This window comes from Setaria viridis, chromosome 4, assembly GCF_005286985.2.
Source record: "Setaria viridis chromosome 4, Setaria_viridis_v4.0, whole genome shotgun sequence".
Classification (NCBI taxonomy): Eukaryota; Viridiplantae; Streptophyta; class Magnoliopsida; order Poales; family Poaceae; genus Setaria; species Setaria viridis.
In genome coordinates this window covers 36,993,502-37,044,253 of record NC_048266.2, presented here as the reverse complement: position 1 = coordinate 37,044,253, position 50,752 = coordinate 36,993,502, and the positions used below count along the sequence as shown (strand labels likewise).

At 48.6% G+C, this 50,752-nt stretch overlaps 2 protein-coding genes and 2 long non-coding RNA genes across 5 annotated transcripts; 2 read left to right on the top strand and 2 right to left on the bottom strand.

Annotated features, from left to right (window-relative positions):
* Window positions 1–8,635: 8,635 nt before the first annotated feature.
* LOC117851488 (uncharacterized) lies at window positions 8,636–10,671 on the top strand. Its single transcript, XR_004639554.2, has 2 exons — window positions 8,636–9,516; window positions 9,642–10,671. It is a non-coding gene; the product is annotated as an uncharacterized lncRNA (long non-coding RNA).
* A 10,069-nt stretch (window positions 10,672–20,740) lies between these two features.
* Window positions 20,741–21,898, bottom strand: LOC117851437 (thaumatin-like protein). Its single transcript, XM_034733254.2, has one exon. It carries the CDS (start codon window positions 21,772–21,774, stop codon window positions 21,010–21,012), a length of 765 nt encoding a protein of 254 aa, XP_034589145.1. The 5' UTR covers window positions 21,775–21,898; the 3' UTR covers window positions 20,741–21,009.
* Window positions 21,899–26,508: 4,610 nt separating this feature from the next.
* LOC117852775 (uncharacterized) lies at window positions 26,509–29,460 on the top strand. The gene is made up of 3 exons (XR_011898089.1): window positions 26,509–27,010; window positions 27,119–27,202; window positions 27,284–29,460. It is a non-coding gene; the product is annotated as an uncharacterized lncRNA (long non-coding RNA).
* A 113-nt stretch (window positions 29,461–29,573) lies between these two features.
* On the bottom strand, window positions 29,574–34,057 carry LOC117852774 (IAA-amino acid hydrolase ILR1-like 6). Of its 2 annotated transcripts, XM_072293309.1 has the most exons (4): window positions 33,324–34,057; window positions 31,882–32,007; window positions 30,406–30,833; window positions 29,574–30,089 (listed from the first exon to the last, which is right to left on the bottom strand). In XM_072293309.1, the coding sequence occupies exons 1-4, from the start codon at window positions 33,831–33,833 to the stop codon at window positions 29,852–29,854; spliced, it is 1,302 nt and encodes a 433-aa protein (XP_072149410.1). In that variant the 5' UTR covers window positions 33,834–34,057; the 3' UTR covers window positions 29,574–29,851. The 2 variants fall into 2 exon arrangements, with proteins under 2 accessions (XP_072149410.1, XP_034590909.1); XM_034735018.2 differs by having other exon boundaries at window positions 29,749–30,833; window positions 33,324–34,054.
* Window positions 34,058–50,752: the final 16,695 nt, after the last annotated feature.

The following is a 50,752-nucleotide window of genomic DNA, read 5'->3' as shown; positions in this document are numbered from 1 at the left end:
AAGCATCGGCTCGGGACTTGGCTTGAGCGTGTGGCTTCTGGGCTCCTACTTGCTGCTCGGCGCTCGTCATTTGGGCCAGGCCCAACTACAATACAAATCATAACCTATGTTCTACAATTTGCTGCCTACACAACTACAAACAATATTACACTGAATAATAATAATAATAATAATAATAATAATAATAATAATAATAATAATAATAGAAAACTCTGCTTAAGGGGAGCCTCTGTTTGCTGTGCGCTACACAATGTTTTGTAGTGCGTCTGCTTTTCCTTTTTTGAAAAATTGCGTCTCCTTTTGTCATCCCCAGGAGTGAGGACGGCCGCCGCGGAACCACGAACCAGCCAGACCACCCCTCGCCATTGGCTTCCATCTTAACCGCTGTCACGGCGCAGACCGCGGCCAAGTCGGCGGCTAAGGGGTGTTTGATGCCTGGCTAAATTTTAACCTCTATCACATCGAATGTTTGGACACTAATTAGGAGTATTAAATATAGGCTAATTACAAAACCAATTTCACAACCTCTAGACTAAATCGCGAGACGAATCTATTAAGCTTAATTAGTCCATGATTTGACAATATGGTGCTACAGTAAACATTCACTAATGATGGATTAATTGGGCTTAATAGATTCGTCTCACGATTTAGCCTAGAGGTTATGCAATTAGTTTTGTAATTAGTTCATATTTAATCCTCCTAATTAGCATCCGAATATCCGATATGACGTGGACTAAACTTTAGCTCTAGGGTCAAACAGCCCCAAGAAGGACTCCCTGGCGCAGCAACTGCTGGGCAGGTCGCCTTCTCCTCCTCTTCACCTTCTGCCGCTGATTCCCATCAGCGTCATCTCTTCTGCTCACCTTTTGCTCTGACAGACCTGGCATCCCCATCTCTTTCTCTCCATCTCCCGAGGTTTCTCTGGCTGGCAACATTTCCTGTCGCCGCCGTCCTCCACTGTCTCCCCTCGTACCGTTTCTCCACCTGAATCCTCATATCCATCATCATCACGACGTCACCAGCCATCTCTACCCCACTCATCTTCTACGCAAACACGCTGAAGTGAACCGGGCCCGTGATTCAAGTTCACAGCACTAAGAAGGATGTATGTCAACGACGCACGCGCACATTTATCCCAATTCCCAACTTCCCAACCTGCCTGCAGGCTACAGGAGTGCAGGAGGGCGCGATTATGCATCGCAACCGTGCTGCTGAAGGCAACACTATCGCTTCCGTGAGCACGCAGCCCAAAGACCGCTGCTGGCTCACGACGGCCGCTGGCCCACGACCATGTTGCCACTACCTTCCTCCCCGCATAGTCTCCGGCGACTCCTATCGCCGGCGACCCTCCCCATCCCCATCCACACCGCCCTCCCCCGCGCCGCCGAATTCACCTCCACCACCTACCGCCACCGTAACCCGGCTCTGCTTGGATGCTGGCCGCGACGCCCCCGCCGTCTTGCCACCCCGCCCACAACCCACCGCCGCACCCACCGCCGCACTAACTCGGCTACCTTCCCCGTCTCCTCCACCATCTTCATCTTCGGTAGCTGGATGCACGCCCCCGCCCAGTGCCTAGCCCACCGCCCCCGCCCGGCGGCAGCGGGGCCGCCACCCCGCGCCGCCTCGCAACCCGCCTCCTCTGCCGGACCTCCCTGCCCTCTGCCCCCACCCCCTTTTCTAAGGCTGGCGGCCATTAGACCTCCCCCGGCAAGCTCGAAGCCCCTAATCCCGAAGCCGGCAGTGACCGAAGGAAGAGGAGAAAGCAGCGGGGGAGGGAGATGAGCTCGCTGGCGGGACAGAGGAAGAGGAAGACGAAGAGGAGTGGATGGGTTGCTGACAAGTGGGATCCATGCATATGCGACAAATAGTTATCTGTCGCATATGCGATATATAGTCGTTCTGGTGTAGGATGCAGCATCTCCAAGACGTTCCACAATTTTGGATGACATGATTTAATGCAGGTACGTATTCGATATTCCAATCATGCTATGCCTTTCCAGTCTTCACCTCTTTATGATGTTGCACAGGACCACAAGTTTGAGGGTTTCACAAGATCAAAACAATAGTAGCAATTAATCTTCTACTGGTAGCATAATGGGTAGTATTTTTCAATCGTGCGGTTTGAGGGTTGTCATTCATCCCAAGGTACATCGATCGTTCCAATCTAATTCTGTGTACAGGATCAGATTTTAGCTATGCATGATTAACTTAACTTTTCCGGCCTGACAGAAGTTTTATCCCTTTTTTTCATATAATTGTTGTCACTCTTAGCAAAATGCTCACTGCATTCTCTAGATGCTGCCCTAAAACTATGTTTCTCAATCACACATTACCCTTGATCGTTTCTTTCCGGTTCAATACATTTGACAAGCTGTCAATTAATCCTCCTAAATGTATATAACGTACTTTCAGATGTCTTAATAACTTCAGGCTGTACTATCTATACACAACGTAGTAATAACCTACCGTATCTTTTTTTGCAGGTTGACTTATTCACAATGATTTCTAAACTTCTCACTTTGTGCATGCCTGATGTTGTAGCATCAGTGGAAAGAGCAGAATATTTTTTTTAATGTTAGTTATATTGCTCATGTATCTAGACAGTCCTTGATTCATTCATTGTTCAAATCTCTGCTAGACGGATTCATATCCTCACATAATTAGCTTCAAAATATTAATGTTGTCAGCACATTGATGGTGTAGTTATATGCTCTAGAGAGTTTAAATAAATATGATTCTACAGGGATTTGGGAAGATAGTGCGGGGTACTTGCTGTTTATTATTGTTAGCTGCAAAGTATTGGTTGCTGTCTTTTGCAATGATGCTGTAAAGACCTCTATTCTTGCCCTAAAAATTTCTTTGTTGTTCATCAGTGGAGGCATTTTCCCCCCTATATAGAAAGGTGAAGAGGCACTTGGATTTTTGGCCTGAATTGGCTTTTTGTGAAATGGTTGAGGGCTGAGAACGAACCAGCCATTCCTGAAGAAGGAATTGGACATTCTTTCCTCAGGATTTGCACATTCGGTTGGCTCCAGGTAGACACGACAGAAAGACTAATATATGTTTGATCATGGCTTCCTATGGCAGTCCATATACATAGCCTAAGGTATTATTTTCTATACGTATAGTTTACCAATCCAGTAAGCAATCACTATGATGGATAAGTACTGAGATCGATGTTTAGTACTGGTCTCTGCTTAAGAAATTTGCTCAGGAGAAGTAGGTATAATCGAAGCTCAGGAGAAGTAGGTAATCGCGGCCATAATAAATTTGTTGAACAGAAGAGCTAAGCTGCAATCAATGAATATAGTTATGTCGTTTCCGTATATCCGGTTCACCATATATGTACATCAACCTGTGGACAGTTACTAACTTACTATAACCATCAGTACACATGCAGTAAAGCAGTAATTTCTTTCAAAAAAAAAGATGTATATCAGTAATGATCAATTCCGCTCTCATCAACGGGCACAGTGGAGCGTGCCTCCCTATCTAGTTGTATACGCACGAGGAGGAGAGGCCCTTTCGTTTTGGGGGCTTGGGGCACTTGCACAACTCGACTCCCCGAAACTCTTCTCTTCCCTCCTCCTCGATCGTAACTACCTTACCAAGCTAGCAAAATTACTGATTGAAAAACTTTTATGAAGACTAATCTTGTCAATTCTTTACTAGCATCAAATAAAGTAACACTAGCCTACAACTGGTTCCTGGGCGAAGGACTGGAGGAGATCCGGGTGCGAAAAGGTGGTGCGAAGCGAAGGCCATTTCTTTAACCTCAAATTGATGATGCCATGATGGGAGCTGATAACTGAAGAAGCTGCCGAACAGGCGTCGTCAATCAATGGCCCAAGAAGGAGCTCGATCCTTGAAGACAAACCTTTTATTGTGGTTCTTACGTCTGTCCTCGGAGTTGTAAAGGGAACCTAAGAGGGAGTGCTTTTATCCTGGTTTGGACGTTCTTCTGCTTTGCTTAGGATTGGGGCTATGTCCCTATAACTCTGAATAAGGTCACGGTAGGTGCCAGAACTACTGCTATGCCAGTATACCTGGAACTTGCAGGTTACTGATTTTTCGAAAAAGATAGAAGGAAGAAACTGGCAGGTTACTGTGTCGGCCTCTCTGACATTTTGAGGATGACCGGGTCCATTTGTTACATTCGGGTTTAAATCCAAATGTCGAACTCACGGGTCACGCGATTGACGAGGAACAGGTTGTCTAAGGAAAGTTGCTCGAGCCAGGCAACCAGCTACTGAATCGGAGCCAGGCAACTCTGCGGTACGCGAGGCAGTAGAAACCACCGGCTCCTCCGAAGGACGGAGGAGTCAGCAGGGTTTGTTTTGTCGCTGCGTTGTTTCGTCGCGCACGACGCCGCAGCGGAACAACTACGCCGCGTTGGAGCAGGATGAACATTGAACGTAGAAATCGAACATTGGACGCGGGGCCTGTTGTCCAGAACTCAAAGTGAGGATCTAAATTTGCCGTGTGCGCTGGTGCATCAGAAGAATTCATGCTCGAAGTGCTCTGGTGCGCCATGGAATTTCTGTAGCGCTCAAGAACTACCTGACATACATTTGTTGTACAATTGTGCAGCCAAAGTATGTAGTCTTCTTTAGTCTTCGAAAGCTTACCTAGAAGACAGCAAGAATGCAATATAATGCCGGCCATCAGTAGAGCGAGGCCTCTTCATGTCTGAATCATGCCGGCAATTAGTAGAGGTAGGTCGTCCCTTCGTGGTAGTATAATGACTGCTATAAGTAGCTACAAGTATCCTAATGCCTCCCATGCCCAATTGATGAACAAGTGCTTTTGCGTCACTGTTGGAAAATAATCTTATGGCCGTGGTGGGGAGATGATCTACTGTATTCAAATGGCTCTCTAGGCTGAGGGTATTCTATTTATGCACCTCGAGAAGGTGCTGAAAGACCGACTTACCCCTGTAGATTGGGTCCTTTCTTGGGCCATTTATTGTACGATTATTTTATGGTAGGGGACGAAGAAAGCAAGAGCTCGAGAAGATGAACAGCGAACTGTATTGATCATATGCATTACATATGTATACACATTCAGGAGAGCCTGAGAGCCTAACTGCTAGAGCTATTCCTACGGGTGATGGACGTGGAGCGAGCGGATGGCGTGCGTCGTGCGTGGCAAGCGCAGCTCGCCCGACGCAGTGCCGTTGGTCTATGGGTTAGGATACTCGCTAAACCCCCCACACCCCCACCACGACGTCTGGCTTGATGACGGCGAGGCTGTCTCGGAAATCGTTGAACAGCGAGGTTGGCAATCCTTTTGTGAGAATGTCTGCAAATTGCTGAGCGCTTGGCACATGTAGAACTCGCAGCTCGCCGAGCGCGACCTTCTCTCTGACGAAGTGGACGTCCAGCTCAATGTGTTTCGTCCGCTTGTGGTGGACGGGATTCTTGGACATGTACACCGACAAGATGTTGTCACAGTATGTGATGGTCGCGGACGGTACGTCGCAGTGGAGCTCGCCGAGGAGGTGTCGAAGCCAAGTACATTCGGCAACGGCATTCGCAACAGCCCGGTACTCCGCCTCGGCACTAGAGCGAGACACCGTTGGTTGTCGTTTTGAGGACCACGAAACTCGCTTTTAAAAACCACGAAACCAGCGAGTCGCCGATGAACACACAGAACCCGGACGTGGAACGCCACGTGTCTGGGCATCCGGCCCAGTCGGCGTCGGAGTACGCCGTGAGGGAAGGTGTCGAGGACGCGCGGAGCTTGAGGCCCAAGGTCGTCGTGCCCTTGACGTAGCGAACTCGTTTGAGCATGGTGGAGTGGCAGTCGCGCGGCGCATGCATGTGCAAACACAGCTGCTGTACAGCGTACGCAATGTCTGGCCGGGTAATGGTCAGATACTGCAGTGCGCCGGCCATGCTTCTGTAGAACGACGCGTCGTGGAGAGGTTTGCCGTCAGTGCTAGATATCTTGGGCTTCGTATCTGCCGGCGTTGCGACGGGCTTGCAGTTGCACATTCCGGCGCGCTCCAGGAGCTCAATGGCGTAGTGCCTCTGTGAGAGGAAGAACCCGGAGCTGTCGCGGAGGACGTTGATGCCGAGGAAGTAGTGGACTGGCCCCATGTCCTTGATCGCGAACGCGGTCTTGAGCTGGCCGACGATGTGCTGGAGAAGAGTGGATGTCGAGGCAGTCAACACCATATCGTCGACGTATAGGAGCAAGTAGGCTGTGTCGACACTATCGCGGAACACGAACAGAGACGAGTCGGAACGCGTCTGCTTGAAGCCAATCTGTGTGATGAAGTTGGTGAAGCTCGTGAACCACGCCCGTGGAGCTTGGCGTAGGCCGTAGAGGGATCTGGAGAGCAGACACACGGCGTCCGGTTGCTCCGGATCCACGAACCCCGTCGGCTGCCGGCAGTACACACTACGGGAAAGCTAAAAATTGTCGAGTGTATTTTTTTTGCCGAGTATTTTTTTGCGAGCACTCGGCAAACAAGCTCTTTACCGAGTGCCAAGCCAAAAACACTCGGCAAAAAAAAACACTCAGCAAATCGGGGCTTTGCCGAGTGTCAAATAAAAAACACTCGGCAAAGCCCCCTCTTTGCCGAGTGTCAAAAAAACACTCGGCAAAGAGGGGGGTTTGCCGAGTGTCAAAAAAAACACTCGGCAAATAGGGGGGTTTGCCTAGTGTTTTTTTGACACTCGGCAAAAAAATATTTTTTTTCTCTTTTCACCATGAAATTTTTTCTACTCCCCACATACAACATGTGGTACTCCATGTTAAAATTTGGTATATTTTTGGATTTATTTGCTGTATTTATTTAATTAATTGCATTTCAAGAAAATTTTTGGTATAAGTCAAATTTGAACTGCAAGTGATTCAAATTATGGAACAAAATGAGTAGAAAAATGATATTCATGTTATTCGGCCCAATTTGAGACCTGACCCATGAAATGACAAGAAATTTCGAACATCTTGTTCAGGAAACACGACCACGAACGTGTGGCAGTGGTATTTTTAAATTATAAAAAAAACAAGCAAAGTCTGAAAATCATGAGATTTGTCATGATGTGATGATATCATAGGTGGAGGCTGTGGAAAAAAATTGAGAATGTTTTGCACATTTCGTCACGTACGATGTTTACAAACCGAAGCATTTCAGAAGAAGAATAGTAACGTTGAGAAGGATTGCATAAGATTTGGAGTCAAAATGACGGTCGAGTTTTGATTTGACTACAAAACTTTTTGTATAGTCAATAGAGAATATATATTATTTCATGTAAATTTTTGACATTTTTTAAAACAGTTAGATATTTTTTAAATTTTTTTTAAAATATCTTTGCCGAGTGTCCTAGGTTAGACACTCGGCAAACAACCGTTCACCGAGTGTCACCCTAGGACACTCGGCGAACTTTTTTTTTCCAACCGCGCACAAGGCCTTATCCCAACCGGCCAGCCTTATCCCCTCGATCTCCTCCACCAGTACCACTCCCTCACCTCTTCCTCTCTCCCCCCCGCCCGCCGCCCCCCGGCCCGGCGCCCCCCGCCCCGCCGCCCCCAACCCCGCCGCCCGGCGCCCGGTCCCCGACCCCGCCGCCGCCCGGCCCCCGGCCCCGCCGCCCCCTTCTTCCCCTCCAGATCCGGCCTCTCCTTCCCCGGCTTCCTCCCCTCCGGCCGGATCCGCGCCCCCTTCTTCCCCTCCAGCGCGGATCCGGCGGCCCCCACCTCTCTCCCCTCCGGATCTGGCGCGTGGTGGCGAGCGGCAGCGGCATGGTGGCGGGCGGCAGCGGGCGTGGCGGCCGGTGGCGGCGTGGTGGCCGTGGTCGCGGTGTTTCTGTTTTTTTTATTTTTTTCGAAAATGTTTGCCGAGTGCTTTTTGACACTCGGCAAATCATTTGCCGAGTGCTCGAGGTTCGACACTCGGCAACTCCACGTTTGCCGTAGGAAAGTTCGCCGAGTGCCGTTCGCCGAGTGTTACACTCGGCGAACTCTTTGCCGAGAGTTTTTCGGCCTTTGCCGAGTGCCTGAGGCACTCGGCAACCTTCCTGTTTCCGGTTGTGAGACCTGTTCGTCCAGGTGTCCGTGAAGGAAGGCGTTGGGCACAGTCCGGATTGTGGCCGGTTTCACCACTGGCGTGAACGTCGCGCCGAAGTCGACTCCAGGTCGCTGATTGAACCCGCGCACCACCCAACGAGCCTTGTAGCACTCGAGGCTCCCGTCTGGATTGTGCTTGTGCTTGAAGACCCACTTGCCGGTGATGATCCAAGCGCCGCCTGGTCGTGGAGCGAGCCACCAAGTGCGGTTCGCGAGCAAGGCATTGTACTCGGCACACATGGCGGCAAGCCAATTTGGGTCCTTCATGGCCGCTCGAACGGAAGATGGAATCGGGGAGGATGCGGATGGAGTCGCCGAGAGTGCGTACTTGGGGTTCGGTTTGAACACCCCGGCACACGCGCACGTCGTCATCGGATGACGATTCTCGTCGGAGGTCGTCGCCAAGGTTGTGGACGTCGTCGTGTGTACCGGTGGCGGCGCAGACGATGCTGCCGGCGCGGACGGCGCTTGTGTCGTGGGTGACATTGGCGGTGCGGGTGACGCTGGTGTCGGTTCCGGCGGCGTGGGCGACGTGGGCGTCGCAGGTGATGCAGGAGGCGTAGGCGACACGGGCGTCGCGGATGAAGCGGGTGTTAGCGCAGCGGGTGCGGATGGTGCGGACCCCGATGATGTAGGTAGCGACGTTGGTGTCGTGGTGGATGCAGGCGATGTCGGAAAAAAATTACGTGCAGTCAGGCTGCAGATCGGGCGTCCTGCAGTCCGTCCCCTGATGCGCTCCGCCTGGGATCGGACGGAGGCACCCTCGCTCGGCTCCTCCGTGCTCGGCTTGCAGGCACGCTTGGGTCAGCTCGGCTCGCAGGCGTCCAGGCTCAAAAAGGATCCCCTTCTGCGCCGCCAACCGCCGCCGACCCACCAGCTCCCATCCCCTTCTTCGCCGATAACCTCACCACCTCCGCGCTTCGTTCCGACGACCTTCTGGACTCCCGCGGTTGCCGTCCACCGCAGCTGAATCTACCGCCGCCGCCACCGGATTCCGTCTCGGCCGTGGCCATGCCCCGGTCTGCCACCGAATCCCGTCCGTCCTCGAATTCTACCCCTGTGCCCGTCCCTGCCTTGGTCGCCCTCCTGTTCCTCTGCCCCGCCGGCCGTCCGCTGATTCAGTCCCTGCCATTGCCGTCCGCTCGAAGATGAAGATGAGCTGCTCCTGTGTGGAGGACGGGCGAGATCAGATTGTACCATCTGTATTGACGAGCAGCCTGATTTTGATGGTGAGGGGAGCTACGATGGGCGTGGCTGTTCTGGCAATGGAGGATTGAATGATGACAGTGATCAGTTTGCCATGGTGTATGAGAAGGATTGGGAGATGGAGAGGGTGCTCGAGTAGCAGGCTGAGCTAATTGGGCAGTATGAGGCTGAAGAAAATGCTCAGATGGAGTGGGAGAAGAAATTGAGCGAGAGTCCACACATTCAACAACGGTACACATTGTCCTTTTCAGATATGATGCACTTCCTATTTAGTTGTTATTGCATTTGACTGAATAAAAAATAAAATGATCTAATATTTCCATATTGTGCACTTATTTCTGCTCTCCAATCTCCAGGATAATGTTAACTTAAACAACAAGCTAAATCAGACTGAAAAATGCTAGCTGGAGGATGGAAACTGCTCAGATTGTGGATAAAGAAATGGTTTGTGAACATGCAAGATCAAGTGAGGATTATCACAATCCCTCTGAATTTCTACCAAAGGGATCTGTTTCAGAATTGCCCCCAAATGTAGCCAAAGATAGTGTTACTGAGCAGCGTAAAGCTGATGGGTCTGATCATGATTTTGTAGTGGGCACTATGATAGTTGCCTCAAGCCATGGTGAATTGCAGGTTAGGAAGAATATGCTTACAACTAAGAGCTATCTTGAAGGAAGTGGTAATAATCTTGGGAAATCAGTTCTCCCTCCACAAGCAAGCTGTGATAGCATCCTAAATGCAAGATATGACAGAGGTCAAGGAGATGTAGCATCCTAAATGCAAGATATGACAGAGGTCAAGGAGATGTAGCATCCTAAATGCAAGATATGACGGAGGTCAAGGAGATGAAAATTCTGACAGTGGTTCAGAATGGGGAGTGGTTCTTTTCTCCCTGAATGTTTGAGGTAAAGTGATGTGCTAACTACTTCTTTTCTTTTGCCAGGTGGTTGTTGACACAGTAGCTGGCAAAAAGATCACGTTTGCTGAAATACAAGACTAATAAATCAAGCACTGAAGGTTGCACTGCTCTGTGTCTCGAACAATCCAAAGAGCCGTCCACCAATGAGGGCTGTGGTGAAGATGCTGCTGGAAGCCAAGGAAGAGAACAAGCGGATGCTGAAGCTGGCACCTCCGGACATCTAACTTGAAGCAACCCCGTATGAAGAATAATGAATAAAAGATGTGTTGGCTCTTCTTGGATAATGTACTCCATATCAATTGGCATCATATCTAGTTCTGATAGCAGCTAGCTAGTTCTGAAACATCACCAAAGCTTGTAACTGTTCTAGCCTTTTGCTCCGAATGAAAAGTGATGGTTGCTATCAATCTGTCATGTGGCAAAGATTTGGTGTTCATAATTTGCTAAATGAAAACCACATTCCTGAATGAACTCTCTTGCACCTATCCTTGGATGTGAAAAGGCACAGATTTCATCCAATTAGTGTATCTTAATTATCTTGTCAAACAAGAAAGGATGCGGTCTATAAAATTAAACTGCCAACACTGAAAGGCTCGGTTGCAGCCATATTCTCCAACAATATAAATGAGTTACATGTCATATATAGATAACAAATATATCATATATAGATGACAAATATATGGTCCCAACACAGTACAAATGAAAATAAAATTCTGTGTAACACAGCAAGGTCACTTGTTTTCTTGATTTGGCACTCCATCACAATTTAATTTCTTAACAGCAGGCTGTAATGTGGCAGCTTGATCAACTCCAAATAATAGATTTGTATATCCTCCTTGGATATACGGAGCACCAAAGTGCGGCATTGGGGTATTGGCATATCCTTCTTGGATCAATGGAGATGCTACGGAGGAGGATTGTCCGTATACATTATATGCAAAGTTTGGCATTGTGCTGCTATCATTAATGGTACCATCGTTAACATCCTGTATGACAGAATATGAAATTATTTATAAAAAGTTGAATGTAAGCAAATCAAATATGAAAAGTGAATATAGTGCAAGTCATATGACTTACGATAAATTGCTCTGGTTTCAGCACCTTCGTATCCTTCATATCTATTATTTGGTGCATTTATTGAATTTTGCCCTATATTCAAACATATGAAGTTAACTATGCATGTATAAAAAAGGAAAACATGCTAGAATGAGTAGGATCATTACCTTTCTCTCTTCCACTTTTCTTTTTCTTCCCTTTTTCTTTTCAAGGGAGATGGTCCCTCATTTACTCTTTGGGCCTTTTACCACCCGAGGAATTCTAAATGATATTTTACCTCTGAATGTGTCTGTAGCACAGTCAATTGAAATTGGAGGAACCTCATTGGCTTTTTCTTGAATCTTGCTTAGAGAATTATCTGCTTTCAAATCCAAATTACCTATTGCATTCTCCAAATAATCAAGAAGTTCTTTTGACCGTGAACACTTCAATGCAACAGATATTGCCTTTCGTGAGATACGTGCAGCTTGGGTTTTCAAAATTTCCTTCTCAGATCCTCATTTCTCAATATAGAATCCTCTCTTTGCATATTTTGTCCATCTGTTCAGTATATATTGTGACGGTAACATGAAAACATCGTTTACATTGAACACTTTGAGCGCATGCTTGCACATTATACCTATAAGATGTGGACATCATATTTCAGCAATTTGTATTACAAATTATATTATTGCAATTTAAACCTTGTATACATACCTATGGATTCGTACTTTCGGCAAGCACATGCAATGGTCAAATCTGCTTTGTTGAATACAACCGTTGCTCCATAGTCAGAGTACATATGTGTAACCATATATGTCAAAACTGACCCCTCGCTGGGTAATAATCTACAAGAAAATGAAAATTGTTCCTTAAATTCTTCCTCAAATTCTTTAAACATCCTCCTTGTATATGAATCGGCCGCGGTCTTCAATAGAGGGATGCAAGTAACTAGGCTCTTTCGACGTGATGGTTGGTTCCTAGTAGTGGAGCAAAAGGCAATTCAAACTTATTAGTCTGAAACGTGGTGTCAAAAGATACGGCATCACCAAAACATGCGTAATCCATGATAGACTGACCATCTGCCCAAAAGAAATTAGCCATTCTACCATCTTCCTCATCTATTTCAATGGCATAAAAGAATGATGGATCCTCTGTTTGCTTATTTTTCAAGTATTCCAACAATGTTTATGCATCATTGGATTCTAAATACTTCTTGCGTTGCCGACCAATCTCATTGTTGCAATCCATCCGTGAGAATGGCACTTTGTCAACTCCTCCATAAAATTGTGCCATAAACTCAAACACCTGGGCTGGCTTGATTCCGCCGTCCCTCATTTGGCCAATTAGTTTCTTATCTGCTTCTTGAACACTTCGTTGGGACCTCAGCTTTATTTGGACTAGCAAGGTAATGATTGTGATCAAGCACAACCTTATACACTGTCCACACCCCCTCTTTGCTAACACTAAACTGAACACGAGCATTGCAACCTATCCTTGTAGTGTGTTTTGATGATTCTGTTTGTCCATGACCTTGACTACTACAAACTATATGTTTGTGACATATACTGCCATCTCCTCGGCGCTTTATGTCACTCTTTCTAATACTGAACCCAATCTTGCCTGCATATGTGTTGTACATATCGTAAGCTTTCTCTTCGAATTCGAAAGACATTCCAACTTCATAAACAATCAAAGTTTGTCCAACTTTATCAGCCACCTGTTGTATAATGAGCGTAGAGTTAAAAGGTGCCTTACAAAAATATGAAATATTATAATCTCACTTGAATTTATTATTCAAGTTGCTTCAATTACCTCATCTGGCGTTTCATTCGCCATTGCTTCTGTGGTGATCGACTTAGTATTCTCTGTATTATGTGCGACCTAGCATGTGCTCACGCGTGTAAATGTGCTCATGGATCAGAAATAGGTGGAGGGCATGTACAATCATCAAAACACACACAAAAAAAGCTAACTGCACCTGAGTTATCTGCTACTCATTCACTCCAGGTTCTCCAACGATTCTACAGGAACATGGCATCTGATGAGAGGAGGGTGCAGTAGGTCCGATGGGTGTCTGATCCTCCTGGCCTTCTCCTGCCATGGTGCACGCGTCGTGCAGGGCGATAGGATGAGTTGCGCCACCGACTGCGCCCTAATAGATGTGTTTGTCAAGTGAACCTGCACGTCAACGAGCTGCTGCCAATCAGTATATGTCGTTGCCAATGCCAACCGAGCTGCAGATTGAACCTGTACGTCAATGGGAAAGTAGGGCGACGAAGCGGAAGGTGGTGGATGATGGTGATTTTTTTCCCGTGCTGGCGGAGGTGGCCGAGGAGGAGGCCGCGGGGACGAGCGGGAGGAACGACAACTGATCGACGAGTCGGAGGCGGCACCGTGCGGGCATATGGTGAGCCGAGCGAGCCCTGACGAAAAACAGTCCGTACCACGCGGATGCCAAACAGTCCGTACCACGCGGACGCCAACGCGAGCCGTCCGCAGATGCCTCCGTCCGATCCCAGGCAGAGAGCATCGGGGGACGGACTGCAGGACGCCCGATTTGCAGTCTGACTGCACGTAATTTTTTTTCGATCCGCGCGGCCGTGACGTGCCGGTGGGTTTGGGGTTTTACCGCGTTTCGTGTGCGTGAGCCAAGGAACCATGGCGGCGAACGGGCGGTTGGCGCGTGTAAAGAACCTGGAGAATGTTGCGTTCTGCTGGTGGCGTAGTAGACTGTACGTACGTGTTTTTGCCCCAGTTGGGGATGTCTTGGAAATTGATCGATGCTCTCTCTTGCGTCCTTGAAAGGAACTCTCTTTGCTGCGACGCGCGCGAGTTTGCTCGCAATATTGAGGGCATGTTCATATCCGTTTATTTCCCGCTTATCGATAGAAATAAGCTCTAAGTCCACCCAAAAATCTAGCTTATTTTTCGCTTACCACCTAAGCCGCTAAGCCCACAATTCACGATAGAACTAGCGGACCAATTTTCCTGTACGTAGCCTCGAGACGCTTCACCGCAAGCGAACGATTTTTCCCCCGATACCCCCACCCCACCGACACCTGTTGTCCGCCCCCACGCCATCGATCCTGCGCCCGCCGCCGGCTCTAGCCGCCACCCTCCACCGGCTCCCTGCACCAAATCCTGCCCTCCACCGGCTCCCTGACTAGATCCCGCCAGCCACCTCCCTACCAACAGATCCCGTCCGTCGCCCGCCGCCAGCTCCGTCCTCCCTCCCCACGTCCTCCCTGCCCGCCTCGCGTCAGTCCACCGGCGCCTAGCGTTTCCCTACCCCTGGCTCGCGTCCTCCCTGCCCGCCTTGTGTCAGTCCGCCGGCGCCGCCAGCTCCTTCCGCCAGCGGTCGTGGCAAGGCTCACCAGGCACACAGCGGCGAGTGGGCGGGCGTGCCGTGAGCTTTCCCAGGGTACCCTCTTTTGCCGCACTCGTCAGGATCGCTAGCAAGTTAGTGATCATGCACCGTTGATGCCAATTCCATCTTCATTTGATATTGTATCCATTTGCATAGATTGCTCCTTTTTATTCTAGATGTGTAATTGTTGCGTTTGGTGAATTCGTGATCGTGCGATGATTCTAGACATTTGAGTTGGGAGGATCGCTTCCTTGGAGTGTTCTTTCATGTGCTGCGGGCAGTGTTTTAAGAATTCGGCATAGTTTGCTGAACCTGGAATAGGTTATTGTGTCTTTGTAGAATCTATCTTGTACTTGATTATGGATGGTTTTGTTTGAGAATTGATTGGTTAAATGCTGTCCAAGATGATAATTAGAACTAGGATCATTGAATATGGAAATGGGTTGGTGTGACGCCTGAGTGGTCAAAGTATAGGTCATCATGGAAGTTAATAATTTTGAATTGTTAAGTTGGTGCATGGCATTATAAGCCACTGATTGGAAGGAAGTTCCAGCATCATGACAAGATGAGAATTGAAATCTTTTCTGCAAGACCATTTTCTTTTGCTGCCATATCCAAATGCGACAATGAAAAATCCCTCTTTTTTCCATTTTTTGATCAGGCCATTTCCAGACATGACAACATAAACAATATCTCTGTTGTAGTAATTAGATAATTTTTTTAATAAAATATTCCTTAGTGTTATCTGAGTTAAGAAACTAGAAGGATATTGTATGAATGATTTATGAGTTAAGAAATTGTAATAAAGCTTACTGTCTTGGCCCTACTCGTACATTTGTTTTACTGCTCGAAGTGGGTCTGATCAGTAATCAAGCTTTATGGCCAAACTTGTTCAATTGGTTTGAAAATGATTGAGAGGAAAAATGTTTTTTTTTGGCAAAGTTATTTCCATATTAGATCGATCTATCATATGAAATTCATATTATTGTAATGCAATTTCTATTTAACAAACTCCGAAGACATTAGAATTATTATCTTCTCCTCAGATCCATAATAAAAATGAGCTATTATCAGCCTCTGGGGCATTCAGGTCAATTTACCAGTCAGGACAAACAATCGAGACAAAATAATCAGGATTGCCAAACACCCAGCTTATTCAGACAGCGGATTCTCCAGGCAGCAGGCTTATCTCATAAGCGAGTTCCAGAAAAGCGTATACAAATAAGGCCTGATTCTACCAGCGTGCTAGCCCGCACAGAACAACGGGGTTGTGCGCAACCGCGTGTGTTTTTTTCTTTTTTCTTTTCAATTATTTTTTCTATACCATGTAAATATTGTATAGTACATTAATTTTTTAACAACATTCTCTCAAAAGTTATGACAAATGGTACGCGTATAAGTTATGTATATTATAAAAGTTGTATTACAAAATATATCACCTAAATTGTTGTTAGGAATAAAGTTATACGTACAAATTGTGCGTATATGTTACAACTGTATAAAAAATAAAATTTGAAGTTATTCTTACAAATTGTACTTAAAAGTTGCACACATAAGTTCTGCACCTTATTTAAGTTGTACTAAAAAAAATTCTCATAGAAAGTTATATTATAGAGTTATGCATCGAAGTTACTTATGGTATTACAAAAATGAAAAATCGTGGGATTTTAAACTTTTTAAAAAAGAAAGTCGCAGAGTGATCGAGCGCGGCAGCCCTCCTGGCGCGCGCTGATTAGCGCGATTCTGCTAACTGCTAAGCATGTTGGGCGCGCATGACTGATTGGGCCTTGGTGATGAATTCAAATGGGGGGCAACTGCGAGCGTACTGGGCCCTAAAGTTCTCGTGCGAGGAAAGCAAAAGCCCATTCACCCTTCTGTCTAAGCCCAAGCAAGCATGGACGAGCATTATCACCAAGCAGAATCTTTGCATGCAGTCAGCATCCAAAGCAAGCAGTCAGCACACTCTCACTCAACAGCATCTGTGTACGTGGAGGCCCTACTTTGCTAAAGCATCCCAAAGAGGCACCGGGTCCAGTGTGGTGGACTGACTGGTGGGGAGGTACCGTTGCACCAAAATGGCCACTAGTATTCGGTTTGCATTGGGTGAGGCCTAAGTTGGGCCACCTGCTCTGCCTTTATAGACCCCAAATGTCTATTTCTGCAGTAACTCCATGTCAACCGAACTAGACCAAGGCACTTTCGCCAAACACGCATCTAGCATTGCCAAACAAAGGGGCAATTAAACCTTGCTGAAAACATGGCGACACAAGCTGAGACTACCCAAGAACGGCGGCACACCTGTATACATGGCAAAACGGGCTGGGTCTAACGGCGGCATGAGGCCCAGCACGATTTAGCCCGGCACTAGCACGGCCTGGCTCGGTTAAGGATGGGCCCGAGCTGCCACGGCTTGGTATGCTGGGCCAGGCTTGGGCCGCTACTGCAGCACGCGGGCTGGCACGGGCACAGCCCGTTTAATTGGATGGCCCAGTTTGGCCCGCTATATCTTCCCTCGCCCATTTAAAATAGTCATATTTGTGATTGTGTGAACATATTATAATATCGACATATGACAACTTGTATATGCATATCATTATATGCATGTGAAAACCATCAAAATTCTAACTAGGTGGACTTGCTACATGTATTTATGCCTCAATTGTCATCGATTTGGAGGTTTTTTGGTTTAGCGGGCCAATGGGTGGCCCGGCCACCTAGCACGTCGGGTTGTTGGGCCGGCATGGCCCGTTAAGCCTACAAGGGCTGGGCCTGGGCCTATGAGGCGGCACAGCCCGCCACTGTGACCGGACCAATGCAGGTCGGGCCGGGCGGGCGGGCCTTTTGGCCATGTATTACTACTGACACCTGACACCGGTTCCTCCCTGCATTCTTTGCCGGAAACAGACGGGGTCGAACAGAGGTGTGCTGCGGCGCCACGTCAGTGGCCACATGTCGTCTCCCCCGCACGGTAGAACAACGCCGGTGAAGCGCACCGCCACTGACTGCCATGTGATACGGGCATGCAGGACAGGCGCGAGCCGGGATGCGAGTCCTACCTGCTGCCTGGCACGAGGTCATGTGCGCCCCATGCTAGGGTTCCCTACTTCCCTTGTCTCTTCCTTCCCTACCACTACCATACGGCCACAAGTGAGTGGGCAGCGAGCACTACCCACGCACGATCATACGAATATACGATCCGGAGGACTGAGGGCAAAGGAAGACAAAGGTGAACGAAAGCTGGGGTAGTCGAGTACCAGATCGTGTGACGATCTGCCGAGCTCATCGATGGACCGATCGATCTCTGGAGTGGTGGTTGGACTTTGGACCTGGACCTTGGAGCAGAGAACGCACGGCCGGATCGATCCACACGCCTTTCGCTGCTCGCTCTGAAAAGCTTGGATCGCATCACATGCAGTGCATGTTCCTACCTTGTTTCCTTTTGCTCGCTTGCTTTCTACGTGTCCCTTTGAATCAGTGCAATGAGATGTACTGCAATCTGACTATGTAAAAGTGAAACCGAAATGATGTGCCAGAGGTGCATTTTTGGGCGGATAGAGTTTCAGATCATCAGACTGAAAACCGCGATGGAGGAGTTGATCTAGGAGTATTTAACTGGAGGAAGCAGGTTAAACACAAGTTGGGTCATTGCGTCCGTCACATGGCACAGGACAATCATGCCGTCTCCACAGTGCCACTTCCGTACGGGTCCAGGCTCTAGGTGCTCCATCTGTCCATCTAAAAATGATGCCCTTCACGACATCCGGAATTTGGCGTACGATACGAGCATAAGGCTAATCCCAGTGGAAGTTTTATAGAGGTTTCATGCACATTAAATACGGTGACACATCAGCATATATGATAACATGGCATGGTAGTTATGAAGTAAGAGAGGGAAGGGGTTTCATCAGGATGAAACTGTGTATACACTGTTTCCAAGACTATGAAACCTATTGAAACTTGCATTGTGGGCTATAGAGTTTCATTTCATCTAACCATATCCAATCACATGCCTCACAATTAAATGTCATGGGCATCCTATGAAATTGTGAAATGAAACTATGCACTGTGACTCCCTGTTTCATTCATGAGAATACACCTCATGGGATGATGTGGCATCTTTGGAAATAGTGCAATGAAACATTGCACTGGGACTAGTCTAAGACCACAAATTTCATTATTCACTCACTCAAAACATCCGCTCCAGATTTCCTAAACACTAGCGCAACAAAATACTCTTAATGCACTCAAAAAATCCGCTCCGGATCTGGTAGACGCCAGCCCAAACGGCACAAACTCAAGATAGAAACAACAGTGCAAAAGAGGCCCCTGAAAAAGAGGAGCCTCTGAGCGAGCCAACGACTGCATTGACCTCGCCTCGTTCATCAGAGATAACTGCACGCTCAGAGCCAATGACAGCAGCCTGTGATCTGAGCGAGCCAATGACTGCACCACTCCACCGTCGCTCAGATCACACTCGGCAGCGAGCAGAGTAGCAGACGTGCCGATGACGATCGGCAACTCAGGCCGCCACGTTCACCGGAGAATCCAATGTTGACCCAAGGCCAACGCGGTAGTAGGTGCAGTGGAGTGACGCCGGTCGCCAGGACTGGCCAGTGGCGTTCCGGCAACAACCAAACCTAACAGTCTAGTTAAGCGATAATCAGATTCAGATCTTCAGCACTAAGAGTCTTTGATTTCACATGCTTATGCATAAGCAACTTAAAATAAGCAAATAAGTTGCTTATGAAATCAATCAGTTATTTTTAGCAGGGATTTCTGAAAACTAAAAGGTACACTTTACACCTCATGCCCTCATTCAATGTACCCTACCCCTCTCTCCCCCCTCCCCCGTCACCACTCACCAGCTCCCCTTCCTCCGCGCCACCCGCCGCCGCTCCCGCCCGCCCCCCGCCCCCGCGCAGGCTCCCGACCCCCGCCAGCCCCCGGGATCGGGCGTGTGCAGGAAGAAGAAAGGTGGGGTGGCAAATTGGAGGGGTAGCAACACAAGGAGCAAATATGACAATGTCCATCTTATTCAATGCTCATAAGCAAGGTTATCCAAACCGCTAGATTAAAAATAAGCAACTCTAAATAATAAGCCAATTTTTAAGTTACTTGTAATAAGCAACTCAAATCAAACTCACCCAAAACAACACGGAGCACCAGGAATGTTCGAGCTCGAAACCTTTTGAAAACAGGAATTTTAAAAACCTGGAACAGCTTGGAGTCTCTCTCGACGGGATCTCGGTCGTGGACCGCGGACGCAGCGGCTCCAGGCGAGTTGAGCGGAATCCGACGAGATGGGATGAGACGAGCTCCTCCGGCTGTCGCGTCGGTTAAAACCCTGTGTCTGCGCGAAAAAGTGGCCTCGAAGCTCGCGCCCTCCTCGAATTATGATGTCCCCGTGGCGAACGCCGGCCTACTACTATAGCTAATGCGGCTCACTGCACGACGCTACGGACGGACGGTGGCGGATAGCCTGGGCGCCTGGCCGGGTGGGTCAGTGCCCGGCACTGCTGGTGCTGGCGCACCATGCACCTGTGGTCGAAATGCAGATCTGAAGGAAGCTTTTACAGTGCTGCACCAAAACGCAGATCTGTGGTTGTGATTTTAGAACTCGTGTTCCTGTTTACCTGCTCCCATGACCGCGAACCTCTGTGAAGTTTGAAAGCCTCTCTTGGATCCGGAAACCAAGAGCCAAAATGTGGCAACTCTTCAGAGTGGTAAATCTGGGAACGATTTCAGAGTGAAAATGCAGTGCATCTTTTTTAGAGAACAAAGGGGGGCCAGCGGCACTGCTGAACTTCCAACTGCAACGAAACGGGAGTGGGCGAACCCAAAATACAACAAGCAAATAAGCAAGCAAAAATCCAAAGGACCCCCAGGGCCGCCGTGTGCCCCACCGCCGGCGCATGGAGGGAGAAGAGCCCGACGACGGATTCCGCTGCATCCCGCGCCGTGCCCGGAGGGGATCGCCCTGGGAGCACCAGCGCCCAGAACGCGCAGAGGTGGGGGCAGGAAGCGAAGAGGTGGTCGACGTCCTCTTCCGCGCCGGCGCACAAGAGGCAGGAGGCGGAGTCCAACATGCCGTGGCGGTGAAGGGACGCCCTGGTGCGCGTCCGCCCGTGGCGTGAAAATGCAGTGCTAGTAGCATATACCCATATACTGATATACCCCCCATCATCTCCGGCCTACCAGCGGTAGGCCACCGGATCTCATCACACACGGATCAATTCTACAAGATGCAATGCAACGGTGGCAGAAAGGAAGTTTTTTTTAGAGAACAGCAACGCACTACAGCTAAACAAGGTGTCTCCTCGTGAACGCCATTGATTCATGTTGATGGAACGGGAGCAGAGCACGCACGCACCGGCTCCACCTCCTCTGCTGGGGTTCGTCTTCAGCGGCGGTGGGGGCAGAAGGTGACGACGTAGGACGCGCCGGCGGAGCAGGTGAGGATGGACGTCGGGTCGTCGTAGGCGTACGAGTACGCCTTGGGGCACGCCGACTTGAACAGCCTCGAGTACGCCGTGGGCTTGCACTGCTGCGGTGTCCCGAAGTTGCCCGTGCAGCAGTACTGCGGCGCGCCGTACGCGGCGCAGGCGCTGCGGCACCCGACGACGCGGTTCCCGTCGCCGCCGCGGACGGCGAGACCCTGCGGGCACACGCGGTTGAGGTCGCTGACGCACCCGGCCGGGACGCAGTTCGCCCCCGACCCGTGGACCGGCGTCATGGCGATGGGGATGTTGTACCCGTCCACCAGGCTCACGTCGTAGAAGTCCTGCGCCGCGGGGGCGCCGGAGCCGGAGCCGAGGGTGATCTCCGCCAGCGTGGCGGGCGGCGCGCCACCCGCGCCGTTGCAGTAGAGCGTCCCGCCGCAGTCGCCCGTGGCGCAGCGGCCCCGGCCTGCCGCGTCGAACTTGCACTCCTGCCGGCCCCACACGCGCCCCGACCAGCCGGCGGGGAGGCGGATGGAGGTCGCGTGGCCGGGCGCAAGCTGCATCCCGCCGCGGGCAAGGAGCTCCTTCCCCGCGCTCGGCTGGATCCCCGGCCACACCGTCTCCCCGCACCGGTTGTACAGCGCCAGCGTCGCCGCCGACGCGCCCCCGGCCGCCGCCAGGGCCAGGAGGAGCACCGCGGCCAAGGCCACCGCGCGCATTGCCATTGCAGCGGACACGAGGCGTCGCGCGCTCACGCGGAGGAGGCGAGCGGGAGAGTGAGCGAGCTCTGGCGCGCGGCGGAGTGGGCTGGGAGTGTCGCGCTCGCGCGGCGTGTAGCGTGGTAGGGTTCGCGCGGGCGTATTTAATGAGTGGGGGAGTGAGGCAGAGTGACTGTGGAGTGTGAAAAGGTTGGCGACCACTGGCTGCCTGGCTGGCTGTTGTTTTGGCTCGGGCGCCCGTGTTCGGCTGTGATTTTTTTGTGTGAAAGGGGTTGTTTGGATATTAGAGACTAAAGTTTAGTCTTATCATATCGAATATTTGATACTAATCAGAAGAATTAAACATAAACTAATTATAAAATTAATTGCAGAATCTCTATACTAATTCGAGTGTTCAGTATTACATGGTGGTTCGCTGAACGCCGGAAATGAACCTCACCGTACCTCCCCGGACCGTCTCCCCCGTCTGCTAGGGTTAAAAAGGAGAGTTGCATCGGCTTGTGGAGAGGGACCGACATGGACGGCATGAGAGAAAAAAATAATGTACATGTACTGCTGAAAAACGTGGTCCTTGCAAGCTCGCCCTGATGGTACTTCGCGGTATCTATCCTGGTGAATGGCATACTCTGAAATGGGTTAACGTAGCGTTCGAAGCGTCAACATCGTGGTCTCGGGACAGAAAAGGCTGATCATCATGTAGTGCTACGAGGGCAGTCCTAATGGGACATTGATGATAGTTTCTATCCTTTTTAATTGTCATACCAACTAAGTAATTTGTTGATGTGGCAGTGAATTTATTATGGAGAGAGAAACCATTTCCTAGAGAGGAAACCAAGTCTCACGCGCACCGATGGACCGAGAAACCAGCGAATCTGCGTTGGGAAGACCCAAATAGTTTCTTTTTGCTTACCGTCGGATCCTTTGCGCTTGCACTGCTGCTACCCATCACTCAAGCTCCTTTACATGATGCACAGAGGATCCGGTACTAGAAGGGAGAATGATTGGTTGGATTTTTATTTAGACTTTAGATAAAAAAGTGACATTGTGAAGTATGATTTCTTGATACAATATCAGACTTTCCATTGAGAGTGCCATGAGTCAAACAGGCGAGAGTGACACATGCATCCGAAGTCCAAATCATCTGCAGAGAGCCGGGGATGTGCTAAAATAGCTAGAGGCAACGTTTAAACGCTTCGGTCATGGGCCAGCTAGTAGCCTAGGAGGCTTACCAATCAACCAGTTAGGCCTTGTTTAGTTGCCCAACTGGACAACCAAAATTACTGTAGCGCAACTGTAGTATTTCGTTTGTATTTGTGAATTATTGTCCAAATATTGACTAATTAAGTTTAAAAGATTCGTCTTGCAAAGTACAACAAAACTGTACAATTAATTTTTGATTTCGTCTACATTCAGTACTCCATGCATGTACCGCAAGTTTGATGTGATGGGAAATTTTCTTTTTGCGTAGTGCCAAAGTTAGGATTTTGGGAGAAACTAAACAGGACCTTATTAGATCTTAGCCGGTTCTCTTAGTCAACACAGCTAATATTGGAGTAGCTCTGAAGATCCGAACATGACTCGCTAAGGCAACGGTTTAAAACATGCAGTAAATATGCAGTAAATATGCCAGCAACAATACTTATCAATCAACAAGCTAAAATTTTGTTGTCAGCCGATTCTCCTAGTCAATACAGCTATGGTTAGTAAAAAAAAACTAAAACGGAACCATCATTTTACCATGTTTGGATTTAAGCTCGCTAATACTCCATCAGCTTCAAATTGTATATCATTTTAAGTTTTCTAGATTTATAGATATTATTATATATTTAGATATGCACTATATTAAATGCATACGATCTAATATTTAGAACGGAGAAGCACCTCTCGCAGCGCTGTCAACGGAGAGGTATTAGCACGGAAGGAGTCGGGCTCGAGACGAGGCCTCAATCAATTTGCCCGCAGCATGACGAGTTGAGGTGTGAATGCCTTCCCGTACGAGGGCACCTGCCAATCTGCTGCTGCCTGGCATGATGTCCATGATGGAGATTGATTGCTCTTGCTCACGCCTCCAGCTTTCACGCAAAAACCCCAGCCCCCTTCACCACTCGCAGGAAATTGCTCGTGTGACATGCTGTTCTGGCCTCAAGCCGAGCTCGAGCACAGCTACAGTGCCAGTGCCACCCTACTCTCTCACAGTCTGAAGTCAGACAGTCACAGCACAGACGCAGACACGACGCGGGCGCACGGTGATCGATGTCTGTGTAAAGTCAACAGGCACGGTGGGCCCGGCGTCAACCAGGAACAGAGACCAGGCAGGAGGCATCGGGGCTCGGCTCGTTTTGTTGGGTTCTGTTGCTCGCGCGCTCGTGCCTCGCGAGCCGCGGTGTCCGGCACGGCGGGTCGGTGGCGCAGTGAGATCCGGTACGGAGGATTTCGCGAGAGAACAGGGCACGGGAGAATGGAGTGTACTGCCGGGCAGGGCAGGTGGAGGAGGGAGGACAGGGACCATGTGAGGAACGGTACGGAACGGTGCGAGGCACTGCAAGCCCTTGTTCACTTCCCACAAAACTCCCAACTTTGGCACTATGAAAAAGAAGATTTCCCATCACATCAAACTTGCGGTACATGTATGGAGTACTAAATGTAGACGAAATCAAAAACTAATTGCACAGTTTTGTTGTACTTTGTGAGACGAATCTTTTAAGCCTAATTAGTTAATCATTGGACAATAATTCACAAATACAAACGAAACGCTACAGTGTTGCTACAGTAATTTGGCACCTCCCAAATTCGCCAAGTAAACAAGGACCAAGTTGTTGAGTTGGGACCTGATTGGTTACATGGAGAAACACATCCTTCGCACCTCTGAGCCAGGCCGCCCATGGCCAGGCTGGGAGCACACAGGACCCGTGTGATTGGTTGCATGTGTGCATGCAGCATGGCTGGTTGGTCGCTTGATTGGTTAGAGCATCTGAATCGCTCACTGTGGTTCTACAAAACATATGATCTCACATACTAAGAATTATTAATTAGAGGTCTCCTTATTAAATATTGTGGGATGGCACCTAAAGTCAGTACTCTCTACTAGTCCGCGTGGTTGAAGCCACTGTATCCTGATCTCCAGGTTCTGAGAATTGGCTCTGTTTGGATAGCAAGTGCTAAACTTTAGCACTGTGCTAAAGTTTAGCACCCTCAAATGTAGTGCTAAAGTTTAACACTTAAGGCTGTTTGGATAGTGTGCTAAACTTTAGCACATTAGTTTGCAAAAGACAATTATACCCCTCTGCTCTTGTAATCCACTCAAGAAATCCAAGCAAGCTCCAAATTTCCCCTCGCCGGCACCACCCCCCGCACCCCATCCGCCGCCTCCATTGCCCCCGCCGCCGAAGAGGCCCCCGATGCCCGGCGGAGGAGGCGGCGTGGACGGCGGAGGCGGCCGGGCCCGGCGGAGGAGGCGGACTCGAGAGTTGGTGGAGGAGGCCACCTCCCTCCCGACACCACCGCCTCCCTTTCCTCCCGCCACCATCGCCGCCGCCTCCCTCCCCGCTCCTCCCTCGTGCCCCCTCCAGATCCGTGCGCCGGGCGGAGGAGGCGGGGCCAAGCGGAGGCGGGCGTTGGAGGCAGGGCCAACGGAGGCGGGGCTCGGACGGCAGCGGCTGTGCCCGGCGGAGGAGGCGGGGCCCAGCATTGGCGGCGGGGCCGGCGGAGGCAGTGGGGGCAGCCGGAGGAGGCACGACCGGTGGAGGTAGTAGGGGCGCTCGGAGGAGGCATGTGGCGGAGAGGGCGAGGTGGCGCCGGTCGGATCCCGGACTGGCGGCTGCCCGTGAGGTGGTGGCGGCGGGCCGGGCGGAGGAGGCGGGGCCGGCGGAGGCGGCGCGGCATGCTGGCAGAGGGGGCGGGGGCGGGCAGCGGAGGCACGACCGGCGGAGGCAGCGGGGTAGGCAGAAGAGGTAGGTGGCGGGGAGGAGAGAGAGGAGAGGAGAGAGGGGGGCATCAGGGGGAAAATGGGATTAGGAGCACTTTTAGCACCCATTAGCACTCTTTGGGTGTGCTAAAGAAAATGGGAATGCTAAACTTTAGCACACCCCTTTTAGCACTCCTGTTTGGGAGCCCAAATGCTAAAATATGCTTAAAAAATAGGGTGCTAAAGTTTAGCACCCCTTTCTAACACCCCCTTATGCAAGTGCAAGGATGCTGTTAGGGAAACTCCCCGTTATCGCCAGAGTGCCCAGACTCGACGCCTGCCCGGCCATTAATTTTTGGTTGGCCATGATTGCTCCGCTTGTTTGGATGGACGCCAATTGTAGGCGTGCCCTCGCGTAGTGTCTTTTTTGCCTGTGTGAGGTGGCCATGAGCGTAAACCAAATGTACCCACTATGACCATGCCAAGACGATGACAACAACATAGCCTTCCAAAATTGCAACTACTTATCTTTCTAAACTGACATCTCCATACCATGCCGACTATAAGAAAATTGGAATATTTGTGAGAGACAAATATGCAAACGTATGATATATTTTTAATTATATTAACGTGATTTTCCATGTGTTACAGCATTCTTTAAATTATTGGATTTTTTGTAAATGATTTTATATAGGATTATAAAACCTAGACCACAATGTACATGTACAAGAAATATAAAAGAACTCTAATGGGCCGCGCCTCCTCGCCGTGCTGGGCCCTGTAAGTAACTGATGGGCTATCGCACGTCTTACCTAGGGGGTGATTGGTTTGCTGCATCACCCTCCGTCCAAGGTCCCCGCATGCGATCTCGGACTGATTGGTTAGCTGGGCTAGGTGCTGGGCCTAGCCCGCTGCGTGCAAAAGTGGTCGTGGAGCCTGGCTCCCGGTGCGGCCAGAGCCTTCGTTTTCCGGAGCCAGGCTCGCGCGATGCATGGCAGACAGAGAAAGCGGCTGGACGTGCTTAGCGAAGCATGCAACCAATCAATTTCCTCTGGTTCGCCTGGCTGCATTGAAACGCGAACCAAACAAAAAGCTAGCGCACCTCGGGAGCCTGGCCAACGGGGGCCTGCATGACCGGTGCGTGCGACCGGAAGGAAACCAATCAGACCCTAGATGTGTAGAGTCTCCTTCCAGCTCTTCTCCGATTTCTATTTCTACCCTCCCTGTCCAATCCTCCAGTTCCCAACCCTAACATCCCCGACGCAAGTCAATCGCGTCGCAGCCATGGCCGCGCGCGCTCTTCGATCCAAGCTATCTGAGCGGATCTTCACCCATGTGGTCAATTCTACATCTTTGTTTTCATACACAAATTTTCTCGCCTGCTCATACGAAAGGTCGGGGCTTGATGTACATGTACTTGTCCTCTTTTTTTCTTCTTGTTTTCAGATGGAGGACGCCCGGATCATGCCGCATCGTCTCGTGAAGGGGCTTCCACCGCTGGCACCGCAAGTGACTAAGATTGCCCCGTTGGTATGGATAATTTCGCTTGATCTACGGTGTCGGGTGTTATGCCTTTGTTGGCGGCTGATTTGAGGTTTGCTCTCTTTTCAGGGGAGGGATTCTGCTATCAGTTCTGCTAACCCAATCAAGAACATGATGTTTCAGTCTTTCACATCGAAGGTATCCTTTTCTCCCCCTTGTTCATCTGCAATCGTCGTGTTGTGCGCGCGCTTCTTATAGGTCATTGCTAGCAATCTCTGGTTCTGTTACCTCTCTTGCTATCTCATTGGTTACTGTCTCAGGCTCAATAGAAAGGAGTACTTTGATTTTGAATCTGAACATGACTTTCAATTGTGACTGCCTCAACAAGAGGAGCATCTGGATTATGAGCTTCACTCTTATTGATAACTGGCTGCGGTGTTGATGTCGAGCCCACCTTCTGTGCTTTTGCCTTCCTTTCCCACAAAGTCCTCAAATCAATCAGCTTCTTATTCTTCATTTTGCAATTTGCAAAGCTTTGTGATCTACACTTAAAGATATAAGCACTAATTAACAAAATAGTATATCAATTGTGCTATAAAATTTCTAATTGCAAAGCTCTGCTGCTCACCTCTGTCCTCTAGTTCACTGGTTGTGAGGTTGTTGACCCTGCAGCAGCTCGCCTAGCTCTACTTGATGCGCCTCAGCGCCTGGCCCCTTGCGGCCTCCACCTTGCGCAGCGCCGTAGCTGCACCCCCGGCCTCATGCAGCGGCTGGTGTGGGAGGGCACAAGCCGCGGCCCCCTGCCGGCGCTTGCGGCCGGCTCTCCTGTTGTGTCTTCGGCCTCTGCCCTCCGTCCCCGCCACTCCGGCCACCTGCCGATCCACGATTTAAGATTTTCAGTGCTTTGGATTTTGGGGAGCAGGAGGAGGGAGAATGCCGAACGGGGCAGAGAGGAATCAAGCGAGAGAACGGAAGGTGATGCTGTCCGTGGCATGGTGGGAGCAGGCTGGCGGGTCTATTGCCTGTTGTGGGTCGTGATTTGTGGGCCGAAGCTGGCCTGGTGGGAGGAGGACTTCGTGTGTTGGGTTAGATCGTCCTTTTGGGCTAAGTTTGAACTCAGGAATGAAAACTGTGGTTCAATATCGTATGCATATATGCATTGCTTGATGTATATACTTGTTTTCCTGAAAAAAAGTTGGGTATTCCCAGGAATACCCAGGAATCCAGCTGCCTCCGCCCCTGCTCCTTACTAGACATCTTGAATAATATTTTACCTCAGTTGTAGGACATTTATCTTCACTTAAGTAATTACACAATGGTTTTTAATTATGTGTGGATGTCACTCAAACTCCTTGGTAGCTTGATTGAAGCTTCTGTTTTACAGGTACCAGAGAGCTTCACCTTTGGTTTACTACCTAAAGCCAAGAGTGTACTGCACAATGAGGCTGGCTATAGCCTCTGCTCATCCTTCAAGATATTACTCATTGTTTGTTCACCTTTGTGCAAACAAAGTTCACTTGTGTTGCTTCATTTGGATTTTTTTATGCTGCCTGCTAATATTGCTATGTGATCTTATTATGCAAGCCTTTGCTTTGTTGCTTCAAACTTTGCCATGAGGTCACTCTGTAACAAAATATCTAGATCAAACTTTTGACCAATCCAACATGCTATACACATCAATTGACACTGTTATTTCATTGTCCTGGGATGAGTCCTATATTAAGATCTGCAATTTTATCACGTACATTTGATTTAACTTTGAGGACATTTGTTTGAATTTCAGGCAAAGTCTGGTCCCAGCTTGATTCATGGAAGAAGAAACTTCAGCTCACCTCCTGGCACTAAAAACATTCCCAAGGTATACATCATTCTAGTCACATTTCCCTCTGCACCAGTATTCAGCTTTGCAATACTTTGGCTATTTTATATATTGTTTGACCTGATAACTAGTGCTCGATAGGAAGGATTGATTGGTACAAATGTCACAACTGCAATACTATTGGCCTATTGCTACAGGCCGTTCCTTGCCCTCTTGCACTCTTTTTTTTTTAATAACATGAACCAAGTTCCTAGATAATAATAGTTATGTTATGTGTATGATGGCATAACTAGCACCATATCACTCACCTTCCATGCATGGTAAATGTTTCTGTAGCAGCATTGAACCCTATTTACCTATTTATATGATATTTTAGCATGGCGGCTAGCACCCAAATAGGAAGAACAGAAATTTGTCAGAAGATTTGTAACACCACTGTTACAAACAATTCTTTACATCTTGCGAAGTTGTTGTATTGTAAGCCTATGTTTGAAGTCGTATGAAGTGACATGTTGTATTGGTATAGATGCAGAATTGAGGGCCGGATTCCTAGAAATTACTAGTAGCAGTTTCATGCCAGGCATAAGCTCTTACATGATGTGATGATTATAGAAGCTTCAATACCCATTTGTTTTGTCAATGAGAAGGAAGAGTCTGACATCCCCAACTGGGGCAAAAACACGTACGTACAGCCTACTACGCCACCAGCAGAACGCAACATTCTCCAGGTTCTTTACACGCGCCAACCGCCCGTTCGCCGCCATGGTTCCTTGGCTCACGCACACGAAACGCGGTAAAACCCCAAACCCACCGGCACCACGAGCCCGACGGCCGCGCGGATCATCATCAGCCGATCGATCACCACGAGCCCGACGGCCTCAAAAACTAAACCAATCCGAGCCCGCGTTCCAACACCACACCACGCGCAAAGGAACCACCACTACCCAAGGCGCCCGAGCGATCGGCCTCAGCTTCCACCGTGCCCTCGCCGTCCGCCGGCGCGCTCGTCCTCGCCGTGCCCGGTCACAGCTCCTGTTCTCTGGCCAGGTCGTCGGCGGACGGGGAGCCCATGAGGGAGCCGTGCTCGGCGAGGAACCTCTCGGCGATGGCGGCGTGCACGGCGGCGCCGGTGGGTAGCACGTCCTCGTCGATCATGAAGTACGGGGAGTGGCCGGTGTGCACGGACCCCAGCGTCTCGTTCCGCACCCCGATGTAGTAGAACCCGGCGGGGACTGCCTGGGAGTAGAAGGAGAAGTCCTCGGCGCCCATCATCGCCGGCACGTCGCGGTAGGACCCGGGGCCCAGGAGCTCCGCCGCCACGCGCCGCACGTGCCCGTACATGCGCGCGTCGTTCACCGTCGGCGGGTAGAAGCTCTCGTCCTCGAAGAAGTCCACGGACGCCAAGCACCCGTGCACCCGCGGCTGCGCCGCGATCACCTCCTCGATCCGCCGCCGGAGATGGTAGAAGCTCGCGTTCGAGAAGGCCCGGAACGTGCCGCCCAGCACCACGCCGCCGTCGCCGGTCCCGTTCACGACGGCCACCGACACCACCTGCGAGTCCAGGGGGTCCGCCTCGCGGGAGACGAGGTTCTGGAGGCTGATGATGGTGGACGAGGCAGCCAGGATGGGGTCGGCGGCGGATCGCCGGTGTTCGTTCATGTCGGCGCGTATGACGGCCTTGAAGAAGCCGCAGCCAGCGAGGAGGGCCCCCGTCCTGGACCCGATGACGGACGTCGGGTGCTGGTGCGAGACGTGCACGGCGAAGATGGCCTCCACGCCCTCCAGCGCGCCGTCCTCGATCATCCGCTTCGCGCCGCACCCGGACTCCTCGGCCGGCTGGAACAGAAGCTTCACCGTGCCCTGCACGTACCAAAAATGCCAGAGGTTTCATCAGCAGTAAAGATTGGATGCTCTGGTTACCGTACGGCTTCGTCACCGTACATGACATAGTGGTTGGTGTAGGGACAAGTTTGCTGGAGATGGCGACACATTTTTCACGTCGTCATCTCAAAGGGGGCCATGATGTCTTGTACAGTTGTACACTTACTCCTGTAGTCGTATAAATTTGTAGAGGTACAGAAACTGGCAGCTTATTACTGTGTCACATACTGGCATGAAAAAGCAGAATGGTAGATGCCGTTTTGTGTCAATCGCCAAGGAAGAACATTTAACATCTCCAACAATAGATCCTTGCAGGATAGCAATAATGCCATGTCAATGCTAGCAAAACCCTAAAATTGCGGCAGAAAGAAGTGCCAAGAACACTAATCAGGAAGCATCTGATCCTTGAAAACCAGTGAACCCAAAAGAAAAAACAAGGAGTGCCGTACCAAGTACCATCACCACGTTGCATATAAGAGTGCAGAGGAATAACTTTTCCTTGATGCACGTTAGTACAATACAGAGCCAGTGACACTGCACCTATCCTCAAGCAACGGGCCAGAGACGCACGTGCTGAAAAGAATTAGTGCTTTTCTTAAAGAACAAGAATTATTGCTTAAGAGTACTAGCATATGACTCCTTGACGCTGACATTAGCATGATGCCACGACAGCACCAGCCGATCATCACCCGCATATAAAAGTGGTAGCACATCATTTCCGCACTTTGACACCCGTCTTATACCATGGTTTTGAGCAGAAGCTTTTTCCCAGAGCGAATCTAGCGACCTAAACTCGGATCACGTTTTAAGTTAAAGAAAAGAAAGTTCAGGTGACAGTTTTTTTCTTTCTTTCTGAATTCAAAAATGTCCAGATGACATCAGTAAGGCGGCTGAGACATATCCCATCCCTTGCACGGCAAGAGATCGAGGTTCACTCTGAAAGAGATGTTACACTTACACTTACAGCAGCTAAGTGAAAGGATTTTCAGTTTTTGACAGTTACAGAGGGTAGTGGCGGCGTGCGTACCTTGAGGTGGTGCTCGCGGGCCTTGAGGATCCTGGCGGCGCCGAGGAGCATGGCCACATGCGCGTCGTGGCCGCACGCGTGCATCTTCCCGGGGTTCCTGCTCTTGTGCTCCCACTCCACGGCCTCCTGAAACAACACACGGGGGAGGGGAAGAAACAGGGCGCAGGCACCTCGTCAGTCACGAGTGCCGTGCCAAAACCTGGAACAAAAGAACGGCAGCTGGCCGTGTCATCTTTTCAGAAAAAGTGGCATTTGGCACGTAACCATCGCCGTGCCGATCGCCGAGCACGCATGAGCGGACAAACGGCCAATGGCGCGAGCGCGACCGTGAGAAAAGGGCTCGCTGTTGAGGTGTTTTCGGTCGTCAAAACCTAAAACTGCCCGTTCTGGACAATCAGGCGGATCGGCTTTCCGCGACCAAGAGCCCAACCTGCCTGTTCGGCTGTCCAGCGACGGATGCCATTTCGGGCAAGAGACGAGAAAGCTTTGCCCTGGTTTTCCCAAAGGACACACGGGTTCCCATGATCCCATCCATCCCGCGATGTGCTTGCGATCGAGAGCGGATTCGGCAGGATGGCACCGCGATCCTCTCGGTGTTCGGTGACCACAGCTAGGCGTCAGGACTGACGAAGTCCACAGCCTGGCCTGTGCAGTTGTGCACTTGTGCTCTCTCGCTCTCACTCTCCGTCTCTCTCTCTGCTGTGATTTTTCAGTGATAGCATTTCAGAAACTTTTGTTGCAAGGACCACTGGTCCAGCAGTCACCAACAACAAGTGGCCCGGCCTGGGCTGGCCACAAGGATGACAGGCAGGCAGAGGCCCTCACTCACAAGGAGGCGCGCGGCATTGCTCGTAAAGGAGGATCACATTTTTCACAAGAAAGGAAACATGTGACATCCTTGCCCTTGCGCTCCTACTCCAGGTAGCCTACGAGCGCGACCACCCAAAGGACCAACCATTGTTGCACGGAGGAACAAAGCCTCTGCGAGGTTTTTTTTAAAAAAAATTAGTGGTCTTTCTTTTTTTATGAACCAAATGATAGTTCAGAGAGCATTAGCTGCTGACAGTGCTGGACTATTTGCATAGTTAATTAATTGGTGCACCATCTCAATTCTCATCCATTAAGCAAGTGGCTACACTCTGTTCTCTCTGGATAGTTCTCAACTCAACGAAGGGGCGCGTGCGTTATAGCGACGCATGAACTGAATTGTGCAGAAATTTTGTTGGAATCATTTGAATTTGAAAAAAGAAAAAAAACTTCCCGCACTTCGAACAAAGTTATGCGTATGTTGTCTTTTGTTGATACCCCTTGAACTTGAAAAAGAATTTAACTTGAAGAAGGAGAAAGTGAGAAACTTTGAAAAGTTCAGTTGATCGATGGGCAGTATGGTTAATTTGGCACATGTGCGCAGCGTATGAAGCGATATGAACACGTCGATGTACCTGGATGGGCAGCGCGTCCATGTCGGCCCGGAGCGCGACGACGGGTGGCCGCCCCGTGCCGAGCGTGGCGACGACGCCGGTGCGCGCGAGCGGGTGGCGGAATCCGACGCCCATGGCAGCCAGCTCGTCGCGGACCAGGCGGCTGGTCTCCACCTCCTCGTACGCCAGCTCGGGCCGCTCGTGGATCCGGCGCCGCACCCGGCGCAGCCACTCCGCCAGCTCGGGCCGCCCCGCCATCGCCGCGACCTCCTCCTTCCACCCCAGGTAGTACGCCGACCTCCCCCGCGGCCGCGTCCCGCTCGTGTTCGCGCCGCCGCCGCCGCCCAGCTGCTTCCCGCCGCCCACCTTCGCCGCCGCCGCCGCGCCGAGGATCATGTCCTCGTCCAGGAACGTCGCCGCCGAGCAGCCGGCGGCCGGCGCGAGGATCGCCGCCGGCAGCGTGACGACGACGAGCAGCAGGAGAACCGCGCGCCGTGCGTGGCCGCGACGGCGGCGCTCCACGACGGCCATGGCGGCGTTCTTTACGCCTGAGCTGAGCTGAGCGGCTGGCTGCTGATCGAGCTCGCGTGCGGGCAGTGAGCAGGCTTGGGCTACAGGCCTACAGCAGCGTGGTGCTACGCCGCAGGGGCAAAATGGAGGGAGGCGGAGGAATGGCGGGGATTAAATTAAGGGAAGCAGCTAGGGGAGGAGAGGCAGATTTTCTTTTTCTTTCTTCTCCTTGTTTCCCTTTCTGCCCCTTTTCAATTCGGCTCGTGCCCGTAGCATTGTAAAACCGGCACTCGCCCCACTCGAGCATTATTCAGCGCGGGGGCCGGGCCCACCCTGACAGTGACGCATCAGTGGCCATGGCTGGCCTCAGCAGGAGGATTAGTACTAGGACTAGGTGTAGCTTTAGTTCCAGATTTTTTTTTCTTAAAATTTTCTTCAGGATTAGTGTAGTTTTTTTTTGAGGGCATGGATTAGTGTAGTTGATCAGTGGCCTGCTGTACTGGCTGCGCCTGTGACGGATCCGCGTCGCATCTGGCGTAGCGTCTGGTGTTGCGACCGGCGTCAGCATCCACAGTGGCGCGCGCTAGCATTTTGCAATGCCCTTACCATATTACAAATCCTACTTCCTCCCTTCTAAATTGTAGATTGTTTTGGTTTTTCTAGATGCATAATTTTTGATATGCGCTTAAATATAATGTATATATAGATACATAATAATAAATATTTATATATTTAGAAAAAATAAAATGACTTTTGAACGGAGGGAGTTAAAAAAAAATACGGCAACCTTTTTGGTGGTCGTATTTTGTAACGGCGTTGCGCTTGCACCGAACGGACAGGGTTTGGGATAAGTCTGGGGGTCCTGATCAACCGTGACCAAGGCACGAATCCTAAAAATTACAAGAAAAAATTAATGGCGATACGAAAGGATGGTGCTGCTACATGTGGACGGTTTCGAGTGGACGCTCCTCGGGCTTAAATTTTGATGCGATGGGCGGTAACTGTCGTGTGGGATCGCGTGTCGCCGGGATTATTCCGGCAGACAGCGACCTCACGCCGATGGGCCGGTCCGCCGGTGTGTGGGTCCGTGTGTGGTGTCGCGCAGCTCAGGCGAACAACCAACGGTTGCAGAGCACGATTTTTCAGCACTGCGGTGGAGTACAGCGGGCTATAGCACTGCTATAGTGAGCTATAACAGACCTATCGTGCTATAGTAAGCTGATTGAGCATAGTTCTACCCTAAATCTCATATCCCGCTATTTTATTTTGTATATTGGTGCAGTGGAGGGTGCAGAGTGGTGACCACAATACGTGACGATTGTTGCGAGCATGCAGTATCCTGTATGAGCCACCGGTGGTGTTGTTTGGAATAGTCAGACGAGTTCGTGTCTGCTTGTATAGATTTAGCAATAAGTGATACTTGCTTTTTCTTCTTCCACTTTTATGTTTCTTATCATGTATAGAAAGTTATACGTACTGGCTTAGTGGCTACTGGGTATCTAAAGTGGGTGAAGGGGGCTACTCTTTTATGAGTTAGGATTTTGGTGTGGCCAATCTGAGTTAAGTCCGAGATAGTAAAAACCACGTATATATCAGGCTTTTGCTACCCGTCCTTTCTAAGATGACCAAGCAACTTGATATTCATTTTTTTAATCTTTAGTCCACAACTAGTGTTTGAATTTATAGATTCTACTATTATGCAAATATGATATTATTGGATTCATATTTGAAGCCCCTTCCATACTATCTCAATTTCATGATCACGCATGAGCAATTGAGCATTGTAAGTACATGCGGTCAAAGTGCGGTGTTGGAGAGTACATTTTAAAAATTGGGGGATATTATCATTAGACCATCTCTCAGACTCTAACACGTATACACCGTGGTAAAGAGAAGAGGCGATCGATGCAAACCTTGGGACTTGAGGCTATAGGATTTCCTGCGTTTTTCTAGTCATTATTTATGTGGGAGAACTAATTAAGTCCATTTCTACTGAGAGTATCTCGCTTTCGAAAGCTCAGAGTCAAATAATTCTTATGGCGTTGCATGTTTTTCACATTAGTTGCACCTCCAACCAATCGTGCCCCTTTTGCCATTTAATTAGGATCACATTGTGCTCTGACACTAAGCTTCATGGCGCACAGTATGGACCATTATTATGACCTCAAACCACTCCGATGTGATGCAGGACCATCCAAATCTAATCAGGATCCACACGTGCAAGAAGGAGGCTTCATCCAACATGCCTGACATAACAACATAGTAATATAGTACTTCCTCCATCCCAAATTGTAAGTCATTCTAAGAATCTTGGAGAGTCAAAGTATTTCAAATTTGACCAAATTTATTTTATCATCTAAAGTCAAATTTAGCCTAGCTTATTTTATCATCCAAAGTCAAATCGTTCCGATCCATAACCAAATGAGTAGTCGTACACTAGCATACTATAAACTGCTCTTAGAATACCAAACGAGTAGTTGTACATTAGCATAATTTACTAATTTTATGTGTTACTTGCTCTTTTCTATAAACTTGATTAACTTTAGCTTAGGTGAAACTAAAATGTATTGTATTTTAGGACGGATGGAGTAACCTCCGTGTATACGTATACATGGCGCGTTCTGAAAAAAACAAATAGTAGCTGGTAGCAGTGGCACGCCTGCGTCCACGCAGCCACGCAGGGACTGAACCGTGGCCGGAGCCGGAGCCATATGTGCGGCTGCACCTTTAGCTCGTGGTGGAAATGAGCAGCCACCCGTTATCTCTTCTCCCCCCCGCTCGCGTCCTTATCCTGCAATAATTTCCCAACGGAGATGACACGGTTCCGGCCTCATTTACCGGGACCAGCAGGCCGTCCTGGCCACTGCCCCCGGCGATGCAACGTCGCGATCAGACGTCTCCGTTTCGATCGATTTGCTCGCTGCGCCAAAAGGTTGGCAGACGCCCCTCGCGGCTCTGCTCTGCTCGCTGCGGTAAGAAAGCCCGTGTGGCATGTTACGGGTGTGTTTGATACTAGGTTAAAGTTTAGTTTTTTATCAGAATGTTCGATGCTAATTAGGAGGACTAAACATAAATTAATTATAAAACTAATTGCAGAAGTCCTGGGCTAATTCGCGAGATGAATCTATTAAGCCTAATTAATCTAGTATTAGCAAATGGTTACCGTAGCACCACATTGTCAAATTATGAATTAATTAGGCTTAATAAATTTATCTCGCGAATTAGCCTCCATCCGTGCAATTAGTTTTATAATTAGTCTATATTTAATACTTCTAATTAGTATCAAATATTCGATGTGATAGGGACTAAAGTTTAGCTTCTAGGAAATAAACACCCCCTACCAGAGGTGAGTGCCAGCACTGTCAGGCCATCAGGTAATGAAGTAGCCACCGGTTATCTTCACTGGATAAGCTTTAGCACATGTGACTAACCTTGGAGATTATATCGACCTGTTGGCGTTTGAAGAAGAAGAAAAAAGGAAGCAAGTCTTGATATAGATGAGCGGTTAGCTGAGATGAAAAGCAAGGAAGATCACGGGCCACTCCAAGCATCATGTGCTTTTCGTTCATGGCGGCGTGACACGCGGCCACAAAGCAGCAGAGAGCAAGTATCTCAGCCGGCTTCCTGTTTCCACATGCTGAATTGCTGATTGGCACACGATATTTGCAAACAATATCGTCGCCTTTTGGCGCCTCCCCCTGATGCTGCTGCTGTCTGGTTGGTTTCGGGCCGTTTCTTTCCTTGTGCCGCCCGGCATTCTGCAGCCTGGGGGTGGCAATACTGTTCGGTGATCACGTTGGTTGGCAGCATTTGTCCTTCTCATGTCAAAGACTGCATTTCCTTTCCTTTGGAGAAGAAAGTGCAGCCAACTGCTCGTAAAAGAGAGTAGGTTTCCATGCTTAAAACTTAAAAGCGAGGAAATAATAGCCAAATGCGCAGCGGCGGCACGTAACTGCGCAGCTTTTGGAGAACCGTGCAGGGCTGTCCGATCCCGGAGCCCGCGCACGCCGGCCACGAGGTAAACGTGCCGATCTCTGACGCGGACAGCGCGCCGGTGAGTGTTGACTGTACTGATCGAACAAGTGACGGCTCCGTCGGTGGCACACCGTAACCATGGTGGCAGTGGTAGTGGTCTGGTGTGTTGCGCCTGGACCATGCTGCTCTGCTTCGGCCACGCGACGGCGCGTGGCGCGTCGCCCTGCCGGCCCTGCCACGGCAGTCACGTACGTGTGCGTACGGTTCGTTTCACCACTACTGCGGCACGTGACAGTGGGCAGGTTTCGACTGTTTGGTAGGCAGCCAAGCCATGGCATCCGATCCTCTTCCTCCTCCTTCCTTGCCCAGCGTCGTCGGTTCCCGGGAGCTTGACTCGTCGGCAGTCAACTCCCGACGACGCGCCGTGCCCGGCCGCAGCGGACGTTTGATTCTCTGGTTGGAGCGACGCGGCACGTGCCGAGGCATCTTCAAGAAGCAAAGGGAAGCAAAAGGCGACCACGGGATGGAGCCAGCCGTCGACGGAAAGGACGACGGCGCCGGCGTTTCCGCCACAAGGATCACGCGGAGAAATGGAAGAAAATGAAAAGGAAATCCGTCCGCCGCTTAATTAGCTTCCTTGCCCGCTGATTGCGGCGACAGGTCGGCGTGCTCCGGTGCCCGGCCGGCCACTATTGATCCGTCCGTAATCGAGCTTAACCACGGTAGCTCGTACCCATCCGCTGTTCCTGTTTCACACGAGGAACGCATCTTCTGCTAGAGCTAGGGAAAAGAAGAGTGCTGCATAAGCTAGGATAGCCTTAGTGAACATAGCACTAGGAAATCACGACCTTGCATTGCGTTGTTGCTGTTGCACAGAGAGTGACCAGAAGCAGAGCCGCCGCGCGCCCGCCACCCCCCCCCCCCCCCCCCCCCTCCTCTCTCTACACATTCTGGTTTCTGCAGACGAGACGACGCAACAGTGTCCTCGCTTTTCTGCATCTCCAGACGCTGCCTGGTCCGTTCCGGGGCCGTTTCTTCCGATGCCGGGGGACGCTTCCACTCTGGTGGCGTGTTCATGGTTCCCGGGCTGGCACGTTGTCTGGCAGCACTAGCGTTTTCCCGGCGACGGTGATGACAGCAACAGCAAGTGGCGGTGGATGGCAGAATCGTGCGAGCCTGTCCGTCCGTCCGGGTCTGCCTGGGGTCCTCGGTGTCCCACGCACGAGCAAAATGTGGCGAGACTCGGAGGTGACGCGACCGGCCTGATCCTGAAGGATCCTCAGCGGGCAGTGGATGCTGCTGACATGCTGTCATGCTGGACGGTGCCGCTGGAGGACCCATGAGGACACCCAGCGTCGCGTAGGCGAGGCAGCGGGCCAAACTGCTCAAGCGCTCAATTCAGAGCTTCAGGCCGCCGCTAGCTGCTCCGGCCGGCGGCCGCGATGCCCTGCCCCGCGACACCGAGGCATACGGTCGCCGCGCCTGCCGTCGACCACCGCCGGCGTACGGCGTCGGGAACCAAAGTCTATAGCTGTACTGTACGGACGGACGGACGGGCGTCGTCATGCTTTTCATGAATGCCATGCCAATGCCAGCGTCTCTTTCCCCTGCTGAATGTTTGAGCTGGCACCGCCAGATCCGCGATTCGGTCGGAACGGAATAATCGACGGCAGCGAGTGCTGCACTCCTGCCGACCCGGCCGGCGACGTGCCGCTGCATATACGCGGATGCGAGACGCCCGACCGAGCCGCATCGATCATGTGTACTGTGCAATGTACTAGTACGATGATTCTTGGCCGGATTGAGTTGGACACGTGCGGGAAGCATCTTGTCCTCGGACGGGAAGAACGCCGCAGTGTGCTGGAGTTCTATTCATCGTGCGGCCACATGGGAAAGAGCAGAGGTATCCGTCAACCCGCCGCTCGATTGCAGTGCGAGACGGCCAGGGGTTGGGTTGGTGCTCCGGCCGGAGTCCGGACGGCTGCCATCGAGAGTGTAGTAGGTAGTACGGCAGCTCGGCGGTGCATATCCTCGTCCGCTCGTGCACGTGCCAGTCTTCAATCACAAAACCCAATGGCACAAGGGATTGCATTGCTGCGAGCCTGCCAAGGAGAGAGACATCACATAAACCTGAATCCTATGTGACTCTTCTACTTAACAACAGTATTTTTCATTTTGGAGGTAAAACGAATTTATATTTCAGAAAAGGAAACCCTCTGAACTCTGAAAACAGCTTGTTTTTCTATACCAAGCGGTTTTGCGGTTTTGACTCACCTGGTGCCGCTCCAACTCTCCTACATGGTGCCATTTCAGTCGCGATTATTCGGGTGTATTTCTTATGTGTTCATGGCTCTTGACGGTATCCTTACATAAAATTATTGGTGCACCAACATTTGCCTGGTTCGAATTTGTTGCATGTACATCTTTGCTATAATTATAAATTAATTTTATGAATATAAATACTTATTTACCATCTACGCAAGTCTTAGAAAATGCCGAATGAACCCCTCAGGTCGCATCCTGGACCAACTCACGCCAGATGACCTCAATCACTCTCAAGTATCTCATTATCGTTGGGTAGACACTCCAAATCAGAGGATCCTATATGGCTTCCATTAGGGGCCTGTTCGCTTAAGTTACTTGGGCGGCTGCAGCTGTTGCTGTTCCGCCCAGCCGTTCGGCTGCGGCCCAACAGCAACAGCCCACCACGGCAGCCGAACAGCTGCACTTATTCCCGTCTAACTGCGCCCCGCCGCCCCGCACTCCTCCCGACCTGCCGCCCAGTCCGCCTCTGGCCGGCCCCTCCCCCGCCGCCGGCCAGATCCGCCCCCGCCGGACTCCGCCCCTCCCCCGCCGCCGGCCAGATCCGCCCCCGTCGGACTCCGCCCCACCGTCGCCGCCCCTCCTCTCCACCCCGCCGTCGGCGCCCCACCGTCGCCGCCCCTCCTCTCCGCCCTGCCGTCGGCGCCCCACCGTCGCCGCCCCTCCTCTCCGCCCCGCCGTCGGCGCCCCTCCTCTCCGCCCCACCGTCGCCGCCCCTCCTCTCCGCCCCGCCATCGGCACCCCACCTAGAGCCACCCCTCCCCCGCCGCCGGCCAGCCCCGCCCCCGCCGGCCTCCGCCCCGCCGTCGCCGCCGCCCCGCCCCCGCCGGCCTCCGCCCCGCCGTCCGCGCCCCACCCAGCTCCGTCCCTCCCCTGGCGTCGGCCAGCCACGCCCCCGCCGACCTCCACCCCGCCGATCCATCCCGCCATCGCCGGCCCTCCCAGCTTTGCCAATACTCTCCATTCTCGATCTGCATTTGTATGCTGCTAGATTTTGTGCCTCTCAACAGAGAACCTGGGGGTAAGATCTCTTTTGCCTTACATTAGGCAGTGACCTCTTATATCATGCGTAATTGAGTCAATTTTGCTAGATTAGGCAGTAAGATCTCGTGTGCCTTCAATTTTGTTAGCTACACTACTACTGTGAAGTGTGAAGGCTTCCCATTATTCTGCTCTGTATTGTAACTGCATCTTGTGTATGTTGGACAGAGTTTATGAATGCCCCTAATTCACTTGAATATGTGAAGGAAATGAAATCACTTTTATGCTCTAAGGTCAAGAAGTTTCTTAGCATTTATGCTATGGGGCGGAGCGTTGCAGTTATAATTGAATCTAATTACTAGTTGCTAGTGCCTAGTTGTACCGATTCCTTCAGTTCAACTGTGATCAGTTTATCCGGTGGGAACAGAATTCATAGTTGGACAGCGAAGATAGAATTCATAGTTTGTTGTGAACACGCTTTCGATATCATATACAATGTTTTTTTTAGCGCCCGGTGCCCTTTCGCTCAAAGAAGCGTGATTCAATGCTGCGCTATTTCCGACAAGAAGGAAAAGATGATCCCACCTCCTGCTTCTGTGATGTCTTAACCTCTTTCTTAGGGAAGTAATGAAGATGGCATCGAATAAGCTCCAGGAGCATATTGTTGTAATGGTAACTCATGGTAATGGTTGTTCATCATCTACAGAAATGTAATGTTCCATGACAGTCCTTCTGCCTGCCCTGGTCAGAGATAGCCTAGCTACCCTTGTACGCATCACCGACGTTGTTAGGAAATCCTTGGTAATCCTTGTCTGGTGCTAGATATCTGCTTTCCTAGTTTAGCCAGTAGCTATTTTGTTAGTTAGCAATTGTGTGGCTGTGTGCATTGGGCTGATTGAAGCCCTGATTACTTTCCTTGTAATAGTCTATAAACAAAAGGCATAAAGGCCAAGGAAGAGGGCCAAGTTAGCAAGCACCAATTCAGTGTGTACCCATGTGTGCGTGTGTGTCCCTGTGCTTTCGCCAGGGGACTCGCTGGCGACCTGGGAGTCGTTACTCCGGCGTGTTTCCCACAGACGTTTCGGACTAGACCGATCTATCATTTGCTTAATTTATTATCCTTCTATTTATATCCATTTGGTAGTATTGTAATATAATTTCTATTTAGCAAACACAAAATATATAAGAATTATTGACTCCCTGTATTCAGAACAAACATAAGGTATGCTCAGCCTTAGGTGCGTTCATGTCAATTATGCTACAATAGGCAGTAAGACGCCAGGCAAACAATCCATTGCACCAATTTTACTTACTGCTCATTTTTAGAAAAGTGCACAAGTGTTCCAAATCTGAAACTCAAGTGACCACCTCTGAACTTGCATACTACTGGTGTGCTTTTTTCAGCTGCACTGACCAGTACCTCTAATTGAAAGGGTTGCATTGTTGGCTACCTCTGCCTGCTTGTTGCATTGCCTACTTGCTCTGCCTTGCCCTCGGAAATCAACTGATGCTCATCTATCTGACTGAACTGGACGGTGCACGTGCACTGCTGCTACTCTACAATGCCACAAATGTGGCCATCACCACCACGGGCTTCCTATTTTGCATCTGCACTGCTGCTGCTTTCATCTTGTTAGTGGCTAGTTTTAGTGATATAAACCACTGAATCCACTCAGTAACATTCAGTGGGTGGGAATTGTGAAGTGCCTGCAAAAATTAGGTGACAGTAAATATTCTTCTTCTTTTTTTTTGCTCATCTGCTCATTACTATTTACCGCCTGCATTAAAATATGACAATGTTTAGCCTGGCTTTTAAATTTTTCTCACTTTATATAGTCTTTTTACAGTAGTAAATACGACTCTAGCTAAGGAGAGCATTCCTTGTGTGCCAAAAGAAGAAACTTCCACAGGCGGCAGCACTGGCAAACTCCTTTACATCGTCATGGTCTCCACATGAAGCTCCTCAGTACCTGCTTCGTACAACTCCTGCCAGACGTAAGCACAACGAGGCAAGCATCAGTTCCATCTTATTTGTTCCCTTTGTGATACATGTTGATTCGTATCTTGCATGTTGTCATTGCTACTGCGTGTGTGGCATACAAACCTTGTACTTAGGAAGGCATATAATTCAAAGTAGCACCTTGTACTTAGGAAGGCATATAATTCAAAGTAGCACACAGATGGATGCAGGTCGTGCCAACTGGGATGATAACACTACAAAAATATTCCTAGACCTCTGCATTGATGAGAAGAACAAGCTCAACTACAACAAAATGGGCCTAACCAAGGTAGGTTGGCACAACCTGTATACAAATTTCAAACAACAGACGGGCAGGAAATATTCCTGCAAACAACTTCAGAACAAATTTAATGCCTTTAAGAGGCAATACAAGGATTAGAGGAAACTGAAGGACAAGAGTGGTACCGGGTGGAACAACAGTACCCGCACCATTGATTGCGATGATGAATGGTGGGCAGCCCGAATTGAGGTATATCCATTTCGTCCTAATAATTACGGCTTTCTATCATTTACCTTCGGCTTTGACCTCGGATTGCCCTCATGCTTACATATTTCCTATTTATGACTTCTAGGAGAACGAGGCAAACAAACATTTTCGCGGCAAGGCGTTTCCATTCTATGATGAGTTAACCACTCTTTTCGGGACAACGGACACTGAAGGCGGTCCAATGTTGTGTGTTGGTGGAATTGGAGATAGAACACCAAGCTGTGGAAGTGAAGACACCCCTGACCCAATGGCGGATGAAAATGTTGACTGGTTGGAGGACACTGTTGGACGGTCTAGTGTGGGTCGTGTGTCGCAAAGGTCAGGAAAGGAGCATGTTGTTGATAGCCCACCACCCAAGAGAACTAAGAGCATGGAGTACTATGTCGAGCGTATATCTGAGAGCATGATTCAAAGGACTATGAATGAAAGAAATCTAATCAGCCGTGAGGAAGAGGAGGTTACGGAAATGCTGCACCTTGTAGAACAAGATGGTGTACCGAATGGGTCTGAGTTGTACTTCATAGCTACTGAGCTGTTTAGATCGCCAGCCCGACGTGCATCTTATAGGAGCATTACTGCTTCAGAGAACCGGATTGCATGGCTCTGATGGACTTGGGATAATGTCAGGAGGAAGTAATACCAGTCCATGATTACAATGTATTTGCATCTACCTAGGAATGTGTGTCTTTGTACTGTGACTATGGCATGGTGTGGCTCCCTGTTTGTAATGTGAATTATGTTGTGTTAGACCTTGATTATTCATGCTACTAATCCATATAAATTTGTGTCGTTCCACTTGAGTATGATGCTGCTACTGTTGTTTTTAACATTTTGGAAATTATTGTTTACAACCTTACAGCTTGAAGGTCTTCATGATGAATGAGGTGGCTATCAACAAGTGAAGGTCAAATGGATTGTAAAGGTATGCAATGAAATCATATTTCCATATTTAAGTACTTAGGATTTTTGAAAGAAAAGAAAAGGGGCACAACATTTTAAAAGATGGGTACTGAATATGCTATTCTTCTGTTTTAGAGATTCTTAGACAAGAAAAGATGGCATGCTTTTTATATGTCATCTTGAAACTAGCATATCTAGGCTTAACAAAGAATCAGATTTGTTCCAGATTGCTGATTAAAGAAGCTGGGACCATTGATCACTATTATGGTCCGAAAATGAAAGGAAAGTCAAGCTCCGAAAATTCGAGCAACACCAGCACCTCACCAGCAAGGTTGAACGATGAGTGGTCTACATGGTGGGACATGGGTGCAACCATTGGTGTGTTAGCTGCGTATGCATCGTCTACCTCAAGTGCATGTGGCGTGCAAGATGGTCCGTTGCACTTGCAGGAGTTGACTGGGCGTCAATGGGTTGCTATTAACCTTGCTGACAGTAAGAAGTGCTACAAAAATTTCCGTCTCCATCCATCTGCATTCCAGTTGTTGCATTCAATCTTAGTGTCCAACCATGGGCTAAAATCCACATGACAATGTGATTCAGTTGAGGCATTAGGGATGTTCCTATGGGCATGTGGCACAAGACAATGCCAGAGACAAATGTCGGATAGATTCCATAGGTCATTGGACACCGTGAGTCGGAAGTTCGGTGAAGTGTTAGATGCCGTGGTCTCTTTTGCACGTACTATTATTAGGCCAATGGATCCACTGTTCAGGTATGTGCATCCTAAGCTGCATCAATTCTCACCATATTTTGATGGGTGCATAGGAGCTATATATGGAACCCACATTCCGGTGTCAGTCCCTGAGCACGCACATGATGATTTTATCAATAGAAAGGGGTTCACCAGCCAGAATGTCTTAGCCGTTTGTGACATGGGCATGAGGTTCACATTTGTCGCTACGGGGAAGAAGGGTGCTGTGCATGACACTGCTGTTTTGAGAGAGGCTTTAAACCAAGCTGAGCATTTTCCTCACCCACCCCAAGGTGATATTATGTTGTTTGTAAGTTTTATACTATGCAACATATGGGAGTGCCAATCTAAATTGCTATTTGTATAACAATGTTGATATGTAGGAAAGTACTATTTGGTGGATTATGGTTACCCACTGCGTGAGGGTTATATGGCGCCATATCGCAAGGGCAGGTACCATTTATCGGAGTTTAATGCCAAAGGTCCTGAGAATTTGAATGAAATTTTTAACTACCATTATTCGTGCCTTCGGAATGTTGTGGAACGATCTTTTGGAGTGCTAAAGAATAAGTGGCAGATTCTAAGAGGTATACCATTATATAATATGGAGAAGCAATCAAAGATTATTGTTGCATGCTTTGCGCTACACAATTTTGCATTGGACAACAACGAACCGGGAATGGTTGGTGCTGACATGTTTGCTCATGGGACCTACCTTAGTAGGACAAGTGATGAAAATGATCCTGCATCAGATTGGTTTGCCGCTACTGCCAATGATGATATTAGTAAAGTTCGTGATTGGATTGCAGCAGGACTTTATGGGTTGACATGACGGAGATATTTTCTCAATTTGCTAATTTGTTGTTATGAATATAACCTATCAATTTCTTTCTAATTTGTTGTTGTTGTGACTTGAGAAAGCACTGATCAACTATTGTAGGGCTGAAATGTTCTAATTGTATGCCCTGTGTACTCTTGAGTTCAATATGCATGTCATTTATTTTGTGCTAGACTAGACTATTATCAGGGTGCTCAGGTCCTGGAAACTAAAATGAGGTGTTTGAGAGTTATGGATAGCGCTTCTGGTGATTTGGTTCATATCACTGTCTGCAGATGTTTGGTTATGCTTGTATCATATATTTAGTCAATATCTTGGGCCTATTTCTCTGTTTGTCTGCTTGCCTACGTTACTTTTAAAGACAATCAAGGAGCTGAGACGGCAATGCTTGTCACGGTATTTCTTTTCTCTGAAGGAGCTGAAAAAAATGTGTCTTTTAGATGAATTAATGATTCACTGGTCACATTATCATGAAATATGGTATGCATTTGTGATCTTATTTTAATAGGTTAGTCATCTGAATATTATCAATGTGGTTCTGTACTGTACTCTGTTGCAATTATATTCTGAAGCCCCAATCAAAAAATATTTGTACTTGCTCTTTCAATGATTGTTTAAAGTGACCTTTGTTTGCTCATTGAATTTTGCCTTTTATATAATCTAGTTCCAACTGAGTTTACAACATTGTTTGTTTTCAAAACTCGACTTGATCGCTGGGTACAAAAATAGCTGCCTGCAGCCGCTGCTGCCTAGCTCATACGCCACTGCCTAGCTGATGCGCTGCTGTAGCAGCTGCATGGCCGGCTGATCAGCTGTGCTGCTTAACAGCAACAGCCAGCTCAACCGAACGGCCCCTAGGTGTTTAAGGGTTGTACCTTTAAAATCCACTAGGCCCATCTATCTTAAATATTGCAGCACACCAATCTCTCACCAAACCCCTCACCATGAACATCCTTTAAAACTTTGTTACACTTGTTTCAACAATCTGCAAACTCTATGACAACATTTCAGATATCCTTATTCAACATTTTATGTGAGATTAAGGTGCATCACAATGCTTCTCCCCTCCTATCGCAATGCGAACTTCAACATTTTCTTACAACTCATTCAATAATCATCGAACCCTAATCAACATTTTTTGAATGGTTTGATTCAACATTTTACGAAAATCACACACACACACACACACACACATAGACACACGCTAGAATGGATTGTCAGGGATAGATACCCATTACCCGCAAGGAAGGAAGAAGTTAGACTCCTAGTACCTTGTAATCCTATTACGACTCCTACCTTGCCCGCCCCCTGAAATATATAAAGGAGGGCAGAGGTACCTAGATCAACAGGACCATAACCAACACCAAACAACACCCAAGTACAAGGCGCAATATACAACACCTCAAACAGGACGTAGGGTATTACGCTACTTGGGCTGCCCGAACCTGTATAAATCCGTATCTTGTGTCCTCACTTTTCCCATCAAGCTCTAGGTCCAATGATCTCCCACCAACCAATCCACTACCTGAGGATACCCCTCGGTAGGTTGCCAAAAAAATTTCATAAGAGAAAAATTTGCCGAAGTTATATAAGGTTCTCACTTTAAATCCTACCAGGCCCATTTATCTTAACCATTGCAGCCCACCAACCTCCCATCATGGATGCCTTTCAATATTTTCTTGCACTTGATTCAACAATATGCGAACTTTATGTCAACATTTTAGGTTAGCTAATTCAACATTTCATAGAGGATCAGGAGTGCAGCACAATGCTTCTCACCTCACCTAGGTCCCCCCACCTTGATACATATTTCAATATTATGTTACAATTGACTCAACAATATTTTCTTACACTTGATTCGGCAATCAGTGAACCCTACCTCAATATTTTGACTCATGGATTTAATGTTTTACAAAGATTTAAATGGTAGTTATGGTTGGCTTGCTCCACCACCTTATCTTAACCATCCATATACTATAGCACGGAGTTCAAACATTGAAAATTTCATAAGGAAAAATCTACAAAAGTTATATGGGATTTGGATTCCCACTTCAAACTTGCCCTTGGGCTGAGCCCCTCAAGGTCAAGGGCCAAATAGGCCCATTGTATCAGCCTACCAAAGCCCAAATATCTTGTGGCGGACTTGAGTCCCCCTACATCTCAGCCCTACATCCTGCTACATACTAACCTACCGCCATCCTCCAACTCTGTAGCCACACCTTCTCACCCTACCCTCGCCGAGATAGCTCAAGAAGGAGCCTTGGGGTAGAAATTCGTACCCTCAAAGCATTAGTAGCAGGTATGATGCGGAAGGACATACCTCATTCAATTGCTAGAACCCTAATTGGCACATCAAGCTTCCTGCTACTCCCGTGCTTTTTGTGGTTCCAATGAGATACCCATACCTACCTACTTCCCCCCACCCCTTTCTGTGGATCAGTAAAGCACCTGCTCAAACTCACTGCTTGCCATCTTTATTCATTGTGTTTTGTCTAATATTAAATAGAAATCATCGAAGTAGTAGTACTACTATTTAGGATATTGTTTTATATAGACTCACCGAATGGATTTTACACACTTTGGTAGATCTCTTGATTCTTGATGCAATTAAGGATATCGATAAATGGTCACATGGCAATCACAAGGCTTGACTATATGGTGGTCTTGTGTTACAGTTAACCTAATAACTACTAGCTTTTATGGTTTGTAGTTTTGTATTTTATCGTTTGTTTATATGCGCTAGGCATAGTCGAGTCAGCTTCTCAATTTTTTTTTTGCATGTTGATACATCAACTTGTTGTGGACGGTGGAGCTTTCAATTATATATTAAAATGTTTTGACTATATAGATCTTTTAATTATATATCCGAGCATAGTCATATACGAGAGCTTTCAATGCATTAATAATATATATTTCATATCATTAAATTGCTTTGTCTTGGGGCTCTATCTTGTAGGGTAATGTCTTGTAGTTGTTTTTTTTTGACAATTCAGGCACTAAAAGATGGGAATCGATGCTCCAGTACCTCAAATCTTAAGCAGCATTGTGACATGAGGATATATAAAAAATGCTATAACCCTACAAGACAATCTTCGTCAGCTATAACTTGTTGGATTTCAGACCTTGATAAGCTTACCTAATCACTTTATGGTAATATAGCAATAACTCATTTGTTGGTTTCCCGACACTCTACACGACTAATTTTAGAGCGTGAGATGCAAGGCAGTGGAGTAATCGTGTCCAAGCTATCATCATCAATAATGTCAAGTCTTGATAAGCCCCTGATCCCCTGTTAAAGAAGACGACTGTAGTTGCTGGCAGCCATGACACGAGAACTTAAATGAAAAATTTAACAACTTAGATTTCATAGTCGTCGTTGGGTCATGAGGAGACAACGCCTCTGAGTGTACTCATCACCTTCGATGGACATACAATGGCGGTCACATTATTTACATATGGATGTACCAAGATTCTAGCTTTTCTTTTTTGTTGCTAATAAATAAAAATCATTCTAATGCTTTATATTGAAAATAAAATAATAATTTAAGTAAGGTTTTTACTATTCTATACTTTATCATCTGTCATGAAAATAGTGATTCATAAATTGCATAGAATCCCAAAAATGAACATGTCGAGAGAATAAGGTATTTTTTGTATGCGGAGGAAGTGTGGTGGACTATAGCCCAACTCTTCTACTTTTGTTTTAACCCAATATGTCATTCATTTTTTCAATTATTTTATTTGTGAAGAATGGGTGCTTATAACACAAAGACGATCCTACCATGAGAGAAGCGGAGATGTCATGCACTTCAAATGTGGAACATTGATTCTAGCAAAACAGACTTGGATTGTTATACCAAGATAACAATGTGCTTATATGACTAAATATCACACTTGTAGTCTATGTTAATCGTTACATGCAACAATTGCTATATGTCAATGCGGGTCTATGTTTCAAATAAATATCCTTTGTCTAGAAGCATATTTAAAAGTTTTAAACTTTAGACAATTTTCTACACTAAGAACTAACTCTTAGCGTAGTGCATATGAATAGGTACGAATCCATCCACAATGATTCAAAATCATGTTGCCTATAATTTACACACATATGATCATTTTTAGTGAATAATTTGTAGGATGTGATATACTTTCGGGTATGTGAATTTGATATGCATGTTCTACTTTGAGTATGCGGGCATCATCTTAAAAAACAAATTTGACTTGATATTATCTTGCAATATTGTACAATAAATGGCTATATATTTATATGATCTTCAATAAAATTGTAGAAATTTTTACAGGATAAAGATGTGAGATTGCACTAGTCCGCTAAGCAGACTGCAAGGACTTTTCACGAGAGAATGACAAGGCACGAGTTGGTGATCATCGCCGGACTAAAGTTAATCTGATCACAATAACAACTAGTATCTGAACTGAATTCAAGATCACAAAGAATGATAGATCAGAGATGACATAACCTGACATGACAGGTCACTTTGGGATTGCACTTCTGAGGTGTGCAATCTAATATTCAGAATATTTGCATTTTTTAGAGTCCCAGGGAAACATTCCCCAGCTTATATGCATTGCATTTAGGACAAACGTCAAAGCACAAAATCAGTTCTCAGCGCACTCAACTCATCAGACATAATCCAGCATAACAGCT

What these genes read in the sequence shown, in the direction of transcription:
- LOC117851437 (XM_034733254.2), bottom strand. Translation starts at nt 21,774, where the DNA reads ATGGCAATGCGCGCGGTGGCCTTGGCCGCGGTGCTCCTCCTGGCCCTG.
- LOC117852774 (XM_034735018.2), bottom strand. Translation starts at nt 33,833, where the DNA reads ATGGCCGTCGTGGAGCGCCGCCGTCGCGGCCACGCACGGCGCGCGGTT. An exon ending in TGGACGCGCTGCCCATCCAG is followed by an intron (nt 32,008 to 33,323) that starts GTACATCGACGT and finishes GTGTTGTTTCAG; the next exon opens with GAGGCCGTGGAGTGGGAGCA. An exon ending in CCCGCGAGCACCACCTCAAG is followed by an intron (nt 30,834 to 31,881) that starts GTACGCACGCCG and finishes TGGTACGTGCAG; the next exon opens with GGCACGGTGAAGCTTCTGTT.